The 72,089-nt window shown below is 39.2% G+C and overlaps 1 long non-coding RNA gene across 1 annotated transcript; it reads right to left on the bottom strand.

Annotated features, from left to right (window-relative positions):
* Positions 1-28,604: 28,604 nt before the first annotated feature.
* Positions 28,605-68,644, bottom strand: LOC104144823 (uncharacterized). The gene is made up of 3 exons (XR_011139283.1): positions 68,337-68,644; positions 31,473-31,609; positions 28,605-29,387 (listed from the first exon to the last, which is right to left on the bottom strand). It is a non-coding gene; the product is annotated as an uncharacterized lncRNA (long non-coding RNA).
* Between the last annotated feature and the right edge of the window lie 3,445 nt (positions 68,645-72,089).

Below are 72,089 nucleotides of genomic sequence, written 5' to 3'. Positions count from 1 at the left end.
TCTTTTCAGACAAACAAACAAATGCATTTTCACATAGCAGAGCTCAGCCTTAGCAACCAACAGAAGCAGTTTCAGATTAATATCCTTTCGCACATCCAAATGGAGCATCATATTATGACATTTCATACTGACAACACCACAAGCTGCAATAATAGCATTTTAAATTGTGTGAGGTGAATGATCTACCGTTAGTGTGAAGAAGACTACTTTTCTGAACCTTAAATGAATGAGAAAAGACTGCATGTCGCAGGCTGTTTAGCGATGTTACAGTGTTTACATAAAATCCATTGCTTATGCACAGGTAGGTATATCAGCACAGCAAAAATGAAATTCTTTGGCCTTTAGTAATTCTTAAAGTTGTTGTGGCAAAAAGGCAAGGCAAAGCCAGTTCCTAATCAAGCAGCTCTAAACATACTAAGTACAAATCTGACTGCCTCATGCAATTACCTGAAAACACTAGATATGTATGTCCTATAAGATGGACGTAAAAAAAAATGCTGCTTTCTTATATCAAAAAAAAAAAAAAGCTGGCTTAAGTAAAATCACATGAAAGCATTAATTTTTCCACAGCTTCTTCTGAGGTAACCAAATGTAAATACTTGTCTCTCATTTGCTCTGAAAAAGTGGATTCATCCTTTAAAAGTATGTAAATGGGTTCAAAATGTCTCCAGTTTCTTCTTCTGTTTTCCTTTGAATGCTGCTTTGAACTGAAAAATCAATTTCCAGAAAAGGAGGATATGCCAATTAGAATGAAAAAATGAAACATAATGAATTTGTAAACTATAAAATACACGATGGCTGGATTCTCACTGTTCTGCTGCCCACTTCTATCAAATACTCATGTACCACCTTCCAGTTCTGAAAATATTATATAAGAGTTAAGCTATGCATACAAATCACATCATTTCTTATAGTGCATTAGCTCTCTTCAGTTAGCCTTTTCTGGGAAATTCTCATTAAAAGAATAAAAGTAAAGAGGTGGGCTAGCCTTTGAGCACTCTCACAGAGGATGGGCATGGCTATTTCTCCTTTCTCATACCAATTATTACATACTTATTTTGCATCTTCAGGCAAACATTGTACCAGTGTAGGAGACAACATGCTACCTTTCTCTGGTATTTATATTTCCTTGTTACCGCTGAGTCAGAGTGCTTCAAACCCTTTAATGCATTTATGCTCACGGCATATATATGTAAAGCGGTTCTGCACTGCATACGCACCACAGAGCACACATGCATCTCTGAGTAACTTGTTTGCCTCTCTGTCATCTGAAAAGCAAGACGTACTTTTGGGACTTCCCAGTGTCTGAAGGCAGCACATGCCCCCCAGACGGCCAGCTGGCCAGGCAGAACCAGCATACGTCCTCACCAGCTAGCTGGCCTCCAGCCCACACCCCATGAAACCAGCCTGGAGGAAGCAGCATCAGGGGAGAGCTGCCCGTGTCCCTTTCATCAACAATTTTATTTTGGACTGATCAAACTCTGGATAAACCTAGTAGCCTGTTGAATCTCTTCATATTTTTGGCCTCCATAGCTTATGAGTTGCAAAATGAGGCTGTGCCCTGTACAGGAGAGGTGTTTCCTTTTGTTTTAAACCTGCTGCTTGATAACACCACTTGATTCCCCTCCTGCTTCTATTGTGAGGAACAGTGAACAATTAATTCCTATTTACATTCTCTGAAACATTCATGACTTCGTGTACCTCTCATAACCTCAGAAAGTTGTCTCCTTTTTAAGCTGAAGAGTCTTAGGCTGCTTAGTGTCTTTGCATATGGAAGGCACTCCATACCTATGGCTATCTTCATAACCTTCGTCTATACCCTTATGAGTTCTACTACACTTTCTGCATGCAGTATTCATGACGCAATGTACAACTGATTTACGTGATAGCATAATGACGTTTTCAGTCATCTTGCACCATGCAGGATAAGAGCAGTATAAGAGAAAACTCAGTTTCACAGAGGCAGTCACAGATTTAGAACTGCAATTAATTGACTGGGTGCAGTTGATGGTCAAACAGAAACAAGTAATGTAAAAGAAAAATTTCATTTAAAGCCAACAGAAAGCAAACAAAAATAAAAACTAGTTTTTTCCACAAAGTAAACAAACTAGCTCTAAAAACGTTGTTCTTTTCTAAATGCAAGATTAATATTTTTCTTTTATTTTCAGCGCCTCAGTAATTAAAATAAAATACTTTCACTTCGAAAGTTATAAGATGAAATGTTTGTGCTTCTGAAGATTTTTTTTCACATAGTATTTTCAGATACACTTTTTAATCTAAAAAAAAATCTGCTTTGCTCTAATGCCATTACCCCCAAATAAGAGGTGGGAAATTGAAACAAAGAAGTATAACAACATTTCCCATGTGACATAAGAAGCCTATGCTAGAGGGAAAAACTGAACACAAAATCCCAGTATATCCCAGTTGCATACTGCAATCATGGGGTGTGTATAAGCCCACAAAATCCCAGTATATCCCAGTTGAATACTGCAATTATGGGGTGTGTATAAGCCCTGAAGAGCTTATATTCTGGAATTTAAAGCAAAACAGGTGGCTGGGACGAATCACAAAAAAAAGAGTAGCAAAAGCATCTGGATACAAGTAGCAGTCAAAGTAGAGTAGCACTATCCCTAGGTTTTCCTCTCTTATCCATTCACCATTATCGATATATTTGTTATTGTTTTGACGTATCTGGCTAAGAAGTCCACTTGGCAGACTTCAACAAATTTCTAGCACTAAGAATCTGGGTCATTAAAGCCAGTATTGTGCCACTGACTTACTGCTTGAGCTCAGTCAATTTATTATGCTCACAAGACTTAAAGGTAGAACTTAGGCATTGCCAAAATCCTTTAACAAAATAGTATCCTCTCTGGTGGTACCTTCTTTCCAAGATAAAGAATGAACAGAGGAATTACCGTGGTGGACCCTAAGAAACCTAAACCAGCATTAAGGAAGGGATTAGTTACACAGACTGCTGCTGTAAGGTGGAAAGTACCTGCCAAGTTTGCAGCTTCTCCCAAGTACGCAATGCAACAGGCATAAGAACTTGCGATATAAGATTCATATAGGTACATGCATCCTGTGGCTCTAATTCAACAAAGGCATAACATATTCCAAGCCAAGCCAAAGCTGAACAAGCTACAAGCCAAAGCCCTTAACAGTGGGAGCGATTAATCTTTGGAAAATATGCCCATGGAACAAGAGGACACTGCCATCGTTTTAGGGCTTTAAACGTTATGGACTTCATACTATTGTTTCTCCAACTGATGGTATCTTCCCAAGTGTATACCTAGCAAAGGCATCTCTCTTCTTTTCAGTTCTCAGGTAATTCCACAAGTCACTGAAAGAAAATATCTAATGGACTGACAAGACTTTGCAGCTCAGGAATCAGTCACTTCACAGTAGGAAAGAGGAATGGTGGGTTTCTTTTTGCTTTTCATGGACCTTACATCAGCCTTGGCTAAGTGCCCTGAAACTAACAGGAGCTGCTGTGAAACTGACTTTGCAAAAGCTAGTTTGGCATCAAAGAGGAGGATTGTCATGTTGGGTCTACTAGTCTTTGAAGATCAGATATCTGATTTTAGTAGAGGAAGTTTCTTACGCAGTTTGACCTCAGTGAAGTCTTCTTGTCATGTAAAAGCTTTGGGATTGGAAGTTAAAATTCCTCTCTGATCAGCAGATCCAATCTTGTAATAAACTCTGTGAGAGTAAATCTGGACGCTTGCATGTAACTCTGTGGCAAGGATCTGCCAGAATAGATGGAATTATTGGTTCAGAATTTTTGTTTGACTCATTATTAAAAATGATTTTTTTCAATAATATTTATTCAACTTTAACACTTCTTAATACTACTTAACACCAAGAATAGAACCTGGTCGTGTAAGACCAGGCATGAAGAAAAAGGCGTGAAGACAAAAATCCCTCTTAAAGTACCCTTTATATTATGAAGGAATTTACAAAATGCTCTGTAGGTCCTTCAGGTCCTTTTCTGATATTCCAAAGAATTTTTTTTTTTTTTTCCCTTAAAGAGGAGCATCTATTATGGATGCTTGTTTAAAAAGAAACCGAACCCAGTAAATTGATATAGCTTTTGTAACATAAACTTTGAAAAAATAAAATAAATTTATAATCATTTTGGTGGATTGCTCTCCCAGGACTGCAGTCCTTGGAGGTGATTAAAGGTAACTATGAATCCACAGGACCACATTTACTTTGGCTAAAATCGACATGTGACTTGACTCTTCTGTGTTCAAGTGAGATTCGCATTTCCTAAATTGCACTGCAGCTCTCTCTGAGTTTAAAAGCAGGAGCAAAGCAATTAGAGATCACTTACACAGAAATATCCCTTCAGTTTCTCAGAGCAACAGCTCTGTGAACTAGCTTAATAATGCACATTTTGAAGCTCTTTGGTCCATAGTTGTTTGCTCTGCTTAGTACTGCTTCAGCATATGTGACTGTTTGGAGATTCCGAGGTGACATGGTCATTTTGATGAAGTATACATAAGCTTTTGGCACTGCATATCGGCAATATCATGGACAGTCAAGGAGGCGCCTGTTATAAAAATACACAGTGAAACACAACTGGAGGACTGCTCTTTCTCAAAGGCTAACGTAATGCATTCCTTCTGTTTAGGCTCATTTTCCAGCCTTTCACATTCTTTGTGAACAAGAGTTATAAAACAAGCCTGATGCAGGCCAATTATTTTTACTTTGAAGGCCATTAATCAAGATTGACTAAGAAAATGAAGACAGCTAAGCAAAATTTCATATGTGACTAGAGTGAGATTAAAATAAAACCAGATGGGGATGGACAGACAAGTTAAGCTGCTTTCTCTCCCCCTTCCCTCCCCTTTTTTTCTTTTTTTGACTCATGTAATAAATGTCTTTTACAAATTACAGCACTCTTATTTTCTTACAGTAAATCAAATTGGGTCATAATGTACAAGTGGTCTCACTGCTGAAATGTCAAAAATAGAACCTGCCTTGTTCTTTCAGAGTAATTCCTCAAATCTAGACCAGCAGTGTGGCCTGACAGTCTATAAACCATCTACCTGGATGCAGATCTCTTTTAAGGTAACTGTCTGTTGCTGATAGATGTATTTCTCAAGCCCTGAACATGGGCTGTTCGTTGAGATCTATAATGCATAGTCATTCTTAGGAGTCTGAATTTGCAGGTTTTGCATATATTTTATTTCTACTGAATTTCAGGAAATTTCTAGAGCCCGGAATTTTTCTAAATATCATTTAATTTGGAGTCAAAGTCAACCAGTAGACCTATAAAAATACTGGAAAAGCTTGCATAGTTTTCATAACACCTGTAATTTTCATGGGTTCAATGAAAAACATGCAAACTGTGGAGCTTATTTAGAGCTTTAAGTATATGCCAAGAAAATGGTATATACCAGAAGGATAGAGAAGGATATAGAATGATAGTCATACAGCAGGGGGATTTTTTGAAAAAGTGACTTACAGATTCTCTTAATTAAGAACTTGAAACAGACATGTATATATTACTATTCTTTTACAAAAAGAAAATAAACTATTAGTCAAAATGAAAAGAAAAGCCTTCTAAATGTGTTCTAAACTCATACATTAAAAAAAGTCCTGAAATCTGATTTGGAAGATATACATACTGATAAGTATTCATAGCATATTCATATCGGTCCTGACACTTCCAGAAGCATACTTTATTCCATTAAGCACTACTGTCTCATCACCGAAAAAAGAAAGCAAACAGAGAAAGAGTAGTTCACCAGTATCCCATTTGGAGGACCGGACATCTCCTAACATCACGGAGAGGTTAACCTATACAGTCAAACTCAGGAGCTACATCCTTAAATTCTGCTGTGTTTGAAATGTTAATTGGATCAGAAGTCTTCCTGTATTCATGTACGAAAATCTTACTTTAGGTAAAAAACGTTCATGCACATATGATTTGAAATTTTGTGAACCTTTTGAATGAATATTTCAGTTGCCAGGCCCTTTCCTGCATCAACTCCACTTCACTAGTTCATTTAAACTCATGGTTTGCCTCTACTCACTACTTATAAAATTGTAGAAATAGGCCTGGAAGGCATCTCAAAGGATCATTTAGCCCATCCCCTCCACCAAGTCAGGATGAGCTGTTCCTAAATTGTTCTTGACAGATGTTTGTCCAACCTGTTTATCGACCCTTATGTGGTGCAGTTTGTATAGCCTTCCTAGCCAATCAATTTTGTTACTATCAGAGAAAACATTTCCTAGTTTCTACCCTTAATCTCTTTTCGTGAAAGTTAAGCCCACTACTTCTTTTGGACATTGACAACAGTTTATTACTTTTCTCTTTGCAGCTACCTTTTAAACATTTGAAGACTTATCATATATCCCTTCAGTTTGCCTCCCTTTAGACTAAACAGCCTCACTGCTTTCAGTCTTCTCTCATAGGTCTTGTTTTCCAGACCCTTGATCATTCTTTCTCCTCTCCTTGGACTCTTTCCAGCTGATTCGCATCTTTCTTGAAATACAGTGCCCAAAACTGGACACTATTTCAGCTGTGGTGAGAGAGCAGAAGGACTATTTCATGTTTCTTACATATGCCAGCACTGTTTATATATCCCAGTATGATGTTTGGGTTTTTGGCAACAATCTGACCTTCCTGACTCATGTTCATTTTGTGTTTGCTCTGGCCCTCAGCTCCTATTTTGAAAAATGGCTGCTTTGCCCCTCTTTCCCCACCCTGCAGCTGCCATCTCAACCCTGAGCATACTGCTTTGTGCTCTTCTTCATTGAGTTGCACCCTATTCACTGTAGGCCATTTCCCCAGCTTGTCAAGATCATTCTGAATTCTAATACTCCAAAGCCTTTGCAGTCCCTCCCGCTTTGTATGATCTGCAAGTTTAATATTTTATCATCTAAGCTGTTAATTAAACTAATTAATAGCACCAGCCCCAAGACAGAACGCTAAGAATCCATCCTTCCGGTCTGACAGTGAAACAGTGATAACTACTTTTTTCTACAGTTTCCTAAGCAGTTATAGCCTCACAATGTATCATTCACTTTTTCTGTAAGAGTAACATGTGAGACAGTGTCAAAACCTTACTAAAGTAAAGATGTATGACACCTACTTCTTTCCTTTATCCAGAAGGCCCATTAACCCACTACAGAACTAAATTAAGGTTATCTGGCATGTTTTGTTCTCTTTCATTCTGTTATTTATTACTCTGCTCTCTTGTAGGTGCTAACAGGAGACTGTTGGATGTTTGTATTTTTTTCTGCAGAGGAAGTGAATCTGACTGGCTTTTAACTATGAGTCCACCTTTCTTGCTCTTTTTTAAAGGTGACAGTGATTTATCATAAAATGCTAGGGGGCTATTTTATTCATTTTTTTTTAAGATAATGCTGAACTTTACTCTTTTAGGAATAGCAGAATATTTCAAAATAACAGGAAGTCTGCTCCTTGTGGCCTTGAAGATTGTATCTCCCTTGTCTTATTTCTTTTTATATTAAGATACAGTTCTTTAGTCCCCAGGTCTCTTGTCACAGTTTATTTGTTTATCACTTTCCTCATGGTACTTGTTCCATCCTAGCCTATTTTCTCCTTCAGTTCTCCCTTGCTGTCCCTTTTCAGACTCTTCTAAGTGGAACAGTAGGTCAGCCACATTCACATGCAATTTAAGCTTTTGAACCCAGGGTATTTGAGGTGCTTTGGTAAAAAGGTTAATTCACCCAATTCCTGCTTTTCACATTCAAATACCTTTATAAACACTAGATCACAGAGTTGTCTCTGAGGGGAAAAATGCTTAGGAGCATAAAGAAGCTGTGCGTTTTGCCTTGTCTTTTCTCAGATCAAAGAGATTTGAGTGCTGCTGATAGCAGCTTTCAAGGGATGTTACTTGTGGGGAAATTCAGTAGCTATCTTCCTGGATGCTTGTTTATCTCACTCACATTCTCTTGCCTTAATTTAGCTCAGCATATTCCTAGGTCAATCTTCCACTGTCTATTGCCGTAGGTAATGCCTTTACTCGCCTCATTTCCCATGCCTTACTTGGAGAGGAATAAAAATGCGGAGGTATTGTTATTAGTATTCTTACTGCAACATACAGAATGTATGAAGCAAAATCCAGAGACCTGTTCTGACATCCACAAAGCCGTAGTGTTTTGGAAGGACAGTGGTTTTCTGGCATTGCACTTCAGATGAGTTCCACTCTGATAAATTTGAGCAAGTGAAAGAATATTTTAACGTTAGAAGCTAAATTACTAGTTAAACTTCCCCATTCGTTTGAGGCTGTTTTGGTCTAATACATTTTCGCCTCACATTTTAGAGCTTGGCTCAGAATCCCATTATGTCTTTTTTATATAGGGTATTTTGAGAAGCTGAGACTTTCCTCAAACAATAGCAGCCTGAGATAGCTGAACCCAGGTACAAAGGAAACAGTGCAGTCTTTCAGTTCTCTGTTTGGCTTACCTCTCCACGAAGCCATGAGCTGATTTTCCAGTTACGTTAATTGCCCACCTTCTTCAGAATCTTTTCCCCCAGTCCTTCATTTCAGTTTTCCCTGATACTATCAGTCGCAAACTACCTTTACTTAAAAATAAATAGCAGCTGTGTGGAGTTAGTAAAATTTTTATTTCATTAATTAATTTCATTATTTAATTTATTTCATTAATTAATTTTTATTTCATTAATTAATTTCATTAATTTTTTATTTTTATTTATTATTTTTATTATTAAAATGTTTATTTCTTAGAATTTCAATGTATTAACATGGAAAGCTGCAAGTATTCTTCCAAAAAAAGGTCTTTATTAATTTGGTCTACTTGCTATTCTAGTCTGCTACAGATTCTGTTTGAAGGTGATGAAAATCCGGTAGATATTTTCTGTGGATAATTTCTGTCCCTAGTTCTGTGGGACTGTCCCACCAACAGAAAAGAGTAAAGATTGCTTTAATGCTGTGGCAATATCTTACTGCATTTGGGGTATCACTACATGACAGATTTCATCCTCCAGATGGGTAAGTTCAGCTTTAGGCAACTTCCACCCCAGCTACCTCAGGATCTGACTGTCAGGTACCCCCTCAGAAAAGCAGAAAAATTTGTCCATTTTCTTATGCTGCTCTCTCATGGAAGTTCAGCATCTCTCCCCCATTGCTGCACCTGACTCATGTTATCAGAGCACTGCACAGGAGGTGTGTGGCCAAGGCTTGCTAAACTCTTGGTGGTCTTCAGCTTTCCAGGTGCCTTCTCGAACTCAACCTGCACTCTAGACAGTAACACCTGCCTGCGAACCCTGTACACTGCTCTGCTTCTCTGCTCAGGTGTTTCCCTTGTCACACACTGGTAACCATCTGCAGATGGACTGAGTTCTTGTTCCCAGTTCGCAGCCTCAGTTCATGCCTTAGAGAGGAAAGACTTAATCCAGATGGGATTTAACCTGCAGCATTGCACAGGCTTTCCATTTAAACTTATCATCCACTAGCACAGAGTGCCAAATCCTTTTCACAATCTGTGGTGAGAGACCCTGGCATTTCAACACAGTGGTAAGCAGCTAAAAATATCATCTGTGTTCATTAATATTCACCGATGTTTCATGTGAGTCAGAATGCTCAGAGCCTCTTGATCCCACTCATGCATGGTTGCGGTTAAAGAGATTCTCCAGTCTGTTCCACCAGACACATTTTATAGCCTAAGCATGCAGCTCACTGAGGTGTTTCAGCCCATGTTAATGAAGTGGAATTTATGGCAAAGTTTGAAAGACAGAATAGCAAAGCAGGTAATTTGTTCTAAGAAGCATGGGGTTTGTGGTCTGTTTCCACTCCCAGAGGAGAAGGTGGGGGATGGGGAGGGCGATGGGAGGGGGGATCTAACGAGTAATGCATAAAAGTCCCAAGACTTGAGTTTGATTCCAAGTGCTTCTTTCAACTTCCTGTGTGACCTTGGGCAAGCCACTTCGTTATCTATGCCTCAACTTCTTAGTGAGCAGCTGTAGATTAAGATCAGACACTGTAGCAATGAGCAGTGTAGAAAATCCTGATGCGGAAAAGATTTCAAGAGGAAGTTGGGAAGTTATTTACCAGTAGTTTGGAAGTGGACAAAACATATGTGTGTATTTAATCTGAAATGCTTATATCAAATTGTGGTAGGGGGTTTTCAAAGGCCTTCTGCTGGGTCTAGGGTACAGCTTGTTTAGCACACCCAGGAAGCCAGGGAAACTTTCAGACCGTAATAGTATGGATTGCTGCTGGCACCTAGATGGAAGTTAAAGCGCTAAGATGGATTTTCAGCAGCATCCAGGTAGGTCTGTTTGGCTAGAAATCTGGCTCTAACACATCCTGCTCTGCTTCCCACTCACTGTCTGCATATCTTCCAGGAGATTGTCGTGCATCATCTCTGAACAAGCCCTGTCGTTACCCACGCAAGAGGCCCCATTACCTGTGCTCTCACCAACTCCAAAGCCCAAAGATCAGCTACGCCTTAGCCCAAATTTCCAGGATTTTTTGATCTGCAGAGAAAATAAGCTGAACCATGTCCTAGGGGACACATCTAGTAGCCATGCAGTCCTACATTCAGTTTCCACTTAGAAATTTGGTCAGCGACACTTTTGGCACGTGCAATATGGTTACATCACAGGGTTCTGGTATAAGCATATTACATCAGGCTTTTTCTTTATGTATTTAAATAGCATTGTACTTACTCCCCTTATAGGCTACTGCAGTAGCCTCCCTTCCAGAGCAAAGACACAAAGGTCTCTGTTCATTCCAGAATAGGGACAGAATTGCTTCAGAAACTCTTTTAGTCTCTAAGTCTTATCTTGACTCCTTGCTTTGTGTCAAGTATGTATTTTAGCCTGAACAGACATTTGCTGACTTTAGTTACATATTTTTACTCTTGGAACATCTTCAGGAAGATAGTAACACCCTTGTTTATGATTATGATTATTATTATTTACCAGATGTCAATGAAGAGATGCATTTTTATTCTTAGTATATGGACCGATAACGAAAAGCTTATTTCAGGAATACTCAAAACTGAAGTATTTTTCAATCAGTATTCATTTGGCATTAAGTCAGAGGGAATTAGTTTTGTCCTTTTTTGGAAGGATGAATTCTGGAAGAAAAGAGGTTTTATCTCTTGTGGAGAGGTAACAGTTCACTTTAGGACAGAAAATAAAGATCATGGAATTTTAGAAATGTTTTCTTTTTTCCCCCGGGCTACCCTTACTTTGCCTATGGTATCATTCCTGGAATACCTGGACTGCATGCAGAGCTGAAGTGTGATTTTCTGTCATTTCAGTCACACAAAGTAATATACGCATGTGCAGTCCCAGTTAGGAAGGGAATGGTCAGATCCTTGTCTGGCTTCTTTAAATGCCTTTGCTGTAGGACCTCTCACACCAGGGAAACTCAATTGGGAATTCCTTATGTGCTGTACTGAGCATTGATCCATCCCCTACTAAAGTCACTGTTTCCTCTAACTGGTCATATAGGTGAACACACTAGAACATGCAGACTTACAGCTCACTTCTCGAGTATTTGTGCACATGCGGCTGACCAGTCATTCAAATATCTCTGAGTCATGAGCAGAAACATACTGCATTGTGCCTAACCATCTCTACACACTGGAAAACAGGCTGAAGACTGAACTGTCTGCACCTTGCTTTCTCAAACCTTACATCCCTCATTTTCACTCAATGCTCTCTCCTCGTGATATCTAAGGTCTTCTTTCATACATATTTTGGGGTTCTTAACATATAGCCAAACTGCAAAAATGATTTATTTGAAAGCCAAATCCCTGCTAGAAAAAAATAGCAGAATTTTCAGTTTGATAGAGTACATGGCTTGTACGAATTAGTTAGCCCACCAGCCTGGTTGAGGCATGCTAACTTCTTTAACCGAAAACACAGACGAGAGTAATGTGATCAGCATTAACATCTGACAGCCTGTGGTTCCTCAGCTTGAACAATGAAGTGAAACATTGCTTATAGCTCTACTGACTGGGAGAAATCCTCTACACAAACCTGGAGTAAGGTGTGAACTCATGCCTCTGGGTGTATAGTACAGTATTCAAGGCATCTCGCTAATACCCCATCCACACTAGAAGAATTTAAATAAATAATATCAGTCTGAGGAAACAACGCTTATGAATTAATTCTTATTCCTGTGCACTGCTGTCCTAACAGAACTTTCGCTCTCTTGGATTGTTTCTGAGTAAAAAATTAACCTCTGAGATTAAAGTGAGAAAGTTAACTGCATATGGATATATCAAAAGAAGAACAGGGAAAGAGTTATTTCTTTGCCAGACAAGCATCTGGAAAAAATCAAATTCACCCCTGCCTAGATTCTTCCAAAACAAGATTCTTAAAGGTTTTATTGGACACCTGAGAAATGCCTCACAATCAAGTTTTTCACCTGGTGGAAAATGCTGGAGGTGCCAGTTGCAGAACAGCCATCAAATCTATCACACCTACTTATTTTCTTGCTCTGTGGGCGAGTAGTGGATTGATATTTCTAGAAGCCCCTTCTGTTTGCTAGAAGTCTCATCCTGTTCTCTGCTTTGTGGGACCACATCTTCATCTACATTCAGTTCCTCTCCTCAGCACTGACAGTAGCTAAGCCCTCTACATGAGGCCGCAGTTTTGGACCACCTGGATAACTGAGCAGAGCAGGCATCCATATTCATCACCCTGTGTTTGAGCAGGATATCGGACACTACAGAGCTCTGTAATATACACTGCTGCCTATGAATTCCTGGATGGAGCCATAGTTGTCAGGATTTTAAATTATTGTGCATGAGAAATTACTGTGAAGTCAGTAGAAGCCACTCTTGCATTTGTGTGAGATCTGCAGAGCTCAAGTGTGCTGGCCTTACCTCAGAAAGTTGCTCCCCAGTAATTTCTGCCTTGGGTGAGAAAATCAGTGCAAAAGTCTTCATCAGCTGTATTTGTTCTTCATTAACCTCAGTGCGCTTCCCCTTAGCATACTCTGATCAAATCACAAAGTTTTTCATGAATATTGGAGCCTAGCACAGAGTAGCTCTTATCATTTTATGCTAGCTTTTACTGGGTATAAAGTTATTTTTATTCTGTAGTTTGACTGAGACATTTGAAGGTGGACAAAAAGAACAGTTTTCCATCTGAACCTGAGAAAAAACTTCTTCCCTGTGAGAGTGACAGAGCATTGGAACAGGTTGCCCAGAGAGGTGGTGGAGTCTCCTTCGGTGGAGATATTCAAAACCCGTCTGGACGTGATCCTGGGCAATATGCTCTAGGTGACCCTGCTTGAACAGGGAGGTTGGACTAGATGATCTCCAGAGGTTCCTTCCAACCTAAACGATTCTGTGATTCTGTGAACAGTGTACACTTGGCAGCCTCTATTCCCGCTGAAGCAAAAATGGGTTTTACCAACTTCAGTGAAGACACAGCTACTCCAGGAGTGAATTCCTCTGAACATCTCATCCCAGCTGTCTTATCTTGTAGGTAAATGTTATTCCCTTTAAAAAATATGCTAAAGGGGACTAAGCGATATGTATGTAGACTATCTATTGTGACATCTAGGATGAATGCATTGCAGGTACTTAAACTGAAATTCAAGAAAGCCTTGAATGAGTCAGACCAATTAATTTGAGGTCTGCCGCACCAGTTAGCCTATGACCCCATACACACTCAGTAAGAGGTATACCCAACATTAAGTTAAATACTCATAATGGCAGTCTTACTATTTCCATTGATTCTAGAGGGAACTAGGATCTGTCAGTCCAGGAAAACAAGAGATCTAAATCAATCATTGTCCTCTAGAACAGGGACATTAAAATAGGTAGTCCAAAATTTTCCCTTCCTCAGTTAAACAGTATGTGGACCAAATTCTTACCTCCTTTACACTCTTGACAGACACAGTAGGTTCCATGAGATTTTGCAGTTACAATAAAGAAGAATTTAAACCATAAAGCCCACATCTGCAGCCCTTCCTTTCTGCCTTCTCCTTCTACCCTACCTCTACATTCGGCTTTGAGATGCTTTAAATATATGTACATGAAAATTGCTTAGGGATTATTCTGTTCATCTAATTAATTTTAGCACCGCAAATTAAAAAATTAAAATAAAAAACCTTACAAATCCGTGTTTGTACCAGGAAAGCATTTTTTTTTTCCTATGCATTTCCATAAAAGGTTTTTGTTTGTCCCTTAGGTTGTGGTTATTTGGACTATTTTTTTCAGGACAGCATATCCTACATACAAATTGGTACAACAAACCTAAGTAGATTGGAAAGCAATCATTTTAGGGGAAATATTTGCCTTATACATATTCGATGACAAACCACAATGTTCCTGTATAGCAGCTACATAATATATATTTCTATAAATTATTTAAGTGTATATTATGTAGAGGCTCTGAACAGCACTAAAAATAGTTTTCTAACGCGTGGATGGATGTCCTAGTCAGGAGAAGAGAACAATATTGATTTTGCTGAGTAATATTCTAGTAGAATGGGCCTGCAAACACCATAGTTTCCCATCTTCACACAAGGACACACGTAGAGCGTCAAAGCTACAAAAGGTTTGAGGACAGGCTGTGTGATGCTCCCCATTCACCTCTGTCTGTATTTCCTCCTCTCTCCTTCATCCCAGGGTATGCGTCTGCATGCTCATGCCCCCATTACCTCCATTACCAGCCCTTCTCTTTGTGCTGGGTGACATGCACACAGTCCCTTTCCGTCATGTGCCCCCAAGCTCTCCCCACTGTTGGTATTATTCTTCTGAATTAAGCTGTCTGGATGTCAACACGCTCTATAGAAAGGATGATGCAGATATGATATAGACTACAGAAGAACTGGCCAAGCTGAGTTCAGGATGTTGTAGCTAATAGCGAAAAAATCATTAAAAAACCTGTGTCTTTCCACTACGCGCCTTCCATGACCCATTCCAGTCTCATGTTCCTCTGATATGGTATGAACTAGAGAGGTTTTAAGGTGTAACTTTTTCGATTGTTTTAAAATTCATATCCATGACACAGATTTTGTATTCTTTCTGCCAGTCCCTCTCCATTATTCAACATTAGTTAGAGAGATAGAACTTGTTAACTTAAATGAGTGCAGAGTAGGATATTTAAGGACTGACGTATAGAGGTGCTGCTCATAAAAGTGTGCACAAGGCCTTGACAAAATCATGCAACCTGTTTTCTCCAGGCAGTTTAAATATTTTTCAATTTAGCCAATGACTAGACTTATCCACGATTTTATTCAAGAAAACAGTGTCAAAATGAGAAATAAGGGCATTCTGCTTTCTTCCTCTAATTTGAAATATCATCTTGAGTTGGAAATGAAACAATTTAAAAAACTTTCTATCCCTCAAAACCATATTTTTTGTATTGAGACATTTAATCCCCCCTCCCCTTTTCAAACTGTGATTTTTTAGACAAGTGAGGTTTTTTCCAAATGCCCTCAACTCCCATGAAATAGTTCCAAGACATCCTCTCCAGTTATGTCAATCAGTTTCAGACAGTCTGTAAAGAGACATGACATTTCATAACAATGACATACCAGCCTGGGAAATGAAAGGTGGGAAATAAGCAGTTTTCTCAAAATAATCTCATTCATCTACACAAAGCCACATTATATATAAAATGTTACCTTTCTTCAACTTAACCTGGTTAAGCACAAAAAAATATTAAAGATTGAATTAAAAATTGAAGGGCTTGCTACCTGGGAAAAGATTCAGGTTTCGCAAGTAATGAGTGGGAAGGAAAAATGTCTGATTTCTCTGCTACTCATGGGTATTTTGATTGAATTTAACACATCTCAAGCTGCCAAAAGCCAATGCTACTCATATGAAGCAGCACTGCTTCTCCAATTAAAAAGTGGAAGCGCAGCTGCTTCCAGGCAAGTGGAGAGGAAAGTTGGCTTGAGTGGCAGCAAAAGAAAAGGAAAAAAATAAATAAATGTGCTAATGTCTTTGTAGACATTTTTTTGGTTGGTAGTGTGCTGGTGTGGTCATGAAAATCCATCAGAACACAAGTGGCATGATTGTTATCATGCATTACTAAAGGAAACATGGAAATGTGAATTCCTTTCTGCCCACCTCCCCTCCCTTATTTTCTTTTTAACATTTTACCAGCTTGCAGGCTCGCTCTTGTTCCCTCTATCTTTTCCCTTCCTGCTAGGAATAATTATATATATATATACATTGGACCTGTAGAATTTGCTTCTCAAGATCAAGATTAAGATTCTTGCTTCTCAAGAAAAGATTAACAGAAAAACTCCTTGTAACATACCTCAAAAATAAAATGTATGTATTTGATACACACTCTTCAACAGTGTTTTATCAACCATGAATATTTAAAGAGGGTGGAATCCAATCCAGATGGAGTACTGAGGTTTTCTCATCCTTACTATTGTACTGACGTGCAGTTTAGCTGTACCACTAGCTGATCTGCCAATGCTGTGCTGCAATTTGTACACAAGTTTTGAAAAGCAATAAAAGTGTCTTTATTGGTTAATAGCACACAGACATGCCTAACATCCAAAACCAACCTCATGCAAATTTTATTGTATTGACATTAATTATCCTACCAATAAAAGAATGCAAAAACTAACCAGCTATCACAGCTCTGTTCCATTCTTATTCAGACTGCTGGATTTATGTGACCGAAAAATAATAAAAAAAAAAAACGCAGCTGAAAAAGGGATTCTGAAAACAATTGAAGAAAGATACAGAAACAAGACTTAAGCATTCTCAGATTCTAGGATATATTAGAAATTAGAACTCATGCATTGCTCTGAACTTCCCCAAATATCCCAAAATCATTACTGGATCAAATTATAGAACAATGTAAATCTTTTAAAAGTATTTGTAATCTAGACATAAGTTTAAATTGTGCAATTTAAGAGCTGAGACATCCTTAGATTACTGCACGTTACCAAATCACCACGTGCCAGCTAAGCCAAGTTATATGCGTGCTTTCAGTGTTCACTAAATGTGAGATAGTTTGACATATCTGACATTGCAGGGAAAGAGATTTAAAATAAACCTGTAACCTTGCACTTTCTGCAGCCAAGGAACATATACACAGTTTCTCCATCTCTGCTGGCTTGTAGTTTCTTGCTATGCTGTGATAACAACTCTATTCTCCAAGTTTGATTTTTAAACAATGCATACAGATAAGGAAAGAAACCAAAGAGCAAGGTTTATACCAGATATTTTCTTGTGGTGGAAGATGCACCAAGTACTGTGCTACTCTTCATCTATCCAAGGATCTATGAGACCAGGCGACATAAGTCCTCCTTCCTCCAAATGAGATGTCAGGTGGGTCAACCTTTCAAAACTGCCTAAATCATACGGGAACACTGCATTTTTTAAATGTGCCATTTTAAAGATACTTTGGCATCTAAAGACACAGGTAGATGTCAAGTGAGATTTTCCAAAATGCTCAAATCTCACTGAAATCGACGGAACTGAAATCAGTCCCACTGAAATCAATACCCAATTAATACTCAAATATTGGTTCACAGTAGGGAAGCAACCTTTCCGATCACTAAATGCAACAGAGGTGACCCTGCTCCGAGGCTGTTGTGCTTCTTGTGTCTCAAAAAGTTTACTGCTATCTGTAGATACAGATTTTAGATGTACTTGGAATTTTCCCCTGGTATGTACTAGGAAGAAATAAAGTATCCAACAGCTCAATTGGTGCTAGGCACATGGCTAAAATAAATCATTGCTGTCATGACTTACAGAGAAATTAATTGTTATTAAACTTAATATTCAGACCAAATGACAACACAGGGCTCTCATCTGGAGACATAAAGTGGCAACATTAGGTGTGTGGCTGCTTTGCTGTAAAAAAATCAACAACTACCAAAGATTTCTGTTTAAGGTCGTATAAAGTCAAAAGAATGAAAATGGAATTACTTTTTCTCTTTTGTTAATTAAATACACATTACCATTTAAAAGTCTTCCTTTCAAAAAGTAAAATTCTAACAGTATTTCTGGTTTTGTTACTTAAATTCTATTTCTGTCCTGAAAAACATATGAAAAAATCAGGAACAGGCTTTCGTGTGGAAGACTGGCTAACAGAACTGAACAAGTTTCTTGATAAATAATACAGTCACTACATGAAATGTTATAAGGGTTTGAATTATTTTTGAATTTAACTACCAATCTTGAAAAGAATTATAGGAAAAAATAAAAAGAACTGAAAGTTAAAAAAACACAATTTTTAGTTTGGGCTAGTATTTTGAAATATCTATTTTTTAAGTTGAGCTCCCTTAATATGAAAAACCTTAGGCAGAGAAAAATGCCCATTCTTCTAGTAAAGATGGTAACCCTTGAATGCTCAAACACCTCCTTCTCTAAATTCATGTGGAATCAGAAGGAAAGCTGCCGACATTGTTGCCTTAGTAGCAGCTATTACTAACACAATTATTTTTATTTGCTGAAATCCCTAAGATTTTCTTTGACTTGACTTAAACTAAATTTCTATTCATAAATTTTCAATTCAATTATCAGATTGAAAATCCTAACATGAAAAAAAATATTTCTTATCCCTTGCTAAAAATTTATATAGGGGCACAGAGCCGATAAAGTAATTTTTCAATGCTTATGAAGCCGTGACTCCTAAGATATCATACAGAGGTGTTGTCTTGCCTATATTTTATCTGAGGCAAACCCTTATAGGTAAATTGTTCAAAAGTACCATAATGGAATGGTGTTGAAGCTTTTGAACAGCAGGTCACATGCCTTTATTCAGATTATGGTCAATCATTTGCAGTTAAAGGTTTATTATCAACTAGAAAGCTGTTCTGCAAGTATATAATGTATCTATTGGGATGTCAATGGAGCCTGCTAGAATTGCTATACTGACCAAGCCATCTAAAGGCAAATCTGACTTAAGATCCACTCTACCTAGGTAAAAAAAAAGATTTACTGATGAGGCTCTATTAGTGATTCTTCCGGTGCAGATGCAATGTATATTGACAAGTATGCATCACATATTCCTTGAATGAGACAAACTGTGCTGGCAAAAAGATTTGATGTTTCAACTAAGTCTACATTAAGGAATCTGTCTGTGTAAAAGTGTCATAAAAGATAAATTACATTACCAGCTTATACTACTATATTAACAAAAGTTGTTAAGAACAGATCCGGCCTAAGCAGGAGAGAGGATCATTTGGGGAGGGGCAGTCAAAGCTATTTGAGATAACTGTAGGTGAAACAAAGCAGACTTCAAGAGCTGTGAGCCTGTGCTAGGCAGAGCTGCGTGTTTTAGCTCTCTGAAGTGCGGAGCACCGAGGCTTATAGGCTTCAGGCAACTTCATTAGCGCTGGAATTATGGTCTGACCTACCTCGCCAATCTGAAAGCAGGCTCAAACCCTAACTGTTCATCATTACGAGCAAGGTGTTACCAGATTTAAATAGGCACCCTCAAAGGAAAAGAAGATCAGTACATCAAAGCATTATCTCTAGTTTATTTAATGTGGAATGACCAAATGGCAGACCTTTTTCATGTTTGAGGCTAAAACTGTAAGCAATTATATCTCTACCATTGTAACTGATACTGCCAAGCCTGTATACTTACCAGGATCTCTTTCATCCTGTTTACTTTATATAGCATTTATCAGCCCTAGGGGTTCACAGTGCTTTAACAGATTTCTAATGTTTTATAGACATATTTTGTCTCTAGGAATGAAATAAGGTACAGAAAATTAATACTCAGTGCCATCAAGATATGGATGTCTCAGTGCTGAACTGCCTTTATCTGCTCCTTTAACACCACTGAGAATTTAAGACTTTTTTTACAGCTTAAGAAAATATCTATATCAAAGCAACACAAGGGAAAAGCAGCTTAAATGCTGCATGTTTCCAAAGTCCTCCTAGGCCAGATTTGAGAGTGAAAAAACAAAACAGAGCTAAAGAGAAAAGAATTAAGGATCGTCTCTGTGGTGTCAGATCGTGGACATACAATTATCACACAGTTTGGGGAACCATCAGAAAGCTAATTTAGTTTAACTTTCATCCGAGTTAGCTCTGCAGCAGAACCTTTGAATTTCCCTGCATTCCACTGGCCATGAGAAACACAGCTTTCTTTGCTTTCCCTGAGAAACTCTTTAGGGGCAGCTGTGAAAACTGTGCCTCTTTCCCCAAAGCTGTGCCCCAATTCCAACGTCAAATATAGTCCCTCGCTCCAGCTGCCCCATCCCCATTGCCCTGCACAGAGACCATCCTCCTCAGGAGAAAGGCCAAATGCCTTCTCCCCAGGAGCGGTTGCAGTCCATTTAGCGAATCACACTTGTAATATGCAGCTCTGAGCTGCGCACAGCTCCAGGAAGAGACGCGCAGAAAAGGTGACTGCATAACTTGGAACCCAGGGAGGGACTGCTCTGGTATCGCACATTGCTTTCAGCAGCATTACAGACGCCAAAGCTGATGAGCCCCCAAACCATTTTTTCTGGAGTGGCTTCGTGCTATCACAAAATATCACAACAGAAAATGGTTCAGAGACAGGAAAGACAGGGGAGCAGATAAAGTGTCTTCTGTGGCTAGTGACATGGGGTAGGCCCCACCAACAGGTGATGGCCCCCGTTCACTTTCTATCCGGCATCCTAGAACCTTTGCCTAATTTCAGTGGAGAATTTCTTCTGTGAGAGTGAAAAATCATTTAGCTATGGGAGGAACGACAGCTAATGGGCCATGGTGCTGGATACTTTGAGAATGCTCCTGTTGCTGTCTCCAGAGTGGCATTATTGCCACTGCGTTTTGACCAAAACCTTCTCTCAAGGTGCTGACACCTGGAAACATCCACAGGAACACTATGTACAGAGACTTCATCCACTAAAATGGCCATGGACTTTGAGTGCTTTTGTTTTTTATGCAGATAAATGTGTAAATTGCTCTTCTATTTGGTGTGGATCGTTCTTCTGAGTCAGGTTCTGCTGTGAGATAAAGCTACTTATTGCTCTTCTGTTCAACTAATCGTGTCCTAAACTGAGTTTAGTGGGCCACTTGAGGATTTTCTTTCTTTGCCTAAGACCTCAGTAGCAATTTTTCTTTCAGGATATGAATACAGAAGGCTGAAGGAGAAGTGAGTGCAAATGTAAGCCACCCTAAACTGCCCTAATTTGTGAGCACCCATGGCCCCCAGGACCTCTCAGGAACAAGAAGGTTAGTATTAACTTGCTTTCTGCCATGTCCCCAGCTGAAGAGAACAGAGATTTTCAGTTATTCAGAACTGGTGAACACGCATTTCACACCCTCATTTCACAGCTGATTTCTAAACTCCCAAACTGCAGCATAAGCGGGAACATACTGCAGAGTTTAGCCACTGTTTTGAATTTGCAGACTTCTCATTGTATATATGACAGTCCCAATCAATAGATTCTCTAAGGCACAAATAAACATAGTTTTTATTGCAGCTCATTAGATAAGGTATTATTTGAGTTTGAGGCTTTTTTTTAAAGTTGGTTTGAAACCCAACAATCCTGCTCTTGGGGAGCTAAATGGCTGTATACTCTTCAGAGTAACAAGGTTGTGCTACCGCTGCCAGCAGGTTTCCAAGTGTTCTTCACTGCCTTCTACATCTTTTTAGGGCTTAAAAATAATAATCAGGATAGCTTTCTTGCCTTACTCTTTTTCTATTTCTGTTAGCCAAACAACGGAAATCATCTTTTAATTGCTAGTTAAAACCAGCTCTGTGGGGAGGGCTAGCCGTAGGCCCTATTAGTTATATTAAATACTTAAACTCAGAATGCAGTGCCATCTCTGCTACAGTATCAGCTTTCATGCCAAAAGGCATCAATGCTGAATAAGGTTATAGGAGGAAAAATGGAGTGTATCTGAAGAATGTGAGAGCTGGAGGATGCAAACACCTATAAACTTGGAAATTAGCAAAAGTGATAGCTGAGGCTGATCAGCACAGTACTGATTTTATAAAAGGCATATTTTAAGTTAAGCCTTTGAATAAAGCAACTGGAAGAAGGACCCTTCTATGGTATAGTTTGAAAAGTGTGCCCGTCTTTGAAAAGTTCACTATTATTAAAAGGAAAGAAAAAAAGATGATCGCTCTACTTTATCTACTTCAAGGGTAGTGTGCTGTGTGGAAATGATGGTTCAAGACAAGCAACAAGTAAAACATGCTCTCAGTAGAATTCCTCATAAATGATGCATCTCCCACATCCTCTATGTAAAAGACTGATTGGCAGAGACTACCTTTTTTCTTCAGGGATTCATGACCATACTACTCATAACATAAGCCAGCACATCTGCAGCAAAGCTTACCTCTCTGGATTCTCTAGATGGGAAAAACTAATCTTGCTACACACCTTTACAAGAGAAAATTCTTCTCTCAGTGGCATCATTTTAGATGCAATGGACAGGGGGATGAGAAATTTTTCTACAATGAATGGAAGATCTATGATTTTACTATCCAAAAGCCTGTATTCTTTTGTTAATACGTTGTTTAATGTATTTAACATGTCAGTACTGAAAGTTCAGAACTTGGCTTTCCTGTGGCCAGGTCCTCAGGCATCTAAGGCAAAATAAGTGGCAACAGTGATACTCGAATCTAATAATGGAACCTAACGGATTTTTCAGGCGCCTAACGAAGCCACAACACACGGAGGTCCGCTTCAAAAACCAGTCTCTCAGAGACTGACGTTCTGAGCAATTCTAAAGACTAGCTTAGTGCATGGATAACAAAGCAACAAGTGACTCTCTTACTCCTGAATCTTATGCTATTTTTTATAGCAACTGTTTTTTAATGTAATTCAAGTTAATAGGGAATTTTAAGGTGAAGCTGTACCTCACCACTTAAAGAAATCTAATTGCAGAATGGTGTTGGATGATCATATCCTTCTTTCTCTCTCCTTTCCTCCTTCCCTCCTTTCCTAATCCTTGCTCCAGCTGTGATGGCCAGCACTATGCTAGGCCAGTTTAATTCACTGACCTGAAGGAAACTAAGATGGCAAAAAGAAGTGACTGTTTTCCTGCCAGGTTAACAAGTTGAATTAGCTCAGCCTGAAGAGCACCAGAGCTGGCCCAGAGAAAGAAGCGGGACTGCAAGAGAGGAACAAGGAAAAAGGAGAATGACCTCTGTTTTGGCAGCAGAGAGCAGTTAGATTACCCTAGTTTTACCCTCAGAAAAAGAAATTTAAAAAAGGCTAGGCTAAGTAAATCAGCAGTAAGATGTTAACGGTGGTAGGGGGAAATACAGGCCAGTCAGCCTCACCTCCATCCCGGGAAAGGTGATGGAACAGCTCCTCCTGGAGGTCATCACTAAGCATCTGGAGGACAAGAAGGTGATCAAGAATAGTCAGCACAGATTCACCAAAGGGAAATCATGCTTGACCAATCTGATAGCCTTCTATGACGGAATGACTGGCTGGGTAGATGAGGGCAGAGCAGTGGATGTGGTCTACCTGGACTTCAGCAAGGCTTTTGACACTGTCTCCCATCACATCCTCCTAGGTAAGCTCAGGAAGTGGGGGTTAGATGAGTGGACAGTGAGGTGGACTGAGAACTGGCTGGATGGCAGAGCTCAGAGGGTTGTGGTCAGTGGCGCAGAGTCTAGCTGGAGGCCTGTAGCTAGTGGTGTTCCCCCAGGGGTCAGTGCTGGGTCCAGTCTTGTTCAATATATTCATCAGTGACCTGGAGGAAGGGACAGAGTGCACCCTCAGCAAGTTTGCTGAGGATACTAAACTGGGGGGAGAGGCTAACACACCAGAAGACTGTGCTGCCATTCAGAGGGACCTGGACAGGCTGGAGAGGTGGGCGGAGAGGAACCTCATGAAGTTCAACAGAGGCAACTGCGAGGTGCTGCACCTAGGCAGGAATAATCCCATGCAGCAGTACAGGCTGGGGGTTGACCTGCTGGCAAGCAGCTCTGCCGAGAAGGACCTGGGAGTCCTGGTGGACAACAAGTTGATCGTGAGGCAGCAGTGTGCCCTTGTGGCCAAGAAGGCCAACGGTCTCCTGGGGAGCACGAGGCAGAGTGTTGCCAGCAGGTGGAGGGAGGTGATCCTGCCCCTCTCCTCAGCCCTGGGGAGGCCTCCCCTGGAGTACTGTGTCCAATTCTGGGCTCCCCGGTACAAGAGAGACATGGCACTACTGGAAAGAGTCCAGCAGAAGGCTACAAAGATGATGAGGGGACTGGAGCATGTCTCCTCTGAAGAAAGGCTGAGGGAGCTGGGCCTGTTGAGCCTGGAGAAGAGAAGACTGAGAGGGGATCTCATCAATGTATACAAATATCTAAAGAGTCGATGTCAAGAGGATGGGGCCAGATTACTTTCAGTGGTGCCCAGTGACAAGACAAGAGGCAACAGGCACAAACTGAAACACAGGCAGTTCCATCTGAGTATGCGAAAAAACTTCTTTCCTGTGAGGGTGACAGAGCCCTGGAACAGGTTGCCCAGAGAGGTGGTGGAGTCTCCTTCCCTGGAGATATTCAAAACCCGTCTGGATGTGATCCTGTGCAATGTGCTCTAGAGGACCCTGCTTGAGCAGGGAGGTTGACCTAGATGATCTCCAGAGGTCCCTTCCCACTTTGGCCATTCTGTGATTCTGTAACACGTTGATGGAGGAAGAGAGACCTGGCCAAGTTAAGATGACCCGTTATTATCCTTGAGCTTGGATGCAAAAAGAGCTGTGGAGTGCAGCAGCCTCAGAGAGAAGCTGGGAGGAGGAAGGGAGGGAGGGAGAGGGTGGGAGGAGGAAGGGAGGGAGTGGAGAGGAAGTAGGAGGGTTTACTCTTGCAACACTGTGGAATGTAAGTATTATTTTCTCTACCAGAAGAGATGGCAAGGCCAATATCTGGAATATAAATATTTTTGAAATATTCTCTGCAATCCAACCAGCTCCTGCTCTAAGAAGCTTATATAGTCTCACTGTCTTTGGTCCTCCCCTCTCTTTACTGTTAGTTGAGGCAATGCAATCACACATATTTTCCTGCGGCTTTTTTACTGTTGTTTTGGATATTGTTTCTCCGCTTTAGATAGACTTAGGCAAAGTGGAATAATTCTTTCACAGTGGCTTGTCTTCTGTTATTATAACTGCAAAAATATAACTTATGGCATAGAAGAAATACAAGTTTATAAAGCCTTTTAAGGTTTTCAGGATGTTCTTAAGACTGGTAGGAGAAAGTAAGCTAAAGTAACCAAAAGACTTACGCTCTGTGACACTCAACATGACGAGACTCAACTCTTAGTTGTTTTATCAGCTACTAGAAAGGATTCCCTCTGAATTCACCTTAGGAGACAGGCAACTCTGCCAATTTTCTCTTACAAAGCAGGGATTCTGGAAGAGTAAGACATGGAAGAGGATTTAGGAAACTCAGGTGCAAAGGGACTGTACTTCAGCCATGAAAGTATGTGATAGTCTAGGATCTTTTCAGAGTGACTGATAAAGTTTCTCCACACAATAACAATTTTCCTTGAAGAAGAAAGAGTGAAAATGACTCTTCCTCACAATGGTTAGAGGGGGCAACCGTGAACCAGCCCTTGCTCTAACTAATGCTTAAAAATGTAATAGATATTAAAATATTATTAAGGTAGTACTGTAAGGTATTACTAATTAATAGCTATTATTTGTATTGGGTATTAAGTAAGTGGATGCTTTTGGGAAGGTGAAATCAACAATCAGATTTTCTATTCTAAGTGTCCAAACTAATCTTTAAAACTCCTAAATATCAAGTGTCAGATCTGACTTTAGTCTTACTCTAGGCATAACTTATGCATTTTGTGTTAAAGGATAAAATACACAGCACTTTGGAAGAAAGGACCAGAGAGGTTAGGACTGCTCTCTTACCTCTCATGTAGGGCATGCAGCCAGGCTCCCCTTTGCCTAGCGTCCCCTTGGCACCCATAAATTGTCACTTCATTCCTACGCAAGGACATGGCTTTCATAGGAAAAGTATGACAAACCCCAGACAGCACAAAGCCTGGGCAGACGGATCAAAAGCAGTCAGGCTGAGGAGAGGCTACAGGCCATTTTCTGTTTTCTCTTCTATATTCTGGTCAGTAAGCTCTTTGTTACTGCATAAAAGAAAAAGTGTGCTGAAATCTGTACGAAAACACAGCCTCAGCTCGCCCATTGGGAGCTGAGAGGCTCCCACTGGCCAGCCAGAGCCATCTGCGGGCCAAATGCCTTGCTTTGGCTGACTCGCAGCAGCCAATTCAGGACAAACCTTGCAGGGTATTGTTTCAAGAAAAACTCCGTGTGACAGGGGCTTGCTATTTAGACATGGTGATACCAAATTTAGGCACAATCAAACAAGCAAAGCCCAACAAACAGCTGAACAGGACTTAGACGTACAAGAACGTCTCCCAAGGGCAGCTGAGCCAGTTTGCTCTCCCACACTGACCTGATGAGCAGGTCAAACTTATGCATACAAAAAATTAAAATGCATATTTTTTCTTTAACAGAAGTGCCTTTTTGTGGCAAATCACAACCAAAAATTATTAGTAATGTACTTTTGACTAAATGCTGGAATACCGCAAAACATCAGTGGAGCTCATAATGTTCAGGTATGGCAGGGTAAATATTTTCCCCAGTATGCAGATTTTTGACAGTGTGAGTCATATGAAAAGGTTATTGGAAATTCAACAGCTACAGTGATGAGTGCTACTGAATTCCATAAGCATTCCTGTTTTTTTAACCCTGATACAACCTATGATTTCATTCAAAGTTTCATTGCCATCTTCTTTGCACAGGCCAAATGCTACTCAATGCATGTTGCTAACAGGCCACACATGTGCTGGAGTCTCTGAAGACTACCAAAGGATGACTGCAACTCACTCAGATGTTTTAGCATTAAAACAAAAGGAGTAATTTCAATTTTGCCTCTTCTCCTGCTGAAGTCTTCTTTTTTCTATATATCTGTCCTGCAGAACATGAGAAAAATATTTCTGAGAGCAGCAAAGCCAGAAATGCAACTTTTTCAAAAATACTAATTGTGCTGGTAATGAATTTGCAATTGAAATTTTGATAACAGAATACAATAGCTTTAGCATTATGAATGTCCAGCTTTCCCTCCTTCACACAGTATGAATCAAAAACATTGTTTTCAAGTAGCATTGAAACAGACATCAGCAATAAATGGATCTGGACATGTTCAATGATACATTTTATTTACTCAAATAGATTACCTCGTTTCTTTGGTCCAGCTTTTGGCAGAACTAAAACATCCAAAAATTTTCACATATATAAAAAAGCCAAATTGTTTTAAAGCTTGAGAATTATTATTTTTACATCTCTTCCCAGGTGCCTGGTTTGAATAGAGGTTTAGATTTTGCCTCACAACTGTTGTAAAAAGTTAATTTAAGTGAACTGTTATATTCATGAACAAAGAGACTTTTTACACTCAGTGACGTGGGTCATTAATTGGACATCTCATTCATCATAGACCCTTACCAGAGAAAACAAAGAACAAGAACTAAAACAGGACTCTGGCTTTGTTAAAAGAAAAAAAAAAAGTTTGAGGAATCTGCATTTAATCAAAACATGCAAAACAATCTCCAGATACTGTCTGGCAACAAATTTAGGATTTGCAGAGCTGAAGTGTTCATTTGCTTGACTATAAATATTATGTTGATGAAAGACAGTCCTAACTCTGTCTTCCACCACTTCACTTCTGATAGGGAAGTTAAGATTTTATGTGTTTGCTTAGAAACCCATTAGATCTAACCTTTCTGGGAGAATTACAAAGGGGAATGATAAATGGCTGTGTATCAGTTTAGGGGAGGGAAAGGCTTCATCTGAGGTACTACAGGGGTTGGTATTCGGTCTAGTCATACTTGATGTTATCATTCATGTAGCATATAAACGAAAATCAAAGATTATACTAAGGTGGGAGGAACTCCTAATATCAGTGAGGAAAAAAATGTTTAAAATGACATCAAGTGGTTAGGAAAAGAAGCAAGAAAATATGATTAAAGCTGGGGAAACGCAGAATATTATACCTGTGAGAAAACACTCCAAGGATAGGTATTTAGTGGGAGGAAAAAAACAATAGTGCAACAGGGTTAAGAAGGAACACAATATTAAATATACACTTGCAATAGGATAAGTGGACAATAAAGAAAGCAAAATTATTTGGTATATATCCCTCATGAACAGTGGAATTAATAACCCTTTCCCCCATGAGCTGGCAGAAACAAGGCCCTTAGAGAAAGGAGCTGGCCTGTGAAATGTGCAAGGAGACTTTTGCCTAAGTGTAAGCAAGCCAAAGGCTGCTCCTTACAGGTCTCACTAGTAGGTTTGGCATTATTTTGGTAGAAAGATCTCCAGCTTCCTGTGCAAGCCTTGCATCGGATCCCTCAGCAAGTCCATTTATAAATTCTGTGCAGAGGAAGTGAAAATTTGGGCTTAGATTTTTGCACAACTCTCTTCCTCCTTCACTACAGAGTTAAATCTTCTGCAAAGATAGGTGAGAAAAAGGCTGAAAATACTAGAACTGCGTAAGAATAATTAAGCCACAAATACAATTTCCTTGCTTTGTGAACATAAATACTGTATGGGCTGTTACATTACCGATTTTAATTTGAACAGCTATACTGGCCTTAAACAATACCCTTAGAGGTGAGCACTATCAAACGGTAGGTATTTGGAAGTGGAGTTTGAATATCTGGTTTAATGCAACATCTTGGTAAAATATAGAACAATGCAATGCCACTTTATTTTATACAGCATCTTATTACATAAACCATAACTCCTTCCAAAAGAAACATCACTCAGCAGCAGAAAGTAAGCTATAAAAAATTCCAGAAAAAGGAGGAAAATACTGCAAAAATATCTTTTAATTAATGACACCAAAACTATAATCAAGATCATTGCAAATATTTGTGTTAAATCAGTGTATTTAAAAAGCAAAATGTTTATAATCACACATATTTTCTCTTCCTTAGGATTAGTGGCTCCTATAAAGAAAACTATGTGAAGGAAGAATCATTTTTCTCTACTGAAAGGTAAACTTTCACACTTTGGCTAAAATTTTCCACACATAAACTCCTGGTCATGTTTTACACCGTGTTACATATTTAATAACTACTCACAATCAACCTAGGAGAATAACACCAATTTATCAGGGACTAGATTCAGCTCTGAAAGATTATCAGAGAACACTATAAAAATACTGCTGTTTGCAAGAGGCCGCTAGGTACAGCACGTTATGCCCTGTAAAGCAGCCAGGGCAGTTTTATTAAGGTCAGATGGCATTTGAAGACAGAATCATGAAGAAACATATTGAAAAGGTTTTTATAGAATGTTCCTGTTGTGAAAACACCTAAGGGACTTACGTGCATACATACATATGTTTCTTGTTTTTATTTCCATGACTTCATGTGTAGTCACTCAGTTTACCAGTCAGAAAGCTTTCTTTCTGCCACTGCTGTCCTAAGCCTTTACTGTTCTCGGATCTTCAAAGTATATGTTCCATACTGTGAGAGAATGAATTAGACTTTCATCAATTTCACAGAACATCAAAAAAACATAACCAGATGAAAGAACGAAGACTTACGATATAGATTTTTTTAAATTATGTACAAAATGCATTCCTTTTATAATTCATTAATTTCCAGGGAGGTTAGAGAGGGGATGTGTCTGAATTACTGTCTCGTGGAAGACAGGCGCGGAAAGGACTTGAGCTCAATAATCCAACGGAGACTCAAAGGAGCTAAGAGAGGACAACGACAGAGCCACATGCTAACGAGCAAAGCAAACCTCAGAGGAAGTGCAGATCAGCACATCCTTCAAGACTGCTCCTGGACTCCTTACTCAGGCAAACTGCAATTGATTCTGCAGTTAGAGATAGCCTAGCAGGAGATAAACAAGCTTACTTTTGAAGCCCTGGGTCAGCTCTCTCCTCCTTTTTGGTGCATTGATACCGCTTTTTAAAACGTGTTTAAAAACCAGGCATGTAAAGTAAAACTTGATGAGGAAAAAACAGTTTGACTTCCATTAGGTGTTTTCTTACCTAAATCTATGCTTCTGACTTAGCCACTGCCCAGCTGACACAGTTTTCATGCTATCATTACACAATTAAAATAATTGCACAATTTTTAAATATTTAATTACATTTCTCATCATTAGGTTTAAGATACCAAGTCACTCCTTAAGCTTCCATTGGGTATGCTACTAGTTTTAGCTTCCTAAAGATCACACTATTACACAAGTTTTCCAGATATCAGATTAGTTTCATACTGCTTTTCTGAATCTTCTCTAACTTGCCAGTTTGCTTTTTGAAGTATGGTCATCAATACTGGAATGACATATTCAGCATTAATCACTCTCTTGCCATTGATAGAGTTGCCTGTTTATGGTCATGCCCTCTTCATCTTTCCTTGCCTAAGCAGTCACAGTTTTCCCGAAAAAAGTCCCTTTCTAAAATTAGATTCTTTGTGCTTAGAAGTTCGACCTTGAACTCAGCTGTGTTAAAATGAGCTCATTTTACCAAGCAATTCAACCTGGCACAGCTTATCAGTCCGCATCATTATTTTCTATTTATCTTTTAGTTTTTAATCATTTGATAATGTTAGTAGCAGTGATTTTATATTGTTTTTCGTCCCACATCAATGATGCAGGCAGTGCAGGCAGGCAGAGAATAGATCCCAAAGAGACCTACTAGAAATCTCCTGTTGGACAACATTTTCAATTTGCAATTGCATTTTACATTCTGCTGGTAGCTCATTTTAATCCATTTAATACTGGCTATATCTGTTGCATATACTGTATTATACCAAAATATTGTGGGAGACTAAGCCAGATTCTTTAAAGATATTTATTATCTCAACACAATTTGCTTTTTCCAGCCAATTTGTGAGTTTGTCAATAATTTTTGACAGATCTATTTTCACTGAAACCTTACTGAATCACATTAATCATTCTACTATGATTTCTTTGCTTTTCTCTTAATTTAAACTGGATGGTCGAGATCAAATTTTCCAGGTCATGCTATTTACCTTAACATGTTATTTGGAAATGAAAAGCAAATAAGAGAAACTAAAAGCACCATACAGAGGATGATATTGCAGTAAGACAAGAAGAACTGATTTAAATCTAGATTTTCTGAATTATCATCATAATAAGATGCTCGATCTCATTGGCCAGTATAGATTTCAGTCTACTACCTTAGGATTGTAGTACTTTACATAAAAATAAATATAAGGTTTATATTCTTATTTAAGATTTTTTGCTAATATGTGGAACCTATTATTCGCGTACACATATTATTTAAGTAATTTTAGAACATAGCATACATTTAACATCCATATTCTTTAAATATATTTACTATATCTGAAAATGGAGATTGACAGAATTTGCCAGATGATAATCTATGCAAAATTTGTTCACATTATATTGGCCAGGGCTCAGAACTCAATTCTAGTGTACAAAACAAGCATTCAAAAGGTCTTTCTTTGAGTTAGTCACTGAGTTATCTTAGTGCATTTTAAAATACAATTGAGAAAACAATAAAGAGCCTTGGAAAAAAGCAGTCTGAAGGAAATGGAAGCTTTTTCCATTACCTTCAATAGACTTTGGAAAGCAAACTTGCTTGATTAGCCTTCATGTTAATACTTCATTTCCTTTTGCTCTGTCACTTTCATTCACATCTCAAATCTTCTCAGATTTGGTCAGAGAATCCCAAGCAGGAGCTTTCTCACTGAAATCACAAGACATAAATTTCACTTTTTTACACTTTTACAAATGAGGTCTATGCATTAGTACTTGGATTTTGGTTTGAGTGTGCAAGCACAACCAAACTGATGAAAAGACTTTCCTTGACAATGGTTGCAGCACAGTATAGAGAATCTCAAGCTACTTTTTGACTGGGTAGATGCAGGCTACCAGCAGCAGTCATCCCAGGGCACAGAAAACTAAACACAAGCGACCTCATCCTGCTTTCCTGCTGTAACGGTATTTTAACATATCTCGTATTTGTACTTCTCTGAACAGAGGCAAACTGCTGAAGCTAACGGCAAAGCTACATGAGTCCCACTGCAGGCACTTTGAACAAGGGATAGAAATGAGACTTTACTGAGTAAAGTGCCATTGAAACAACCTCTTATGTGGGTTCAGCTTCTGCTATTGTTTAAAGTTTCTGTGCACCTTCACATTGCACATCGGTTTGTTGTTTTGATAATACTTGGCATTTTGTTAATAATACGTGGCATTTCTATAGCATTTTTCATGTTCAAAGTGTTAATTAATTTAATTTTTCCAGTTACAGTTAGTTACAGTTTAATTACAGTTACAGTTATCTTAAAGAGAAACCTGTCTGCTGGAACAAAACACCGTGAATAGCAAGGACTCAGAGTCTTTTGACGATTTGGGGGATGAGGGTTGCTTACCAAAAAATAGTAAATGTATTTAATTTACAGGATAAAACAATTTAACAACCTTCACTTAAATTAAGGCACTAAGCCAAAAACAATTAATCCAGAATCTTAGTTGTGACTTCTAACATACTTCCTCTAGCAGTGTTTATATTTTATGTAAAGCAAGACCTTGTGATTATGATATTGATTTTTGGTCCTGATAAATGTATCCATAAGCAAATGAAGTGGCAGCTCACTTGATTAGGTGCTCTTCAAAAATTGCACCAGTCACAGTTTCTGCAAAACAAACTAAAACTTTAATGTACAGCAGAAGACCATTTGGGAAACTATGCTGCGCTACTCTGTCTTTGAAATCTTTTCTGTAAGACCTTTCCTTTTTAAACTAGCAGAGTATTTGATTGTACTGATGGAACTGGGTTTTATGCCCTGTAATTGGTACAAGCCTTTTGGCTTGCCACGTGGTTGACTATTGATCCATATTCTCCTGAGGATACATGCAATTACACCGAGAATTTCTCTAGAATATATCCTGTTCTCCTCTCCTCCTATTTTTTTATGTTTCTAGAATTTCTTTCTATTTCATATTGTCAGAGAAAAAACTTCAAAGGGCAATGCGTCAATCTTGCAGAGCGCAAGACAAAGGAGCTTTTGAGTTGCAGTGTAACATCAGGTATTCTTAGTTAAAAATTTCATTGTTTTATTGCCAGAGAAGTCTTTTGGCAGAGGTGGCAGAAGCAGGTAAATTTCAAACTGTATTATTACCATTTAAAGAAATCGTATCACAAGCGTACTATCAACTCTGATGTTTTGTGAATCAAAAATCTTGGAATTCTTCCAAGACTATTTCAGAAGTTTGCATTTGTTTTCCTTTCAGTATACCACAGTTCTGCCACAAGCCACAGGCTGGGACAAAATAACAGAAGTTTTTTAGGGTGAATTACTTTTAATGGGATTTGGGTACCCAAACTGTTTGGAAATCTCAGTCATATCCTTTGCATTAGGAGCATATGGTCTTGGCATTTTGAAAAAGGTTACACTTACTCAAATGTTTATTCCCAGTGTGAACATTCAGACAGCATACTGGACTTTGCAATACCATAAACAGCTGAAATAAAGACACCACTCAATCACCAGTCCACTCATGCCTCAGTGCCTTTTGAAAGGCTTTGTAACATGGCGTGGAATCAAATACAGAATGGTGCAGATATGGTTTCCCAGAAGGTTTATTCTCAGGCCAGAAGTCAAAAGATGTTTATAGTGTCAGTGGGCATGGAAAAAAGATGAATACAATCAAAAGCGCCAGAGTTAATTTTCTATTATTGTTATTATATCTAAAGCTAAGACTATAGAAAAGTGTGAGGGGAAAAAAAAAAAGATTTACCAGCTGCCAGATCGTTTCCCAGTTTGGAAGCTGATCAGCCCTTTCCAGTTATACTCTGTCTTTTTTTTTCCTTTTCTTCTCAGCACAAAACGTTGCAAAACATAGCAATTGTAAAGAAAGAAGTGAAGGAGACATAATCTTAACCCACAAAAACACATCCTAGATCACACAGGAACAGTATGAAAGGAGGGGGAGAGAAATACATTGTTGATACATGTACCTTGTATTATTAAAAACAACAAACAGAAGAGTTCCTCTTAAAACTCATGAACACTAGAATGATGACAACCCCAGGCTTCCTCTGCGTTTTCAGACACTACTCAGAGGCACACCAGCATCTTCTGCATCTGCCAGCTGAACTGTATCCTGTTACACAGCAGTTCCAGTTCAAAATATAAATTAATTTCAAGGCCTCATGATCTGGACAATTTACAAAGGGGTATCCACCGGCATCTGAGCATTATGGGGATGTCAAGACTTCATGTCATAATCATCACACTTTCAGTGTCCAAACAAGCCAGGTGCCTCTTTAGAAGAAATAACAAGCATACAGCCTACGCCAAGCAGACATAGTAGCGTGGGAGGTTTGAGAAACAGACGAAACACACCAGTGTTTTGCCTTGTTTGCCGATGGCTTTATCACAAAAAATGATTGCTAATTTAGGATGGGCTGTATCAGCATTGGAGTGGTCAGTAACAGCTCCGATAGCTTCTTTCCAGGCAGTTGCCTGCTCATCTGATGGATCAGCACAGTTCATTTCCCTCCTCTTCCTAATGCAGATCTCAGCACCTACCACCAGCTCCAGGAGGAGGGCCTGTGCATTAGACTTCAGGCTATGCAAAGGCAAATACTTCACTCCCTGCTTCATTTCATATGAAATTATTTCCCATTTCGCTGGGAAATAAACACATTCACTACAAGTGCCTGTTTCTGAGTGCAGCCATCTCACAAGTTCTCCAGCTTCTAGACTCTCTCTGGCCAAGTTATTATTTATTATTATCTTCCAAGTGGGGACAGACGGAGCTGACACACCACTACTGCCTACAGGACTTTTTTTTCCAGTTCTTTAGTTGGCAACAAATAAGTTTTTATTCATACATGGTTTTGCTTAAAAGGGGCTGATCTATCACTCACAGCTTTTTTGCAGGAACTAACCCTATGTATTTCCAATTAGTTCTAATTGGCTGTGCAAGAGTCCCTCAAAGGGAGCTGTAGAGAGCAAAACTACATAGGACAGTGGGCTAAAGTATGAAGAGGGCAGGAACTATTTTTTTGTTCTTAACTCATCTGACCCCTTTGCAACTGTGTCATTTAATCTCTGTAATTTCAATTTTATTTCTAGCATTTTATTTGTATTTAGATCAGTTTTAGGGGAGACGGTATCTTTCACCAAGTAAAATTTAAATTACAGTTTAAAAAAAAATTGCCATTGGCTTGGATTTCATTCCCAAAATCGGTACGGTACTTTGGGAACGGGCTTTCTTAGTTTCATATTTAAATCATGTTAACAGACACCATAGTATCTGGGAATAATCTATACTCATTACAATATAGTTTACATAATCTTTTTCTGAAAGTTCTGATTTTCTAGCTCTGTTAAGCAATTTGTGATGAAATATATTATAAACAGCTCAACATTATTATTCCATCCACATTTTTATGTGTTAATAACCCTTTTTTCCATTTTGCAAATCAACAAAATAGAAATGGCTTATAAAATCTTTCAGATTAAGAGATAAGACTGTTCAGCCTCACAAAAACATTTGGTCAGTTGATCTAGCATTAACAGTTATGTTTAGGAAACAGTTTAACAATCACAAAACGAGACCTTGTAAGCATTAAGAATAAGTATTACATATTTCTACTATAATTAATTTCTAAATAAATAAAATATTTCTTTATTTGATCATGATAAATATAAGTAAAATAATATATTCTTTAGCAGATTAAAGTATCACCCAGTGGAGAGGAGGGTTTATTTTTTTTCTCAGTATTAGGACTGGAAGCTTTCTGCCATTCAAACTAACTACAGGTTTGCTTAAATGGAACTGTATTTTGAGAAGGGATCTCTTGTACTGCTGATTTTTGTATTATATAACATATTTTCCTATCTCTGCACCAGAGTACAGTAAACTTTAAACAATTACATCTGAGGTGGGGCCAAGGGCTCCAAAGTCTACTTTAGCAAGAGAAAGACAATCAGCTCTTTTTCCCTAATGCTTCTTTCACACCCCAAGAAAAACCTTAAAGAAAATAACAACAAAAAAAAAAGCTGAAAAAATTAGAATATAATTCAAGGCAATTGATTCAAATACAACGATCACCACCTTTAAAAAAAATACTGTGGCAAATCAGTTCTTGTATTTGCTTGCATGCACTCTTGAGACTTTTTTCCAAGAAATGAATTTATGCTGATGGTTCTAATTTCCCTAGGCCTTCGTTGGGCCTACTCCAGGCTCTTGAACTCACTCGTCCTCCACAAGTTCTCAGCGATCATCTCTGATGGCTCAGCAATTGCCTCAGCCAACTGTCTAAGCACTGCGTCAAGCCCAAAATAATGTAAAAAACATAGATGTATTGTCCACTTTTCCTACAGAAGTGATAGAAGGTTAAAAAAAAAGAAAAACTGGATGAAATTGCTTATGAGGAAAATATTCAAAGGTGTAATACGGTTTGGCTAAGCAAAAGCTATGTCCCAAAATGTACAGAAATGTAGAAGGAAAGAAGGAAAGAAGGAAAGAAGGAATAGATTCTTCCAGCTCTCCAAATTCGTGATTCAGCTCCTAAAATGTATGTGATAATTCATAGTCTTCACTACGGCAAAATAAGTAAAAATCAGAAAAGTAAGTCACATGAAACTACATTGGTGTAAAAGGAAACTGCTAAGTGTAGCAGGGTTTCCAGGATTTAGCTTGCAAGATTTTTATATTTCTGTGTGCTTAAGGAAAGAACTGAAAACAACAGAGAGAGAGATTTAAGAAATCTTGTCTCTGAAAATTATCATAGTTAGTAATTCTACAATGAGAATGAGTAATCCCAGTAAAGAGGATATTTATTTTAACTTAGGTAAGTGTTGCTTCCAGTTCTTTAATTAACCAGAAATCCCTAGCACTAATTTTAGCACGTCCAGTTTCACAGGAGAACAAATTTTTGAGCCTGCTCCGCTCAGCACAAGATAAGGCTTATGTAGGAGCATAATGATTTAATGAAATTCCATTTCACCCAGTGCATATGGCAGAGCCTTACCTTTAGGCTGAGCTTGAATCTCTCCTTTTGCATTCTTCTGTGTTAGCAACTTTTTATTTTGAGGAAATATTTATGGAAAGCAGAAGTGCTATGAATGCTCAGTTTAAATACAAATGTAAAGAGAACACTTGCACCAGTATTCTCTCAGCAGTGTGGAAAACTGTCTACGGTATTCACACAGTAGACCGAAACAAAAAAATCAGGGATCATTTTCAGAAGAAAGAAAAACATCCTCCTTCATCTTTTCCATCACTGTTAAATTGTACAGTCTGCTGCAGTGGAATAGTGTACAGATGACCAAGTGAGCTGTGGACAGATTAAACGAGATAGTTGTTTTTAACCCATTCAAGGCTCCATCATAAAAAGGCTGTGATCCTTCCTACAAACTCTGGTACACGTGTACAAAATGTGTGGGACCCCAATGGGACGATAGGGGATATCTCCATATATCTGCCTGATCCATAAATCAGTTCCAAATACATTGACCAGCTTGCAGCTCCCATGACTAAGCTATCTTTGCTATGTAGTCACCAAAAAATGCAAATTCTGAGAGAATCCAATACAGAAAACATGCCCTGCTGATTTTTCCCCTGCCGGTTCAAAAATAGGTCTACAACAGCACTTTCTAAATTGTGCTCCATAGCCAGGGAGAGCTACATGAGCGCGTAGTCTGAATTTGGCCCACAGAGTGATGCCACTTTTGTCGTGTTTTCAGATAAGTAAGAGTGATAAGGGTGCATGATGGTCTGTGGAAAAGATGTGGTATGGACATGAGCCTGTGACCCCTCCTCCCCTGTTCCCCTGCTAAAAGCAATCCTGCTGTCTATGCTGATGAATGGACCTAAGGGACCTACACCTAACCAAATTGCCTTTTTTTTTTGCAGAGACCTGAGGGATGTGTCTCTTCTGAACTTGGCTGGCACTTGCACACCAGTGCAATCCAACTGCACTGCAAACGGAAACGTCTTGACTGAACACACAGACAGAGAAAGCCTGGAGCAGAGGTTTGACCTGGCTCAATCAAAACATAAAAAATCATAATCATTCAAGAGCATGTAGAACCCAGCAAATCATCTCCCGCGTTAAAATATCCAAGAAGGCATTATAGACGTCACAAACAAATTAACAAACATAATCAGCCAAATCATCAGCTGGTATAAATTGGCAGAAATCCACTGTAGCAACATAAATTTTATAAAACTAATCTAAATTACGCCAGCTGAAAAACAAAGTTCATGGTTTTTGCCATTGTGTACATGGAATAACCTGTGTATTGTAAGATTTTTAATTTTTTACCTTTTTTTTGTACGACTCTTGTCTTTACATAAACAGACATGCAAATAAATTAAGGTGTCCATTTTCCATTCCATCTGCTCTGCAGCAAACCATTTATTGCTCTTTAAATGACAGCTGCTTGGCCCAGGAACAAGTTAGTCTTCCACTGGGCAGCGCTCGCTTGCGCTGCTGGCAAAGCACTAGTAATCCACAGCTCTACATTCTCCTCTCCATTCCCGGATGGCCCATGCCCTGCCCTGGCACTCGCTTTCTGCAGAAGACTCAGGAGGTATCAAAGCCAATTCTGTCATTAAAGAGTTCCCCTAGGCAGGAAACATTTTCTCCTGTTATTAAGTTGATTGAGTATCAAGAAGCAGCACCAAGAAGCAAAGACAGGACATTCTGGTCTAAAATCATTCCTACATTACAAAATAGCATAAGAATAACATAAGAATACCTTTAACAATATCTATGACTAATTCCAATTCCAAATTTAGAGAATATTCCTCCAAAAAAGTATTTTGATGCTCTCCACAATAGGGGGCTTATCACAATTCTGCAGTTGGAGACTGCAGAGTCTGCTGCTAAGTTTTATTGATTAAACTTATCTGCTCTCACCCTCTTGAATTAATGTAATGTGGCTGGCATTTATTGCAGTATTATAGGCCATGACTGTTATGAAAATAAGGTTGCTAGGATACCTTCATTATTTCATCTTCATATTATACTGGTCTTCCAATTAATGAAGAAACACTCAAACTACTTCTCAGCATATCTAACACACATTCTTAACATATGACTTCCTTCACCTCTATGCAACATTCCTCTCTGCATTCACCTTCTAACTAGCACATTGGAAACAACAAAGTGATCGTATCAGTTTACAAATTGTGGTAATGATGATGCAACTCCTCCACCTCACCTTTTCTCATCTTTCTTAAAACAAAGGCTTAAAAACATATGTTTTCACATCCAGTATTTCTCCACTGAATGGACTTGAAAAAATACCACTTTTCAGGGGCAATTTTACAAGCCTATGCTACCCATTATCCATTAAAAACTTTTTATTACACAACCTCAGCAGTATAATGTCTATTCAAAAATGAGATCCTGCAAAATTATGTATTTCTCAAGGCAGGTATCTAATGAAGTACATGAGGTATTCTCATTAGAAATGACTAGGCAGCCAAAGCTCTGGAAATACTCAGTCCCAGAACTGAACTTGTTTGAAAGTCTATTGCAATCTGATAGACTACAATGGAAACTCACCTTGGATACATATGCTAAGCATTATCCTCTGCACGAACAGTCTGTGCAGCACAAAATTCCTGACACTTACAGCTTAAATGGAAATTAAGTAGGAAGTAGGCGTTATAAAGACCTTCTGGTATAGTGAATTTCACAACCAAAGCGGAGTGCTCACCCTTCACTTCATTCCTATATTAGGACTGGAAAGTTGAAAAATGTTCTGGATAACCAGCAATTAGCAAACATTCAGAGACAGAGAATAAACAAAAAGTGTATCTGCATTTCAAGCTATTTCTTAATGATTTGACTAAATATAATAGGATGATCAAGTGAACAAACAGAGCAGCTACTGACATTTTCAGACAGATCAACACATCTAAATAGCTGAGCTATAAATAGGCTGCTCATAGTATTACAGCACATGCTGACCACACAGATGTGATCTTGCAAAGCAAGTACCAGAGACTGTACACAGCTGTTTTCACTTGATTAAAGCCTGTGTGGTCTTCCCTCCAGGACAAAGAAATATACTCTATTTAAAAAGAAAAAAAATGGAATTCCTATTGCATAGACTAATAGTTCTTATATATTAGGTAGGTTAATTTTGTCCTGAAAATGATCAGTGATTCAATAAACAGCCGAAAGCTCTCAAAGAAACAAGCAAAGTAGTTTGCATAAAACATTAGGAAAATATCCCCAAAGCACTCCAGAAATGTCATGAGATATTGATAATTTGACATGATTATGTATGATTTGTTGAACACACAAGCATGCTTGAGCAGTGAGAAGGAATACCTATGACTGTCCTGGAGGCAATTACACCCAGGAGCTGGGCTTTACAGGGTGCGTCCCGTGAAGCGCAGACTGCTCTCAGCTCACCCCGAAACCTCGGGGAACAGAGGAGGCTCAGAGCACTGCAGAAGACGCTCAGCATTTAGCAGCACTGGGATCGGTGGACCAAACATGGGATGATGACAGTCTCCTTCTGGGGACCGGTTTCACTTTTTGCATACTGTCCAGGGGTGGCTTTAACACCTTTCTATGCCCATGCTGCTGCTCAGGTGTTCTGCTGTGAGTGAAAAAAGGAGCCTCATGAAAACAGCCCCATGATCCCCTCTGTCCTCCGAGGTCCCACCACTGTTTCATCGGGTCATGTTGTTCAGCTGATACCCTGGAGCTGAGCAAATCTCCATCCTGCCTCCGAGCCCCAGCCCCATCTGCATCTATCAAGAGCTTCTGACAGGCCCCACTGCCTGTTTCAGCGGCTCACGGAAAAGCTTGCGCACTACTTAGCAGGAAGGTGTGGGAACCTGGGCTGCTGAGGCTGTATTCTGATTTATATGGCTTCTCTCCTCTGAGACCGCAGAGGAAAGCCCCTGCTCCCTTGAGCTGTCCCAGCCGCTTGTTTCTGCAGCTCTGCAGAGCTGCGGGGTTCTGTGCTTTACTACACGTAACAGCAGCTCCTATTCTCACTTTATACAAACACATAACAGTACTGGGCAGAAGGACAAAACTTACGCATGTGATAAAACCTCTAATGGCTGGCAACTGGCATATCTGTTTTTCGCCCAAATAATGAAGCCATGAGCAAGATATGTACGTGACCCCAAGCAAGTGTTGATTGAAGCTCCTGTAAGGTAAATAAGCTGCAAATATTTTTTGCTGCCTTTACAGTATTCCACTTCCTTCACTGTCTGTATGTGCTCGTCATTCTGGTTGTAGTAGGACGCGATCTTTCATTGTCATATTCTCCACCTTTCTGTTATAACTACCTCCTTTCCCCTTTATGTCATGCCACCATTCTTCTTTCATTAGGCCTTAATTATAGCCTGTGTCTAAAACTTCCTGCCTGTGGCTCTTTACAGAATTGGTTTGCTTTCTCTCTCTCTCTCTCTCTCTCTCTCTCTCTGTCTCTCACAGACACACACACACGCACATGCGCGTCCACACACACACACACACACACACACACACACACACACACACGCACGCTTTTCTCCTATTCCTCTTCAGATCTTAACCTCTGTACAGTCATCACCTTTTGAAAGTGCAAAGTAAGACAATTAGTCATTATAACAAATTTTTCAAGGCTGGAAGGTCACATTACAACTCTTAAACTTCAGTGGTTTAGATGTTTTGAGATGTAATGTGAAAAATGTCTTTGATCTTTTTATTGCCTTGGTAAACTTTTTATGGGGCAATCCATTTACCTAGTGCATTAGAGAGCTCAATAAAATATTCTGCGCACAAAAATACTGCACTTTACCAATTACATATATATCTTTGTTCTGTAAAATTTACAGTTCTATGCAAAGGTCTAGAATATTTTATGAATATGAATGTATTTAACCTCAAAGCCCACCACTGAAGAAAATTAGTTGCTACCTTATTTTCTCAGTACTTTTAATCCAAGGTATTAAGCATTTAATTTTGAAAGTCCTGCCTCCCACTTATGAAGAATGAAGTCTTAGACCTAGTATGTGTGCAGTTGCTGGAACTGAACATACAAGTTATCTGTTTGTGCATAAAGCCAATAAGCTACAAGGTACCTCTGGTCAGGTGTTATCCCATTTGTGTGTACAATTAGCCACAGGAAAGAGTTTGCAATTTGCACATGCTCATTTCTAAAACATCGGACTTCAGGGATTAATGCAAAGTCACAACAAAAGCCACCGACTGGACCTGGAAGTCTACTTTCAAATCATCATTGCAAGATACAATATATACCTTAAGAGTTTAAACATGTACATGATACTGGCAGTGTCATCTTCTCCCACATCTAAAATTATCCCAAAATTTTCCAAAAATTGTCTGCGTTTGAGTTCTAGAAGGTAGAAATGACAAAAGATTACAAAATTCTAGAGACAGTTGATGATGACCCTTTTGAACTAGGCCGGTTCCTTTTGTTTGTGTCACTTCAACAACATGAAGTAACCACAAAAGCCAGCTTCCCTGCTTAAGGGAGGTTCCTCTCCCAGTTTGAGAAGCACCTACTCGCAGCCCGTGTAAGAACATAGAAATGGAAAGAAAGCAGGCTTATATCTACAGGAAAAGTTGAGGTTTGCTGTTCAGGTGACAGTCTTGGCCTGGCTGAAGATCCTAGGACTGGAAGTGGCACAGAACAGAGTAGGGCCAAGATGGAAGTTCCTGCCACTACTATGATCTTGGCAAACACCAGAGATTGCTACTACTGGGAGGGTCCACTCATCCTTGCCCCCTTCAGGAGTTGCCACTGCCCCAGACATGCAGATCCTTTCTTTGTGGCAGCACCAGCAGCAGATCTAGAAAACCAGAGAGAAAAGTCATGGCCGTTTTGCTGCCTCAGCAATTGTTTATTCGAGGCAGTTGCCTACTGTGTTTTCTCTGGCAAGTTTAATGTGAACAGAAAGTCAATATAGCCCCAACTAACACCTGCCAGCCTGATCACTGGCAGCCCCTTCCTATTTGAGTAGCCTATTGCCAGTCCAGGGATTAAAGGATTGTTAAAGTGGTAATCATCCCTGTCATACATCAAGGATTGTTAGTCCCAACCCAAGAATATAGCCCCATTTTCTTTTTGCTTTCTGAGCCACCGAGTTGACTGGGTACTTTTCTCTCTTTCTTCCCTGTCTCCAACTTTCTGCCCTTGCTCTATGACCACAGAGCAGCCACTGGTAGAGCAAACAGCGGTACGTTGTGCCACCATTTTCCTCTTTTCTCCTACCTTAGAGTAAGGTGCCGTTTCCTTTCTTCTCCTCCACATCTGTGTTTCCTCTCAGGCTGGACCTCCATGTCATTTCCCTGGCTCCAGCTCCTGGGTCCTGGCAGCTCACTCATCAATCCCAATCTGCTTAATGGGAGTTAAACCCTTAGGAAGCGAGTACTGAGGACGTTGCAGGCTTTGCTTACTAGACTTCTTCGCATGGTTTCAGGCCTGTGTTTGTCAGTCTGCCTTCTCTGTTGCCCTAATCTTCTCCCTCACCTGATGTTCCCCCTTCCCTCTGCCTGTTCCTTTTCCCTGAAAGCCCAGTGGCCCAGAAACCTGCTCCATAAGCCATGTCTGTGCTAGAGGCAACTGTATGAATTCCCATTCACCTAGTTCTCATAATATTTCTCCCATCTCTATTCTCCTTCTTCCACTGCTATCGCAATGTTTGACCTGCATTGTAGAGCTGTGCTGGCAGTAAGAGGAAACATAGTGATTGTACCAGCAGTCATTTAATTGGTTGGGCGAGATGGTGAACTACCATTTGATCTCTTATGCTCAACTACTTTTAGGAGGCAGGGTTCCTATGGAAGGCATGAAAACTCAGAAGATTCCAACAGTTTACAGCATTTGTGACATAGATTCACTGGGGACTTTTATTCCCAATGCTGCTGGCAACATAAACTTTTATAAGCACAGATTTACTCAGCAAACAAAAGGAAATAATAGCAGCCTAAAAAACAATTACGTCTATTAAGCAACATAACCTAACAGGTATAGCAGGATCAGTGGCCTAACTCTGCTATTTAAACAAGGAAGATGCTGTGGTCCTGGAGAAACTGAACAATTCCTCGGCAACGGTGAGCAGCAGCATGAGGCCGTTAATTGAAAGCCTTGCTATGGTCCTGCAGTACACATTGTAATCCCACTAGGCATCATGTAAAATTATTTTCATAAAGTCAGAAAAGGATTTGAAAAGCTCAGAACCACAAGATATAAATCTAAAATTGCAGTGTGAAATTTTGCAATATTTCAGATATTATATAAATACAATTTTAAGACCTTCAAACTTATTCTCTGCATTGCACTAACAGTATAGAAATGGATGAACTTGTTGATTTCAGGGATTAAATTTACATTCTCTGAGAACAGAAAACAAAGTTAAGGTTTAATCTAAGGAGATCATTCTCTGTTGCTGTGAGTGCCACGATTCAGAGTAGGTATACTAGATTTATCTCCGGTCCTCCTTACTGACAATATCCCTGCAGGAGATGCAGGAATTACTTACATTCAGGTAATATCAGCATTTTATTTAATATATGTGCAATGGGACAAATAGTAGCTGCAAATGGGGGAAGACATCATTGACATCACAGAATGAGTTCAACCTCTGTCCTGAAAGGAACCGGTTAGGTGAAAAATCTGGAGAAATATACCAATCTATTTCAGATCAATTAAACTGTTTTTTGCTTGCACCTTCCCCTCCAACTCTGTCCAGTGGTACCAAAATACTACAGGAAAATAACTTATTGACAGTAGACCTTGAGAGAAAATTTCAAATACTGCAAGTGGCATTACTAGAATGTGTTAAGAGAAATAAACAAGTCAACAAAATTTATACTACATCTTGTATCTGGTCTAACAAAAGAAGCACAGAGGTATATCTTGATATCTTTTCCATTAAATCAGGAAGTAGAAAGGTCAGAGTTGAAAAAAAATCACTGCTTTTCAAACAGTGCAGAGTACCTACAGCATAAGGAGGTAAGCGATAAGCAGTGTTCTCAGACTTCACACTACAAAAGCAACAGAGGGAGGGCTCTGATTTTGTGTATATTATGTTTTGAAACAAAGATTATACTTTCCAACTTCAGAAATATTAATGCAAACATTACTCATTCTGGAAGTCTGTTTAGATTTGAAGAAGTCATTATTGATTTTTAATCTAAAATCGATTTTCTTTTTTGTGCTTTGATCTCCATTTCTTTCTGTTGTATTATGCCTGCACATATACCTAGAAGACTCGAAAGATACATAATATATAATGTCATGCAATCAGAACTTAGGGCAGAAAAGATTTGTTCAGCCTTTTCACTCAGTATTATCCAAGTTACGCGACCATGAGTTAACTCCAAAGTATAGATATATGTCAATGGCTATGTGAGTACTGAGCATTGCAGCCTGATCTAATCCATTTCCTGGTCATGACACCATTCCCCACCATTGCCTTGAACACAACCTCTTCCTTCCAGCACTTCCCTGAGGAACAACTTCTGGTCTTGTTCTTAGACCTCTTCCAACCTGGACAAAGTGCACTGATGGTGGCTTTTCTGACCTTCCTGGAGACAAATGGTGAGTTCTTTAACTCCTGAAAGATCCCAAATCAACCATTTCTAAAATTTTCATTAAAAGAAGATTACAGCTCTGAACCAACCAAACCACAAAGCTTAGTTAGCAGGCTAAGTAATTAGCTAGTTCTAATACACATATTAGGTAAAAGTTATTTTGGTAATCTCAAATTTTGATTGCTCCATTTTCTTCTGCCTTCATATCAGCAAAGAGCATAAAGTCAATAAAAGCCTAATATTTCGCAAGTCATTAGGATTCACCTGGCTATCAGAGCTCCACTTGATCCCCATTATATGGCGCGTAGAGTTTAAGATGAATTGAGAATAACATACTGGACGCTTCCGCATCTCACTGTGGAGCAATACAAGACATGAATCAATATTCTTCTCTCATGAAGAAGGCATTTGACAAACTTTCACTGAAGAGAATGAAAAATGTGTATTACCACTGGTCTCAGCTCTCTGGGGGGGAGGTGGGGGAAGGATTCAAGAAAAGAGGATAAAATACGTAGTAACTGTATACACTTTCTTGATATGACAGCAATATTTCTGTAATATGCATACAGTAGACCAACAACTGTAGGGATAATTACCCAGCAAGATTTCTTGCACACTTCTCACCATAAGAGTGTCTTTGGAAGGAACCTGAATGCTGGGAGAACAATGAATGATCCCAAGAGGGGACTAAAAAGGAGTACTCCTAATCCTACTGTCACCACTGTAAGTCAACATTGAATTCAATCGAGTAAGTGGAATTCACAAATTAAAAGGAACTCCCAAGTAAGTGCTGAAATAGGTTTTAAAATTCTACTAAAGTAATTATCTAGGCCAATTTATGCCAAGTTCTCATTTCTCTGTGTTTCCATGGGTAGCAAACAAACAAAACTCTTTTCTGTTTTCTCTAGCATGAGCTAGAGAAAGTCAACAATATGCTGAAAACATCATTCTTTTCTTGAAAAGGCATCAATTTTTTCTTGGTATTTTTAATGTTGCGATGTTATATACTTGCTTCTTTAGTTTCCACCATTATGGCACTATCATGTCCTGTATCCAGACACTGCTTGAAGGACACACTTTGCAAGGTGCCATCTTCTACAAGAGAGTGTTGTCTCCTGTTTGACATCCATCTGCTACCAAACAAAATGCCAGTGAGGTCTACAGCAGTGACTGCTGAATCCATTTTCCGCAATGGGCCAGATTTCCCATGAGGTCCACAACATACCCATATCTAACTTAAAAATAAAAATACAGTAAAGACAACAGGGTTCTGAAGACCCTCTGTGAACTAGTTACTATGCTCTTGTGGGCCACAGCTTGCGACCATTGTTCTATGATTTAGAGGGCTTACCACGGTAGCGTTGCTACAGCTTGAGGAAATCAATTTTATAACAACAACATGGATCACCTAACCAGCTCCACTCTACATTTGTTCCTCACCACTGACTTCCCCACATCAGGCCTGTCCTCAGTTCTTGAGACACCGCTGAGTCCTATCCCTGATGATGATTTCTTTTTACTACATCATCTTTCTGGTGCAAACTCACTGTACATCACATACTGAGGTCTCAGAATCTAAAAAGAGAACGTTTATGCAGGGTACGCCACCCTTTCCCATTCATTTTTAGCCTCTTGCTGAACTAAATCTACCATTTATGACAACCTACACCCACACTACTGAGTCATCTGTACCATTATATGACCCCCCCCCCCCCCCCCCCGCAGCACTCATTCACTTTATCTGAAGAGGAACTCAATGTGAGGCAAAAATGAATCTCAGTTCCATCCTCATAAAGACCAGTGCATTCTGGGACATAGTATATGCATATTTATTAATACAGTAATCACAGAGAGTCACATTCTCTTTCTCTGTATTTAATGAAGGCATTATTATTCTGCCCCCTTTGCCTCATTATAATAAAATCCTACCTTGGATTTAATAACTAAAATAAATCTGCTTGAGTCAGGCCAAGAGCTAAGTTACTATTCTTCCTAAGGACCATCTTAGCTCTGCAATGGAGAGATGACACTCTACATCAAGCCAACATATGATAACCTATCTTTAATTTCTCTCTTCTCTGGTGCTATTATCTCTCCTCTGCCACAGCTGCATACTGCTATTGTCAGTGGTAAAGACAAGACATCTCTAATTAGAGGGCAGGATAAATTGCTTTTATCTACTTTTAACATGCTTTTACATGGCACCTGGTACACAAGTCTTAGCTAGGCAACGATAATTTGAAAAGCAAATGACTGCTTGGAGAAATATGATACATTTTAAAAAGAAAATTAAATGTATAGAATAGCAGAATCAACATATTGGAGATTGCTGAGCTTTAAAGCTGTCAGAAGTCTTGTATTCTTATGTTTTATATTGAGTTAAAATAAGCAATCACAGTCTATATACCAAGCAGTTTCTCTCCCTCTGTCTTTCTGGATGATCCAAAGAGCAAGCTGTGATTTTGGAGTTAAACATGCAACACAGCAAAGATACCCTTGCCATATAGCAACTCTGTATTCTCTGATGGTAAGTCCAACTGAGCAGTTTTGAAACATACTTACAGGATCAGCACTGACTCATGCAGATTTATCCCTGGAATAAACCCATCATGTACCGTACAAGTCCATACTGCTGCTTATACCATGCTTAACAAATATATAAAGGAAAAACATAAATATGCATTGCTGAACAGTAATTTCTAGGGAGCAAAACTTACTAACAAATGAGTCATATGCTCTATTGACCCGCCTACTATAGAAAAAGAAAAAAAAATAGCTACAATTTTTCCAGAAATTACTGATTTTTGGCTGACAGCAACAGTCAAATATCAGTCAGAAACTTCAGCCATCCATTAGCTGCCTGAGTTCAGTACACATAGCTGGAAGCGCATGACTGATGTAGCTAGGCATCCATGACTGATGTACAAAAACCACACTGTTCAATCCTTTTGCTCATCATCAGCAAGAATCAAGTGCTCTTCCATGAAAGGCATTGCTATAAAGACATATATTCTTTATAACGCACTGTCAGTTGGCTTCATCTTCACTAGCAGAGTCGGGCAGAACTCATACTTCTAACACATCCTCCAGGCTTTTGATTACACTTTCTTAAAAATCTGTTGAGCTTGTCTGATTGTTAGGAGCTTTCTGAGAAGTAACACTTCACAGATCCAAATGATGACTGGGCCAAATTATTTTATTTGCTATTTACTGCAACTTTGCAGTTTGGAAAGTCTATAGAAACATCCAAGAGTGACAGCTTACAGAGAAAAGCTCAGCAGAGCTTCTGCTGTTAGTTTAATGAAAGGGAAATCTCTTTGCCTCTAGACTATGATTTCTGGCCCAATTTTGTTCTGCGGTGGTGTGCACATTACTAAATGCACTCAAAGAACTGTAGTCTACAGAGAGCACCAGTTGCTGCCTGTAAGAATTTCAAGTACAGCACTGGGGTAAAACACGGTCATAAAAAACATTCCAGGCTGGAATACAGCTGAAGTCACTTCTAGTGAGTTTCCATCTAATGATAAAGTTATGGCAGATTTTTGTTTTCAATTGCTCATTTGCATTAAATGTTCTGGAAATAAAAACCATTTGTTTTCTGCCCTACTTAGTATACAAGTAGGTAGCCTTTTATTCAATCCAAGGTTGGGTCAGAAAGAAAATAAGCCAGCCAGTGTCATAAGGGCATACTATTCTGTTTTCAAAGTCAGTGCATGTAGAGTTATTGCCCAGAGCAACATCATATGATGAATAATGGGAGCAGCAGTGTTATAGCAGTAGTGGTCTATGGATGTAAGGAAAGATTTGCAGTGAGAGGTGATCTCTATTAATAGTCTTGGTGATACTTAGGAAAGAGAGACAAACTCTTGGTAACAAATCTTTCTCTAGGCTTGAAAGAGAAAGAATAAACTTCAGGAACAGGTTGAGAAAAATTGTCCTGAGGATAATCTAATTACATTAATATATGAGGCAAGAAATGCCTGACTGGGATACCTTAGAATATGCAATGTGGTGAGCTGGTGCTGAGCAAAAATAGCAAGTATAAGTGACAACACACTTATAACAATATTAAATGATTCACCTACAAACCACAAAGCTGCATGAGTGAAAAGGCAAGTTAATTACCTGTTTCTAATATAAGCAAAATATCTTTAAAACTGTTAAAGACTGTAATTTTGGTTAGAAAGTCAAGCACTCAAGAGTTATGAAATGCAAGAATTAAAGTTGTCTGTACATAAGTTTAATGATACAGTGTCTGATTAGTTCATCACAAGCCATTTTAGCATGGTATTCCAGTTTCACTTAGTGTGCAAAATAGACTGTATTAACTTATTTAATGAACTATTCATTCTCCTATCCCATTTGCAGTCCCCTCATGCATACTATTCAAACAACGGTCTAAAATCTGGATGATTAATATTTCCTCTGTGCTCATCACAATGCTATCCAAATCTCATCTAATCACACCTATCTTCCTAAAAACTTTGTGAAATAACAGAGTGGCTTCTCTTTACGCTTCAGATGAGGACATGAGGTGAAGATAGTAGTGTTAAAAGTCTCCACTGGTTCTAGGTACTCAGTTTGAGACCTATGAGACTTGTTTTTTTGATTATTTAACTTTATCTTGCTCTTTGTGTGCTGCAAACAGAACTATCATTGATGTCAACCGGAGCAATGAATTCTAAGCAAGCATGAAAAATCTGTCTTAGATTAAACCCCTTAAAAAGCAAAATGTATGACTGGTGCAGAAATTCAAGTGAGCATAACCTGTCCAGGATCACCAGGGGATCTGTCGTAGAGACAAGAATAAAATCTACTTCTTTATACAGGTATATGCACATTAATGCCTTGTTATACACATACATATACACTAACTTATGCGCACACAACCATTTTAATTATCAATCAATTTTTGCAAGGAAGGAGATGAGTTATATTGTTATTAAATATAGTAAGTACTGAATAGTATGAAACAAGGATGGAAATGATTTACCACTGGAAAGCTGCATAATGCTGGGCATAACTTACTCTGGCTTTAGGCTAATTTTAAATTATAAAGTTTTTCTCTGGTTCTCAGTTTGTTTCTTTTAATGTATCCGTATTGCTTTCTTGGAACATAGCCCTTATTTTTCTCAGCTGACTTCGTCCTCCTTGAGGCATTTATACCCTATGAATACATAAATGAACAAAGGGATCACACTTAGAGAAGGAGGAAGAAGCAAATTCAGTAATAGACAGCAACGAGCACTTTGCAGGACTTTGCATCAGTGAGTAACGTCTGCATCTTTCCCAAATGAACAAGCAAAAAGAAAATCAATGTAAACAACATGGAGTGCCTCTATGAATGCAGTGCTACAGACAGAAAATGTGCTATTTCAAGGGCTTCCAGAAGTAACCCTGACAGAATCTTCCTTGATGCAGGCAAAACACTGTTCTAATTAAAGAATCTTAAGTGCATCTTCCTCATCTATTTGGAATAGTTTCTATTCAAAATATGTAAAAATGGCCAAGCCCTATTTGAAAGTCAGAAGCTGATATTTATGCTAATAAAATTTAATTTATAAATATGACTAAAGGTTTTTATTTTTTTCTCCATGTTTGTCATGTGTTAGGATATTGTTTTCCTACATTAGTACCAGATGCACAGTAAAGACATGTTTGTATTTCCTCTGCTTCAAAATATCTAATATATAATCCAGTAACATACACATGTAACTAGCTGGTATCTACGTGCCAACCTAAAAAGGCTCATAGTCTTTATTAGATTTAATTAGATGTAGCCACAACCGCCAATTAAGCTGTCACTTTAATATAGAACGAAAGCGCATGGATCAAATACACAACCTTAATTGAAATTAGTCAGTCCTAGTTCCATTTTTCCTAAAAATTGTACTCCTCATGAAAGGAAATATTCATTTCAGTTTTAACTTGTACCAATTCATTGTGAAAGCTAAAAATAAAAATAAATAAGGAGATATTGTTGAAAAAAACGGAATGTACTATGGCCTGTATTATTTATGAGTGACTAACGTTGACGAGGGAGAAGGGTAAGTTTGTACATACAAAGCAAAATACGTAGCTTATAAATATCTTGATCTTTGAGATGCAAAGAGGATATTTGTTCAGTTGAAGCATACATATAGAAACAGGTAGAATTCATTTCTAGTCAATTTAATATATAAAAGCTTGTGTAAAATTCAGCAATAGACAGAGTGTGACCCAATAGACTGTAACTTTTTAATGTTAGAATGATCATCATGGAAATTCCTGTCTTAGTGATGTTTTCAAGTATAGCAGCACATTCACAGAATGAGAAAAATACCGGTTTTGAAAAGTCAGCATTCCATCAGACCATGGTACATATTTCTATTAAATCCCACATTCACTTTCAACACCAATGTCTAAACTGAATTTGAATTTCTTAAAGTTAACCTGGCATAATGGTTTGGCAAAATCACAGAATCCCTGACACAAAAATGTCCACCCTTATATGTACTACGGGTTTTAGAAGGCACATATCCACATTGGCTATCGTCTCTCCCAAATGAGTTTAAAAATAAAGACTGGGAAAAAAAATTTAAGTCCAGCTGTCACTGAGGTCAGTAGGAAGGCTCACAACTTTCTCCATCTAAGCAGAATCAGGCCCTTGTTCATGGAGTGCCTCCTGAATTAAAATGTATGTTAAGCTGATGATTCACTTTCTCAAAGAGCATTTTCATAAAAAGGCAAAGGCAGAAGCGTTAAGGTGTCTGCTACTTTCCGAGGTGGTGATGGCAGACTATTGAGGCTCCCGTGTTTGACTCCTATTGATTCAGCTCCTATGTCACTGGCATTTTAAGTACTGTGTTCAGATCTGATGTGACTATTAATCTGGAGATACAAACCTTGGAACTGGTCCAGTGACAGCAAATTTTATACAAATTCCCCTAGAGTAGACAAGGCTGTGTTTATCCAGCTTTCTTCAAAGTTTACACTGGAGAAGAATAAAAATTCAGGTCAATTCCATTCCAGCAAGGTAGGGGAAAAGAGTCATTCCAAGAAGAGGGAAGTCTACAGATTTAGGATAAAGGTCTTTCCAAATTGCTTCCTATAGTGGAGGCACATGAAAAAAGTGGCCAGAAGCACATCGAAAAGATTTACTTACGGCAAAGCTTTTGAGCCATCCATCAGTTGCTCACATGTAGCCTAATCTAGGCACTTATATTAGTGAGGGAGTAAAAGGAACAGTGCTAAGTGGATGAAGAAAGGAAATTTCTTGTTACATTCAATTTTCAGCCAAAGGGCTACTCGCATACCTGAAAACAATCTGACCTCTCTGACAATCCTTTTCCCACACAATTTGACATTTAAAATTACTATAATGTGCATGATGAAAGCTGAGGTAACCATTTTTAGGAGAGCTGAAATCTCCATTTTTGGTCTAAAGTTTTATCTCCTCATATTTTACCTCCACTTTTGGCTATTTTTCTGAATTCAGAACTATGAAACACATCTGGATCTGGTTGCTTGGGGTCCTCCCTCCCTGTGAGTAAGCTGGAGCCATCAAACATATTTTATCGAATTCTGAATTGTCTTTTCCACTGTAAAAAGCAACTGCGGTTTTCTCCTTCACCCCAGCTCAATGACAAGCTGCTTCACAGTTGATATCAACCACAGTTAAAGCATTGGGCAGGAGAAGATTTAGAGAAGAGTGGACCCATGACATTTGCTCTCTGCAGTAGAACATATCACCCCAGTCCCAGCTGCAGAGTAAAAGTTGGTCTGTGCTTCTAGACAGGGGAATCTAATCCCTTAATAACTTTCCCAGGGCTAGACAACAGTGTCAGTTTTTCCTCATTAGCTTTCCTTGAGAATAGCAGAAACAGACAAAATTTCCTGTAAAAATATATGTACATAGTAAAAATTATGACAAAAAAGTCTTTCCAAGATAAACAATCCACAGCCCCAATACCTCTGAGAGTTCAGGTATGTATTGTCATATATAGGTAAATCTGGTTTGCTGCTCTGAATGACTCACAAATTAATGACTTTAACTGTTGGTATTTTAACAAAGTTGCAAATTTCCACGGAAAGTATTCAACTGATTTCTTTCCTTCCCCCCTTCTTTTAAATCACAGAAATCAAAAGCCCTGACATTGCCTCATCTGAGAATGTTTTCCTTCCTATTTAGACAACATATTTATTTTTTAAAAGCCTTGCTTTTTTGAGACTGAACTTGAACTCCACTTACTGGCAAGTCTGCATTTACAGAGCTGCCAGCTAAAAATAACACATGGAGAAAGAAGTCATGTGGAACAAGTCAGGGCATGACACAAACATTAAGAAATAAAATTCCTTACAATATTCTGCACACACACAGAAAAAGTTAAAGTTCATGGTCACAGAGGAAAAAAACCTGTACCCAGTCCAATCCAGTATGCTAACTGCTGCTATAAACTGAAACATAGCATGCTCCAAAACGCTCTTTTCCCAGTAGCATGCAAACATGACAATGTAAATAAAGCTGAGATGCTGAACAGGTGAGTACTTTTTGATGAATCCTGGGCTGTGCCCCTGGCTGTGGCATGCAAATCCCAGGTTTATACTGCATTGCTGGGACAATTTGAAGATACAGCTAAAGCTGTGGAAAACCACAGCAACGAACAAAACCACCCAAATGAGCTTCAAAATGAGCCCAGATGTACCAGATATTCATATTGAGATTGAGGTGAGGTTTAGAAATCAGCTGCACTCTTCCAGCTGTCTATAAAATGGGTGTCATGATAGCTATCATTAGACTGTAGCATAATCTACTGCTTGTAAAGTGCTTTGAAGATTTTAGATGAAATTTGATGTGTAAGATATTAAAACATAAATAAACTACAACATGAAGGTGGCATGTTGAGAGAATTTCAACATGGATAGGGATAAAACATTTTTTATTGAACTTTCGATAGTGGGAAATGAAGATGCACAAGTAGGTGTCAGTTCTGTGGTATCTTGGCATCCTTTCACCACAAAAAACATCTTGAAAATATATATAGACTATTTTCAGTATTAAACAACTATGACAAAGTCCCCTTTAATCTCTTTCAGAAAAGCTGTTCAACTTAAGGTATTCAGAATAGGATACTTATTTCGAACCATCTTTGCCATGTGATTACAAAGCCTGCTTTTCACCAGTTCCGTTTGAAGGTGAGTGGGATAAGAATTCTGACTGCGCGCTCAGAAAGAGACGTGTGCTGCATGGTGTGTCTGATCGGTGTACGCATAAATAACAGCACTGCAAAAAAGCTGATTTGCGAATGGGCCTAAACGTGTGCACGTGCAAAGGCAAAACAATGACCTTCCATACTGCTGTTTGCACAACACGGGTTACAGATTTATGCAAGGAATACATGTGCTTCTGCCTTTGGGCTACCGAGGAGCTGACGCACAACAATTTGTCCCAAATTAAGTGGCTTCAAAGATGTGAGATAAGCATGTCATTCACCTGCAATTTCTTCCTTTAATATGCCTGATGGTATCATATCACATTCTTCCTAATCCTCCTCCGGTGGGTAGATTGTTTATCGCCAGTTTTGGTTTGTCTCTTTTGCCTGTAACAGTATCACTGTGAGTGGAAAACTGCTTTCATTTGGCAGCATTGTAATATCTGTCACAAGAATCCAGAGCAAGTCCTTTTTGCTGCTCTGCCAAGATCTTGAAATTCACCTCCTTGTACTGTGAGCATTTTTGACCTGAGCTAATGTGATTCTTGACCCGTCTAAGAACGACTAGAATCAAACTACCGTCTCTTGGGAGAAGCAGGTTTAGCAAAATAATCTCAAACTCACTGAATCACCATGGTAGCAGAAGGAGATACAGATTTCCACTGAGTGAAAGGATCTACAGATTGGAGACAAGAACACAGAAACCCCCCCTCTTCCCTCCCCTCCTCCACTAAGACTTGAGAAAGCAGTCATAGGAAACAACGGGGCAATGAAAGCTGTGTAACTTCAGCTGGGGCAAGGGAGAGTCACAGGACAAAGGAGCCAAGGTTAGAGGAAGCCCAGCTGAGGTTAATCAGTGTCTGTGTGCTCACACGAAAGACGGCGGGGGATTGCCGGTATCTCTGCTGTTCGCTCAGGCACACTGGAGAGCAGCTAAAACATCTGAACTGTTTTGATCCTACTAATCATTCAGGTCGAGGTTGTGGCACCCTAATTAACACATTTAAATAAATCTGGCTACTCAGAAAACAAGCTCCGAAGCAAAGTAAACAATGAAAGAAATGGGGCTGTTATCAGCTCTCCTCATACACAATAAATTATTAATTGATGGAAAAGCTACACTCAGGTAAAGCTGGAATGCAGTCCTGCTGTTCTCTTCAGAGACAATTAAAGACAAACATAAATACTCAAAAGGCAGGAAAGAAAAGCGTTACAAAGTTGTTCTTGTGCTCTTTCCCTAAGCAGTTGCTGCTCACCTTTGTCGGAAGCAGGACACAGAGCTGATGCGCTGTCATTTGACCCCATGCATCAGGTCCTGTGTAGAAATGTCTACACAACCTACATCTCATTCAGCCAACCGCATGACCTGCTTTTGGCTGAAATCTCAGCCTCAGTATTAATGTATTCATTCAAAATCAACACAGAATAAGATAATAATACAAGGCTGGAGATTCCTGATGCATGAACTGGTACACAAAAAAAGGGACAGAAAGCACTCAGGTAACCCAGTTCAACATCCTTCTTTGCAAAGAGACGTCAGCGACACTTGCAATTCCAGAAACCTCTCAAATACTAGTGCTGCTGCTTGCCATGATTGCTGGTTGTGTCAAGGAGTAGAAGTACAGGCAGAAGGAGGGCACAACTCGCAGAGGAAGGAACACATTGCATTTTTGTGCGGCAAGCATGTTCATTTTAATTGCTGGGGAACAATGCTACTCCACTCCACCCACGACTTGGGCCTGTGACTTGATGGCACAGTCTGTCCCTAGACATGCAATATGGCTTGCTTGTTTTTTATTATTATTTTTTATCATGACTTTACAACGAGCAGTTTAACAGTTTCCTTTCCTGTTTCTGAGTGGCAGTTGCGCACTGTTTTCATGCTAGCTTTTTCATCGTTTGAGGCCCGCACTTCTCTGAGCAATTGCTCCTGCCAGTTTGGAAAAGAAATGCCTTCTGTTTTTTTTGCTGCCCTGACCTACTCCCTAAGGCAAGCAGCTACCTACTTTACCTTCCTCTACAGCCAGTCCCACACTTTGCTAATATATGGTTAAAAGCACTCTTTATGCATAGGAAACACGTTTATGGTAAATCCATGCTATTTTTAAACAATCAGTATAAAAACTACTAGCTGTCACATTCCCTTTGGGGCTGGCATGTAGCTGAATGTTAGGTAGGGTTCCCCCTTTTGGAATAATTTTGTGCTGATCTTGCTTTGTTTAAACTGCTTTGGTGCACAACTTGATGGAATGTGTGGAGCAGAAGGAAACTTTGGACTGAACGCCAGATGCCTGCTTCATTCCTCTAACCTACAGTGTTATTAAAATATTACCAACTGATTCTCAAGATCTTTCCACTACAACAACTTAAAAATAATTTGGATATCAGTTTTTTTGCTTACTGTTGTGTTGTGATTGTTGTCTCTGTTGTCACAAGTATGAATATCAGGTAATGGGTACCATTCATTTTTGTAGTTAGTAGTTTTCCTGGGGTGCTAGTGACAGGAGAAATGTATGCATTAAAACAACCGTGATGGAAAGCAGCTCTCTTTATAATTTCAGCCCAGCTGCTGTATTGATGGATACAATCTTTACCACATGCTCCAGGTGGCTTCTAATGCCTGACTCCCTGCAGAAACCTCTATTTGCACATCTTAAACCACTTATTGGATTTGAACAGGATTTTTCAGCCTGAGTGCAGTAACAGTGTTCACTTATGTAATATTTGTAAATCCTGGCTTTACATTTCACTCACCAGACTATCTTCAGAGGTATTCAACAGGGCCTTTATGTGGTCAGATGCTTGCTTTTTAGTGAGATCCCATCAACTCATATGGCTACAAAGCACATTGCTAAATTTATTTTCCATCATTGTCAGGGGTTTACAATGAAGTGTAACTCAATTAATCAGCCCTTGGTGAATAGTGCTTTTACTTTGTCACCGGATTTCATATAAAATTCATCTGAAAGCTTTGTATTCGAAGTTCACAAAGGTTAACCTTTATTCAGGGCATGCATCTCCAAAGGCTCTAATCAACTTGTCTACTGTTGTTTAAAACTTCACTTACTACTGTACCAGTTGCTTTGAATTATTGTGCTTGAGACCTTTATTCGGTGCCTGGGTGACTGAACTGGCACACTGAAGGCTGCACAATAAAGGTCTTTTATAATTATGGATGGGTACAGCAGTTGCTAACAGATATGTATTCCTTCTTGGCTTATATATTACAACTGTCAACCACCGAGATATTTACTGTACACTTTGTAGCTGTGCAATAAAACTTCAAGTGTTCCTACTCCCCCAGTAATTCTGTACACAGCCCAGTTCTCATATATTGTTTAAGGGACTTAATAATAAGTTAGTATTCTAATTAGTGGAGACAACAGCAGACACCCATGATTTATAGCAAATGCCCAACAGATGATTACACCGCTGAACCACAAGTAAATCTTTTTAGCAGTGAGACTTTACAATTAATTGTACATCAGTGTACTTATTTTACTCTTTTATATTAAAAAAAAGAAAAGATGAAAGTGTTGGCTTTGAAAGGTGGACTTTACGGTGGCTGCAGGTGTTTCTGCTGACAGAAGGCATTGGTATGCAGAAAAAGAACCATTTATAGATAGGATAAACTTCTATTCCTGTCCCCCTTTGTTTAGTATGAAATATTATTCTTCACTTGAGTGATGTTTGCATTCCTTTCCAACACAGTTGGTTTGATTTGTGACCTGAATACAATGACATACATACCAATGATCCATTACATGAACTAACATATTTGGGATTCTTTAGGGTGGGAGTGCAAAGGGACAGCAATCTGACTACCTTATTTCTTTGAATTTCTGGGTAAATTCCACATCCTTTTTCTTTGCAATAAAATCTCATAAAGATATTAAGCACATAAATTTAATATGAGTGCAAGGCAGCTGGACTGACACAATAGATCTAAGGAAACATTAGTATTAAGATTATTGACCCAAAAGTCTGTAAGAAGGATTAGCATGATAGACTGTAACAGTTCCGCCCCAGCCTTTACAGTCTACTGGGTCCAAAGTCCGCTTTGCACAATTTTCCAAGCAAAGAATGTTTTCCAAATTAGTATCTTTTCTAAAATACCTGCTAAGCTATAAACCAAATTTCAACTGAGCTGTTGAGGTCTATCGAATGAGTATTAGGCGTAACAGAATTTAAATTTAAGCTAGCAGTGGGCTTTAAAATGCACAATCAGAACACTAAATACATTGGTATGTAAATATAACAGAAATATTTACTTGAGATATTGGCCAAATTTGAGATAAATGAGGCAGAGATTATAGATTATAATTCACATTGAAAGATTATTTTGAGCTAGCGACTATTTCCGTTATTGTAGTGTTTTTTTCTTCTTTTAATTATTATTATATAATTAAATATAATTATATAATTAAAACAAGAATAAGTTTGATCTGTACAGGCTAAAACAATACATAGTAGGAGGCAGATTCAAATTAATTATCTGACATCTTATGGTGTCATTGACTTTTTCTTCAATTTCACTAATGTAAAAATGTCTATGCATTCATTTTAAATAAAGCAAACTTGTTATTCTAGAGTAGCTTTTAGTTCTCCATCTAGAACTTTTTCCAAAGTAAAGATGGCCACTGCACTTCCAAAAGATAAAAGAAAATGAAAATTACTCCTAACCTTTCTTCTTCCGGTTTTTCTCATTTTAGTTGTAATATTCCAAATAGTATTTGAGGCAAACTGAAAGATGAAGGAATTTGAAGGAGAGAAAAAGAGGAGAAGGAGAATCTCAAGACCAAAAAACCTGGAAAACCCCCAATATTTTTCTTTTTGCAAGAAATACATTTTTCCTTCCAAAGGATTTGGTTTCTTCATTGATATATTGGAAAATTGAAGACAGTCCATGAAAACCATTTTCAATCAGTTCTACCGTAAGCATAAGGCTGCTAATGATGTGCTGCGTACTTTCAGGGCAAATCAATTAATCTGAACATCAATATCTCCATCTGTGATATGAAAATAATAATTCTTCCTTTTTTTCTTAATTAATTTGTAATATCCTCTCTCCCTTCTTGCCAAGTACCCACAGCATTCATTGTTTAGGACTAATTCCAGAGAATCAGAGCACCTAACATGCAAGGCAGGCTATCAAAGAGATTCACTCACCCCTTTTTCCCTGCTTCCCAGGTAGGGGAGGGGCAAATCTATCACAGAGAGCCCCGCAGGTTAGCCCTCTCATCATACCTGCCCAGGGACCTGGTATGACCCAATATTTCTGTCATCCGGCAGCATTGCCCACCTTTGGCTTGGCACAAGCAGGTGGCTGGAGGAGCTCTGATCAGGAGGCTGTGTCTAACGTGAATGCCCTTGCCAAGACATGGTCCTGACCAACTATCAAAATGTTTTAAGGATGACCTTAAAGGCTGCCAAATGCGTAGCAATAAGCTGGATTGGCCTCTCACGAACTACTGACTAAAAGCCCGCTGAAGTTAATGGGAAGTACTGTCATTGCAGATAGGGTCCTCAGGATTTTGAAACTGTTAGAGCCAATTTTACTTGAGAGTCAGCTCTTATAGGAGTTACTTATCAGTCACTCTGCTGGCACGTTACAGTCACATTGCTATTACAGCCTAGTCACAGCCCCCATTACATGACAGTTGCTTTAGAGTACAAAGCAATCCCATCACACTTACTTTATATTGACAGTTGTACGATTCCCCTGTCATATCATAGATATTTCCTTGTCATAACTTAGCGACATTGTAGTCACACGACAAATACTTTTCAGAGCACACTGAATCTTTTTCAGGGAAAACTCCGATAACAGCAATCACTGCTTAGTTATCTGTTACCTGTGGTTGTGAGAAAAACATTTCGTAATGGTCACCTCCACTAGGTGCTTTGACACCAGACAGACAGCTTTGACACAAAGAACCACAGAGAAGTCACCATTGCTCACTACCAGACCAAGCCCTTGGCCTTTAGGTTCTCTTTAATATCAGATTGAAGTAGGACCTAATAATATTTACAGTCAATTCCATATTGTATAGATGCTTCTTAATCTTACTGTTCAAATACCTTTTATATATCCTCTGAATTTTGAATTACTGTTCTTATTAAAGTCATATGAATCATTAAGCACATAATTCTGTTTGCAAATTTTCACAAACAAAAGAATCATTTTCCCCAGAACATTTGTCATATAATTTCTAATCATAATTTTGTAACTCACTGTAGCTACTATGTTACATGTATCTAATAAGGAACATATAAGTTGAATATATAATGATATAGTTCAAATGGTATATTTTTATGTGCTGGATGGATGAGTCCAAGGAGAAGCCACCACTGCTGTTTACCGTTCCTTCAGCTTTTTTGAGAAAATATGACACTGCAAATGGAAACTGTTTTAAAGAGACATTCTTTAAGTAAGAGTGTTTAAACGTTTATGTCAATGGAGATTTGGTAATATTTTCGTTGCTGTATATTTATCTGCATATTACATAAGTTTCTTTCCCTAAATCTCCATAACTACAAACCAGTAATGAAACCCTGTCCTAGTTCAAGTGACGAAACTCATCACTTTCAATGATTTCATTAATTTCACCCCAGGGCTGGGTAATAGGTGCAAGTCCCTTCTCTAGTTCTACAAACTTTCTTAGTGTCGAACAAATTTAAAAAAAATCAAAAAAACAAAAAGCCATAGATTTTCTTTGCCTGTCTTTAATATTGTAACGAATTATTGATTCTATTGAGTAAGCGTTCCATATTCCTGTCTAAATGAACTTGGGACTCATTATATCAGGGCTGGTCCTTGTTCCAGGTTCCCAGATCTGCAGTCGGACTTCATTAGAGATCTTACTTATTATAGGAATTGGTTACTTCCTTCATGTTACTGAGTTGAATGTAGCAAAATAATTACATTCAGAAAGCTGTGTGGAGAGCTATGTTTTACAACTTTCTTCACCTTATTATCTACAAGTTCAGGACATTCTCTAATCTTCTTGGTTCTTGCTCTGCATTTGTAGGTTTGAAAAAGGAACAAGCTCTTATGTCCTTTCTGCTTAGCTGTAGGAAACCTTTGCTGAAGAAAATTTTATTTCTCTTTCTGAAATGTAAGATGTAAGAGGAAAGACCTGATTTCAGGTTTTTTTTAACAGCCTCCTTATAAAACAATTGATTCTCTTTACTGCATGCTGCATTGTAGGCGTTATCCTCAAATTATTCACCTGATGCATTTAAGATGCAGATTTTTAAGTTTTTTCCCTAGTATGTTTTATTTTCAAAATGAAGAGCATGCTGCGAATTGTATTAGACATTTTATAAAATGTAAAGAAAAATGATGCTCTTAGAAACACCACCACTGAAATCAAAAGGGTAATACAGCCCTTACTGACCTTGACCTTTAGGAACAAAATTTAAAATGATGGCCCATCTGGTTTTGACAGAGATCAACCTCGAGTATGACAATGTCAGTTGCATTAAAATTAGCGTATTTCCACAGGCAAAATTCCATTTTTACATGCAAATTCAGCACAAACTGAACACGTTTTGTATCTAGATACTCCACAGACGGGGTACTAATGCCAGTACTTAAAAATGACATATGTACATGATGTGCCAGCACAAAACTACAAAAACTAAAAAGCCTGCTAGCCTAGTATTTATTCTAGTTGATACCCTTAACATTTCACAGAATCACAAAATCACAGAATCGTTTAGGTTGGATGGGACCTCTGGAGATCATCTAGTCCAACCTCCCTGTTCAAGCAGGGTCACCTAGAGCATATTGCCCAGGATCACATCCAGACGGCTTTTGAATATCTCCAGGGAAGGAGACTCCACCACCTCTCTGGGCAACCTGTTCCAATGCTCTGTCACCCTCACAGTGAAGAAGTTTTTTCTCAGGTTCAGGTGGAACTTCCTGTGGTTCAGTTTCTGCCCGTTGCCTCTTGTCCTGTTGCTGGGCACCACGGAGAAGAGGCTGGCCTCATCCTCTTGACACTCCCCCTTCAGATACTTGTACACGTTAATGAGATCCCCTCTCAGTCTTCTCTTCTCCAGGCTGAACAGGCCCAGCTCCCTCAGCCTTTCTTCAGAGGAGACATGCTCCAGCCCTCTAATCATCTTGGTAGCCCTCCGCTGGACTCTCTCCAGGAGTGCCATGTCTCTCTTGTACTGGGGAGCCCGGAACTGGACACAGTACTCTAGGTGAGGCCTCACCAGGGCTGAGTAGAGGGGCAGGATCACCTCCCTCCATCTGCTGGCAACACTCTGCCTCATGCACCCCAGGAGACCATTGGCCTTCTTGGCCACAAGGGCACATTGCTGCCTCATGGTTAACTTGCTGTCCACCAGCACTCCCAGGTCCTTCTCGGCAGAGCTACTTGCCAGCAGGTCAACCCCCAGCCTGTACTGCTGCATGGGGTTCTTCCTCCCTAGGGGCAGGACCCTGCACTTGCCTTTGTGGAACTTCAGGAGGTTCCTCTCCGCCCACCTCTCCAGCCTCTCCAGGTCCCTCTGAATGGCAGCACAGTCTTCTGGTGTGTTAGCCTCTCCCCCCAGTTTAGTATCCTCAGCAAACTTGCTGAGGGTGCACTCTGTCCCTTCCTCCAGGTCATTGATGAATAAGTTGAACAAGACTGGACCCAGCACTGACCCCTGGGGCACACCACTAGCTACAGGCCTCCAACTTGACTCTGCGCCATTCACCACAACCCTCTGAGCTCGGCCATCCAGCCAGTTCTCAATCCACCTCACTGTCCACTCGTCTAGCCCCCACTTCCTGAGCTTACCTAGGAGGATGTGATGGGAGACAGTGTCCAAAGCCTTGCTGAAGTCCAGGTAGACCACATCCACTGCTCTGCCCTCCTCTACCCAGCCAGTCATTCCGTCATAGAAGGCTATCAGATTGGTCAAGCATGATTTCCCTTTGGTGAATCCATGCTGACTACTCCTGATCACCTTCTTGTCCTCCAGATGCTTAGTGATGACCTCCAGGATGAGCTGTTCCATCACCTTTCCCGGGATGGAGGTGAGGCTGACAGGCCTGGAGTTTCCTGGCTCCTCCTTCTTGCCCTTGTGGAAGACGGCGGTGACATGGGCTTTCTTCCAGTCCTCAGGCACCTCTCCTGATCTCCAGGACCTTTCCAAGATGATGGAGAGTGGCCTAGCGATAACATCCGCCAGCTCCCTCAGCACTCGTGGGTGCATCCCATCGGGGCCCATGGATTTATGGATGTCAAGTTTGGACAAAAGATCTCTAACCTGATCCTCCTCAACCAAGGGGGAGTCTTCCTTTCTCCAGCCTTCCTCTCTTGTCTCCAAGGTCTGGAATTCCTCAGGACTGGCCTTAGCAGTGAAATTTATACTCATTCTGAGCATTGCATAGCTCAGATCTCTTGAAATAAAATCGAAACTGATACAGCCTTAATGCAAAGTGAAATTAAAACATAATCAATAAGTATTAACGTTTTAAGAAATAACCAGGGGAAAATTAGCAAAATTATCCCACAGAAAAAGGGATGATGTTAAGACAAGCAAATAAGAAGCTAATCAAGAAAAGGAATCCGAACACCCACAGAGGAGTTTGCAAGCTGTCCTAGGCTTATTTCATTATTATTAGTATATAGATAATATTTGATTAAAAATAAATTCAAAAAGATAACATCTACTTGTGCTGTTATATGACCAAAATCATAACCAGTCAGAGTATGCAAACCTGCCAAGTGAAGGCTTCCAGTCATTTCCCTCTTCACAGGACATTGAATTCTTATACCGCAAAAGTACTCAGCATGGAGCAGCTCTGCAGCCGTTCAGTGGCCTCCAGCTTCAAGATCTCTCCCAGAAAGCAGGATGCAACAGATGTATGTACAGTCTTGTGTTGAGGCTGCGGTCTGTGAGCCAGGTTTTACACTAAACAAAATCTATGTTTTCTTAGGCCTTAAGCACTGGTCTCCAAAATTTAGACCTAAGCCTAAGTTGCAATGTGGTCTCTGCCAATTCCTTAAATATTATTTAGAAAGTAGAGAACCTTTTCAGAGTGATCCACCCCTGCATACAACTTTCGTAGCATCTCAAACTAAACATATATTTTTCTCACTTTGGAGGAAAATAGGTTGAAAGCATCTGTTTTTCATGCCGTCACACATTTTTAATTTAAAGAGCAAAACCAGCAATATATAGCGGAACTAATATGGGCCCCAGTCTTTTTACACTTATATGTACTATCTGTAACTGTAGCAATAAAACTTTCAAAAACAAACGACCTTTTTTATGTCCACTTTTATTTGTCTACTGTTCAAATAATAAAGAAAGTCCATAAAATAGTTCTACTCTGTAACTTGTGAAGTTAAATCCAACTCACCAAAATAATGAAGAAACAACATTCTTTTAAAAATGGATCCGGTCGCAGTTTAATTAAAGAAGTTAAATGCATTCCATTGCTATGAAGCACTTCACAACAACATACAATTTATTATCTGGAATTAGTCACTTGCTAAAAAAAATTGAAGTGCAGTGCTTACTGTTATGTATTAAGGCGGTGGAAGTGTAGGATGCTACCAGTTTTTATGCTGTTGTTTTTAAACAGTGCTAGTGATTAATTTCAAGCAACTATATGCAAACACAATGGGTTGGGCTTTTTGGTCTTTTGCTGTGTTAATGCAGATCATTTAATTCTATTCTTTCTGTGTAATTCAAAATACAGAAGCATGGTAAAATATTTCAAAACAGTATGTTTTCTTTGTTAAAATGATACTTCCAAATAGTTTTCTTTACGAATTGAAAATATGCTACCTTTGTGTTGTTACGATCAGAATTTTACTAATGTCTTCATTTAACATCACGTGGCTTGTCTATGCAGTACATTTACTGTATGCTTCTCAGCTGGAACGCATATGTAAGTATAAGTACTATCTAGTCTAAAGTAAATAAATACCAGGCAGGAGACCTGCTACCTGGAGGTACACAAATACTAACTGGATGGCTGGCCAGTGGACCAGAGGTGTGTGTGCACCAACTGGCGACCGGGTCTGGACATAGTTGCAGGGACATCACTCAGCCAACCTCTCCCTGTGTCAACGAGCACGCTCTACATCTTTGGGACTGGTTGGCCAAACAAGTCAGCTTCACAGGTCACGTGCTATGCAGACGTGGTTTAAGTGGCTTAATAAATAAAGATATCCTTGAGTGATGCACAGATTGAATGTATCACTGGTTTCCTGAGTATCAACACTGCTTCTTATCTGACTACAATTTTAACAGCATCAGAAAATACCGCATTTACTCAAAAGGAAGATGAGGGGTTTGGGTCTGAGTAGCTTAACTTAAACATTGGAGGTTGTCTTCTTTTTGCATTATTGTGGTACTGTGCAGTGTGGAAGCTTCCTTAGTTATGCAGGAGCACAAATATGGCTGAAGTGGCATAAGTCTGAATGAGACAACACTGTAAGCGCGTGTGATTTACTGCTGACACTCTCACCGCAGAAGTGCTGAGGTGTGGATTAAGGAATTCCACTGTGATATTTTCGTAGTTTCAAGTGAATTGTGAAATGCAAAAGCCATCCTTCTATGGACACGAGAGGGACAAGTGCAAGAGGGAACATAATAAAAGGTTTAAGGAGGAGTTACAATGCAAATTTTAAGCTCCTGGTGGTACAGTATGTGGAAAAAACTAACAGTTGTGAGGCCAAGAGGAAATATAACATTATTGAGGCAAATGTGCCAAGACGGAAACAATCAAAACAGAAGCTGTTATGCACTAACTCGATGCAGAAATCATTCACTGGACTGAAAAAGGGCATTTCCAAGAAGTATTACAGAATCACAGAACAGTTGAGATGGGAAGGGACCTCTGGAGGTCATCTAGTCCAATCCCCCAGCTCAAGTAGGAAGATAATTTGCAGAATGTGTGAACTCAAAAAAAAAAAAAAAGACAGAAACCTAGTTACACAGGAAATCTGAAAAATTCTGAAAATTCTGAAAAAAAGTCTGAAACTGAAATTTCAAGAAATAGCACAAGCATGGCACATTCCATGGCAAAAATTCAAGGTCAGTGATGGCTGGTGTATACAGATGATGTGTCATAATGGTTTTTGCCTACAGAGAAGGACTTAATTTTGCCAACATCTTCCTTTTAACTTCACCAAAAATCTCATTGCATTCCAGCAATAAATGATTGGATTGCATAAAGGTCATGATTATCTGCTGAGCTAAATGAGAAATGCAGATGAAACACTGGTTTACTTTGACAAGCCATCCAATAACATCGCTGAAGAAATAGGCACAAAATCTGTCATCATCAAAAGTTTGGGGAAAGAAAAAATGTGCATTACAGTAATGCTGGCAGTGTTAGCAGATGGTATAAAATTGCCACCGTATGTGATCTTGAAGCGTAAAACAATGCTGAAGGACCAGATGCCTACTGGAATAATTGTTAGGTGTCAAAACCAAGGATGGATGTCTACAGACTTAATGAAGGATTGGCTGAACATCATTTGGAACAGGACACCAGGTGTGCCGGTAAGCAAAAGGAGAATGCTTGTCCTAGGTGCGTTCAGAGGGTATCTAACACGAAGAATACCATTGGAGAAATGAATACAAATCTTGCAGTCATACCCGGACAAATGTCACAGCTGCAGGTGCCTGATGCGGTAGAGAACAGGCCCTTTAAAGACCATCTGAAGCCTTTATGCTCAGAATGGCTCTTGGTGGGGGATCCTGCCCTAAGTCCTATGTGGAAGACAAAGAAGTCCTAATACAGCAGTGCCACTGGATTAAGACAACATGGGTTCAGATAAACCCAGAAGTTGTAGCTGAAGGGTTTAGGAAATGCCACATTTCAAATTCCATGTGAGGAGCTGACAACAAGTACAGTTCAAAGAAGAAGCTGGGAAGGCATTAAAAGTGGGGAAGAAGTTGAAGATGGTGATGAGAGTGACAGTGATGGAAACAATGAAGAGGTGCAAAATGTAAAAATTAAAATGCAATAGGAATAAGCCGTAAGAGAAGAAAATATGATAAATTCAGAAAAATTATTAGTGAAAAGATTGTATCCTAATTGTATGTTGGTTACAGATATGTAATATCCTTTGCTGTATATAACCTTCTTTTCTTTAGGGGCTGTCATTTTGAACCCAGCATCCTTGGGTAATATGATATATTGTCTATAACTTGAAAATGCTAGGGCATACTTTTGCTAGATTGTATTCTAAGAAAGCAGTAAACGATGAAGAAATCTGAAGAGTTAGGGAAAGCAATTTTTGTCCAAACTGTTTATCAGTTTGTTATGTAAATAGGACATTTGTCAAATTAAAAAAAAAAGCAGCAACAACAAACAAACCACTTTTCCATCGGTATTACTACTGGACTAAATCATAAATTCCCCATGTTCAGACAAGACAAGGGGAATACCTCTTGTGAATAAGGGTTCAAAGTCTGGCCCACTGTTTTTATTTCAGTGTAGACATTCAGCAAAACCCAAGAACATAATCCAAATACTGCTTTGGCAACACTTAGAGAACAGAGAAACAAGCCATTCTGGCTCTCCCCACCTAAGCTCTAAATGAACAGAGCTGCCCCTGCACACCTCCATCTCTGAAAGTCTAAGGGATCTGGAAAGACATATAGGTGTTAATAGAGCAAGGCTACCTTCAGAGGGAACTGGAAAAGGAAGTTACCTCCAATGCTTGGGTCCTCTTCAGTACCTTGCCAGAAGGGGACTAGCTCTTCCAGCTTTCCTTATTGCCTTGAGGCGGTCTTCCACAAGCAGAAAATTTAGAAGGTTAATGCTGAAAGCCATGAACTTCTGCTCCTTGAAATCAATAGCCAAGGCACATGCCAGAGCACTGCTGCAGGAACTATTTAAGAAGTCAGTGGCCAGCTTGGAACAAGACACATATCTGGGCTGGGAACAGACTCATGAGGCAGCCTCCTGCATTTGAAAGCACTGTGCAGCTGTTTGCTCTGGAGAAGATGAGAGGCAGAGATACCAGCAGCTAGGTCAAAATGCAAGAAAAAACAGCTATGAGCCAACAAAGGAGCAGGTCCTCTGTGAATAATTCCTATCTCAAAGGTCAAAAGCGGAAAAGTTAAATTTTTAGTATTAATCTCAAAATTTTTCTTGTTTTAATATTCTTGAGCTAAACTTTGCCATGGATAGAATGCTTTTGTTGTTGCCTCATGGAGAACACCTTTATTTGAAAGACCTGTTTGCCTCATAACTGTTTCCACAGTACACTTATCTTTTCAGCTATATATTGCCTTATTTATCTGTTCCTATCAGCTTTTCACTTGTTTTTTCTAAATATTGGTGCTGACTATACAGAAGCCAAGAAAATTCTAGGCAGTTTCCAAAGCTGATGATTTTTTCTTTCTTTTTGTAATGAAAACTCTAAACCGGCACTGATGATTTAAAAAGGTATATCTACAGTTTATAAGCAAATCGGCTTCCCTGTCATTCTGAGATGGAGGCTTAGAAATCACACAATGCCTGTCACTGTTTTTCAAATATTTAATAAATCTGGTTCAATGATTTTCTGACAATTTGCCCCCAAAATTATTCAGGTAGCCTGAGTCCTTCCTTGAAAAAAAAAAAAAAACAATAACAACAACAACAAAAAACCCCAGAACAATGGTGTATGGATTCAATTTTGAGTCAATAAATTGTTGATTAATCTGGCTCATGGTGTGTATAAACTCAGACTTAGCTCTAATGGTAATCATCTCCAGAGTGCCATACAGCTGCATACTTTCATTTCACACCAAGGGAGCAAGGATTAAATCCCTAATGGAGAAGACATATAAACAGTTTTAGTCTCTGCAACAAGCACAGTCCCCATGGCAGCATATTTGTGTATACAGCATGTGAACGTGTGGAGAGAAAGGAAGGACTGGTTTAAAATATAATAATAATCTTCACAAAGTGAATGGCGCAACATGTAGGACAAAAGACACGAGTAAGGGATAAACCTAAGCGGAGCAGAGAAATAAGTTTAGTAGGGTGCATTTCTATTTGTTAAGCACTTACCCTGGCCACACTCAGGTGGCCTAGCATAAAACATCTATCATGCTCTGAGTGAAAACATATGTATCGTGACATTCGGAAACAGTTAGCTGTTATGTGCAGACTGCCGATAGCCATAAACTCCTAACAGCTATATGTGTTCATTAGCATGCTGCCCTGTCCATTAAGTGGTTTTACCCAAATTCTTATTTTCCACCATATAATCTTCCCAGAGCTGTCCTGAAATCACTAATAGAGCTATGTTAAACAATATATCTGTAAAGCTTTCTTTTTTCTTAGGGAATTGTAATCCCATTTATTGGTAACTAGCTTTTAAAATGACATTTTTCCTTGCTGCATTTAGCTTAGTCCAAGGAAGAGAAAAAAAAAAAAAAGATGCCAGATGTCACAGGGCCAATAAGCAGGTGGGCTGAAGCTTCTGTACCAATTCAAACTGGCACTGCATCAAACCTGGTGGGTATAACCTTTAATTCAGTGCTTCCCTGGCACCAGATCTGGTGCCATCTGCTTAGCTTTGCTAAGCTGTGCTTGTTTCTGTGCAGGGACGATGCCAACAATGCAAACTGTCTCCTACATGTGCAGGGAATCATCGGTGCAACTAGTTTTTCAAGACCCATATGGTGGCATCTGCAAATGTACACTGTCAGCATTGCTACTCATACCACCCTTCGTGTTTAAGAATGGAAGGAGAGAGCCCTGCTTTGCAGTTCCCATAAAGCTGAAGGGATATTCTTTCTCTGTGATCCTGTTCTTAGGGGCAACTCCAGGACAAAGGGAAAACGTGGCTTTTAAAGAGGCAAGTGCTTTAGAAATTAGGCATGGGAACTGGGGGAAAGTGAGTAACAGCTGGGAAAAGAAATAATAGTTTTGTGCATACCCTCTTAACTTACTGCTTGAAAGCTTCCTCAGCACAATTAGAGTCAAAAATCACTGTCTCTTGGCTCCTGAGGCTATGGAACAGGTTAGTTTCTACTGACCAGCCCTGAGACACGGACACTTCCCTAGGGCAAGAACGGATGCTGTCCTGTCACCTTGGCTCTGTGCGGTGGCACAGCCCAGAAGGGGCAGGTCAGAGTCACCCAGCAGGTAGGGGCCAGCTCCAGTACAGCTGAGCAAGTGTATAGTCCGCATTTTAAGAAGAACAACCTGAAATAGGGGATGTAACAAGAAACCTATGTACAATGATGAACAAACCCAGCTTATTACTATGCAGCGCTGTTAAAACTCGCTTCAAGTTTTACAGTTTAAGTTTCTCTTCATTAGACAGCAGCAATTACTCCTTCTCTGCAGGAGGATGGAGGTGCACAGGCTCGTGACTGGTCCACTCTTGCCTGCCAACACGTGCCATCCTTGAGAGAGCAGCCCTTGTGGGCACTTTTCATAGCAAACAGGTGCATGTGGCAGTTTGGAGAGGAAGGGGAGAAAGCCACCATCCATTCTCACAGCTCAGGACACTGACTTCGCATTTTCCAATCTCTCACAATTTGGCCACTCAGACATTCCCTGTGGCCCTAATACGTTACCATCTATCACCAACTTCACTGAGAAAGATCCTGATACGCTGCCCTGCCAACCATCACCAAAACACCTCTATGTGATCAGGAAAAGTATATGTTGACCACAAAGAGCAATTATCCCAACTACAAAATGATTAATTGCTCTCACACAGAAGGCCAGAAAAATTTGCACTGAAAAGTTTGAACAAAGCTCCTTTTCTTTGCCTTGAATATGCTGCAGTCAATGGTTAAATACAAATAAGCTTTTTTCCACGTTTGATTTCATGGAAATTTTCTATTGATCTATCAGTCTTCAAAAAAATCACATTTATATATAATATAACTTGATTTGACAGTAATGCTTTAAAGTAAATCCATTTTCCCCTACTCCACGTTCCTTTGATTCCTAAATGGTTCTACTACATTTTTACAATGAGGAAAAGGTTAATCCTGTTCTTTGGGAATCCTGAAACCTGCTGCCATTTTCCTTTGAAACCTTAAGCAATTCTCTACTGCAACAATAACATGGACTCCCTCCTCCTCCCCACTGCATGATAGGAGTAGTATAGCTCTCTCTGGGTCAAATTTTGCTTATAAGCTGAAGAAGGGGCAAAAATTATTCCTTATTTTGCAGAAAGGGCAAAATGAGGCCTTACTAGTGTATGGCCTAGTTTCAAGATGTTTGAACAGAAAATGCAACAGACTGTATAGGCATTACTTTTGTTGTTGTTTACGTTCTAACAGTAGGGTTGTCTTCTCTGTATTTAATATAAGAAAATTGATCAGTCCCAAGTACAACTGCAAATCATGGCATTGGTAATGAATGAGGACTTTTTTGTTGCTATTATGAACTTTCAGATAGCTTTAAACCACAGCCTTTAGGTCATACTAGCTGCCTTTTCTATTTTTAG

Source organism: Struthio camelus, chromosome 2 (assembly GCF_040807025.1).
Source record: "Struthio camelus isolate bStrCam1 chromosome 2, bStrCam1.hap1, whole genome shotgun sequence".
In the NCBI taxonomy this organism is placed as follows: domain Eukaryota; kingdom Metazoa; phylum Chordata; class Aves; order Struthioniformes; family Struthionidae; genus Struthio; species Struthio camelus.
Note: the sequence above shows the minus strand (reverse complement) of the source record. Positions and strands in the feature narration are given on the sequence as shown.